The sequence below is a fragment of the Tauraco erythrolophus genome, chromosome 5, assembly GCF_009769465.1.
Source record: "Tauraco erythrolophus isolate bTauEry1 chromosome 5, bTauEry1.pri, whole genome shotgun sequence".
Taxonomy (NCBI): Eukaryota; Metazoa; Chordata; class Aves; order Musophagiformes; family Musophagidae; genus Tauraco; species Tauraco erythrolophus.
Genome location: NC_141469.1, coordinates 79,609,643 through 79,681,731, shown reverse-complemented (window position 1 = coordinate 79,681,731; position 72,089 = coordinate 79,609,643). Strand labels below are relative to the sequence as shown.

General features: G+C 40.6%; 1 protein-coding gene across 1 annotated transcript; it reads right to left on the bottom strand.

Annotated features, from left to right (window-relative positions):
- Positions 1 to 11,739: 11,739 nt before the first annotated feature.
- Positions 11,740 to 53,771, bottom strand: DKK2 (dickkopf Wnt signaling pathway inhibitor 2). Its single transcript, XM_086612232.1, has 4 exons — positions 53,514 to 53,771; positions 13,340 to 13,490; positions 12,518 to 12,667; positions 11,740 to 11,990 (listed from the first exon to the last, which is right to left on the bottom strand). Exons 1-4 carry the CDS (start codon positions 53,769 to 53,771, stop codon positions 11,740 to 11,742), a joined length of 810 nt encoding a protein of 269 aa, XP_086468358.1.
- Between the last annotated feature and the right edge of the window lie 18,318 nt (positions 53,772 to 72,089).

Below are 72,089 nucleotides of genomic sequence, written 5' to 3'. Positions count from 1 at the left end.
CTGGCGTGCAGAGGATCAAATAGGTGCCATGGCATTGGTCAACAGGGCCTGATGTGCCCAACCTCCATGGGCCTGTGCAGAATCACACCTGTACGGGTCCGTCACAGTCAGAATTGTCCCTTTGTCTGAGCAAGGAGACACGTGTCCACAACCTCTTCTAAATATGGCAGGTGCTTACCCTTCTCCCTCACAGGAGAAATGAACAGCTCTGCTGGACTGCACCACTCAGCTCATCCATCATGTCTCCTTGAGAGGTGCCTTGCATTGGCTACGAATGAAATCACTCTGCCTTTCCACACAGGACACATCATGCTCCTGGGGGCCTGGTCCCAGTTTTTTATAAAACCACAGGTGTGCACAGCCTCTTCCCTTCCCAAGGAAACCCCTGCTCATGGACCAAGAAGTGGCCGGGCTCTGTCACTTTGCTCAGCATGGTGTGGCTCAAGTTGATGTCTACAGCCTGACTCATATGGCTGTGTCAGTGTGTGAGCACTTCCTCAAAGAGACACCTGTCAGGAGGAGAGAAAGAATTGCCTCTCTAGCTTATTTCCATCCCAGGCCTCATTATAACAAGAAAAAAAAAAAAAAGGATTGCCAGTTGGAGCAAAGTTGAGCTGAGCTGGGAACTCTACTTCTCTGGGAAGAGGTCCAAGACCACCAACCACTGTGTGTGCAGAGCATTTTACCATCACATCATCAGGACAAGCTCGAATCCCCTTGGTCATGGCTGGACTTGGACCAGGGTGCTTCAGGTGAAAGGTCATGGGTTTTAAAATTGGCTTGACAGAGTGCCCTGTTCTCCTCCCCTTCCTAATTAATGGTTCTGTCTAGACTCTTCTCACAATCAACTCCTCAACCTCCCTAGCTGGCCAAAGCCTGCACCTGTCCTCACTCCCCCTAGCAGACTGTTTTTAATTCACAGCCCCAAAGTTTCCCTTCCAGCAGTCCAGGGTTAGTTTGCTACGTTTTCCAGGCAATAGATAAAAAAATAAGATTGAGAAATGAGTTTAGCATATGACTGTCATGCATCATTTATTAAAAAAAAAAAAACAAACCACTAACTGGAAGGTCTTTCTAATGCTTGTTTCCTTGCCCATGTGGGAAATGGAACTTAAATTACCACGTTGCTTTAGGAGCAGTTTGTAATCCCAGTATAGCGAAGTGATACATTTTTCATGGGATGGGAACAGCAGCTAGTAGGAGTTTCTGCAGTTAGCATGATATCAAGTGGGATGACAAGATACGCTTTAAAGTATAATTGTCATAGGCAGAAACGTACAGAAACAGCACTTCTGCCTTCCTGGGAGAAGATGCTGAAGCACTGCCATCAGCTTGCTTGCATTCGTAGGGTATGTATCTTCCCAGATACCCACAGCTTGATTCATGTTCTCACTGAAAAGATGGAATAACTTCCCAGAGTCTGTAAAAGGCTCAGCTTTATGTGGAGTATGGGATTTTTTCACTCTTGGTTTAGTACAGTATCTTTCTAGCCTCATTTTGATTTATGAACTCTTTTTTTTTTTTTTTTTCCAGCTTACTGACAACAGGCATCCTTTCTAGGTTAAGCTCTCTGAACATGGGAGTTTCATGAACCACAAGTTGAAAACTCTTGTATTGTGAGGCAGGACAGTGCTGGGTTTTTGTTTTGCTTTAGGAATTGTTAACAAAATAATCCCATCTGTTGTTTGTGTTTCCAATTATATATGGTAGTAAAAATAGTAAAGACAATAGACCTTGAGCTGTGAACTAGGATGCTCTTGTGCTAAGTGCTGTAGGAATACAGAACAAAAAGTCAGTCCCAGGACCAAAGTGTTTAGTCTCCAGGTACAGAGAGATGGCTGCAGACTTGGGGTGGGGGAAGTGGCTAAAACAAAACAATAGGGCCATGCTGGTGGTTCAGCTGCTGTCAAAGATGCTTGTGGGTGTCCTGGTTGTTTACAGGGAGTCTCTTCTAGAAATGAAGGGGTAATGAGAGTGAAAACCCTGGTTTAAAATTTAATGAGCAGTCAATGAAGGAAGCAGCATCATCCAGGGAGCCAGAGGTCCTTGGGAGGGCTTCAGGGGTCTCCCCTGGGGGCCAAGGCAGCTGTGTACTCTGTTAGAGATATAAAGAACAGGGCAGAAGTACCGTATGCAATGAGAGGCAGTTTGTGAAATGTTGATTAGAGGGTACAAAAACTGCAGCACGCCAGGGTTAGCTATAAGCAGCATAAATCATGGATAGTCACCCTGCTTGATCCTTGGCTCTAAATCTTCAAATATTGATCTTAGATGGTATTTGACTTGCTCTTCTCTTCTTACTGTCCTCCGTACACTGCTCAAACCCCTCCTTGCCGTATATGAAGGATGCGATTCATCTTCTCTGTCCTTAATGATCTTAAAGCTACAGGTCTGGTGTAAAGTTGTTGTCAAAGCTCTGTCTTTACTCAGTGGAGAAACAGAGGCAAGCGGCAGACAGCCATCTACAGGAGCAGCTCTAACATGGGACGGGTGAGTTCTTTTCTCAGCCTCCCTTGTCTCTAAGACCAATTTTGTCATGATACCTAGCCTTCAGACAGTTAAAATTAGCCGAAAGGAATCCTGTGCCAGGTCTCCTCTTTGACTAAATCCCTTATTAAACTCCTATAGATTTTTTAAGCACTAAAAATAACAACTTTAAAAATGTAGTAAACTTCAAGTTCCCAGGAATACACACAACTTTGTTGTTTCTAGAGATAATGTATTTTCTGACTCTTCTGCAGAAGAGAAGGAAAGTTACACTCCATTTCCCATTACCAATGTCACTCTCGTAAGAATTAGAACCATTTCTGTGATGGGAGCATAGACAGGGAGGGCTGGAATCTACAGTTGTTGCTATGACCTGAGGAAGCTTTCTAAATATCAAGGTTGCAGTATTATTTTTTACAAAAGAGATGCAGCACTAATAAGGAACACTTTGTTGGTATAAAATGTATTTTTTATCTAGAGCTCATCAAACATCAAAACCCATGATCAAAAATGTTTTCTACCCCCAAACGGAAGCAGCGAAAGAAAATAATAAAAAAATCTTTTGCACAGGTTTTCCCACTAGCTCTAGTTCTGATGAGCTTTAAACTACAGCATTTATTTGAGTGTCTCCACAAAGGTACAAATTTCAATGTCAACAAAGCTGATAGGAGCATTTAACTGCTGATCACTTTAGCAGTTACTGTGCTTTTCCCAAACTCCCAAACAGTCTCACCAATTTCCCTAGATGCAAAAGCCTCAGGCGTCCCCAGTACAGCTGTCAGAAACCTCCTGCTATCTCTCTTCAGCTGTTCTATAACGCTCTAGTGTGCTTTCAGCAAAAAGGACCATGATATAAAGACTGTTAAGAAGACTGAAATGTGAGTGGCTTTCAGTGCAGAAGTACCTTAATGAGGAGAAATTAGTAGGTACTAGATATCTTTCATCCGGTAGAAAAAAAAATAGTGAAAATAATCCAAATAAAACCTGGGGATAAACCAGGTGTATTTAAATACAGAACAAGCCACTTCCTCTCTTCATGACTTCAAATTGAGATGACTTTGAGGGAAATATTCTTTGACACTGTGTACAAGTTGTGCTTTAGGAAAATATTCATTACTGTGTTTAAAAGGGCTAAGTGGGTAAAATACTGTATTTTACTATACACAGGAATATTATTATGACCTACTGTTTCTTTCTGACATGAAGAATTTTAAATTATTGCATCAGGTTACCTTCTCTCAACCTCTCACTATTTTATAGCACTTAATCATCATCTTCACAGTAATTTACTTTCTAAAATAGCCAATAAACCCTTGACCCCCAAACCAATCTTCAATGTCCTCTGCGAATCTCTTTTCCTGCAACTGTTTTCCATTCCTGCAATGTTCTTACTGCTGATCTCTGAAGTCTTTCCAGTTCGCAGTGAGCGTTTTCTGGGTTTGCCTTTATTTTTCAGGAAAGGTGATCTGTGCCATGTGGTGACACAAGGACATTAGATAACATTACTGAATTCACCTCAGCTGCTCCCACTGCTTATTGGATCATTGGTAAATCACCCTCTACGTACTCAAAGTGTTTATGTTTCAGAGAGGTTTTTCAGGAAATACTCAGACTGTACTGAAAGAAACAGGAATTGTAACATTTATTTCAACCTGTTGGAAGTTAATCTCATGTTTCCTTGACAGTTTTTGTACTCAATTAGTACTCAGTAGACATTAGAAACACCTGTTCAGTTCTGCTTTCTTCTACATTTCACGCAATTACTTTGATTTAAATTGTGCAATTGGATGGTTAGAGGTGGAATATTTCTGAAAAATTCTTCAAATTCAAGTACGCTATTTGAAAAAAAAAATCAGAAATGGGAATTAAAATCCAAAAAACTCTTGGATGAAACCTGCTTTCCTGTATTGTTTCTAGGACATGTAAAATTACTCTGATGACACTTGCATTTGCCAGCTAAGCAGCTCAGTAAATATATATTTGGTCATGTACAAATGAACCTTGTTGTTTAGACGGATAAGACAACATTAGAGAAGTTGACCATCATTAAAGGTAAGAAGCAACTTTAGTAATTCTATCTTTTTTAAAATGTTTGCATGCAAAGCAAGATTTCTTCATATTAGTGTCTTCCTGTTTGCTTATTCAGAGTTGTTTCACCAATGATGATAACCATCATCAATGTACAGACATTATAAGGCCACAAACTCAGCTTTATGACATATGATGGAAATTGTCTGTTCATAACCACTTATTTTCAAGCAGTAATCACCACAACACACCCAGAGTGAAATCTTATTGCTGTAAATGCTGAAAGGTAAACATCAGTGCAATGTGTACAGTGATGATGATTTTATGATCTTGGTGTCACTCCAGCATTCAGCTGAGTTGTACTAAAGCCTTCATGTATTCTTTAGCTGTGATCATTAAGTCTCTGAACAGTACAAGTGCTAAATGATTGCACTCTGTCATGGTTGGCATTTAGTCTTCAGCATCAAACTTGAGAGGGAAAATTTCTTCACTTGATTTCTTCTACTTTTTGAAGATGTACATACTCTGTAAATTGCACATGGTAAGTAATTGCAATTGTACAACCATGCATTTCTACAAGAGCTTTTAATAAGTGAATCTCAAAATGTTTGAAAGTTGGTACCTGAATAAACATAAAGAATTCTGGCTTCTACTCAGAAGTATCTGAACCTTTTGAGTATACGTTTTGAGCTGCAAATCTCATGAAAACAGGCTCTGCAATGGGAATTATTGTTGCAACATTCTATTTGTTGTCAGGCTGGAGATACTATGAGAATTGTATTTTTATGTTTCCTCATCCGACTCTGCCAGAACTAAAAGAAATGAAAATTGATCTGATAAATTCATAGTTTATGACACACTTTGAGGTCTCGCTGGACGCTGTGGTAGCAGAGGGAATGCCTCTTGCTTCACAGTTATTTACAGTCATTCTGATGAATTTCTAATGGAGATAATTTCTGACTTGCAGACTATTCCTCCCATAAACATTGATCTCCACATAGGTTAAAAGGAAGCTCCAGGATAAACAGCGCTAACTTTCAAGTAGCTAAAAAATTTGAATAGCTTAATCCACTAGTTCTCCAAACTTAACACAGTGTTGCCAGTTAAGTGTGCTGCGTTGGGAAAGGCATTATCACCCTCTCCTGAACTTGCCTCCGTAGAACAGTTAAAGGTTATTTGAAACAGAAGAGTTCTTTGAGAGCACACACATAAGGATCTTCTTTTATCCTCTGTTGTTCTAAAGAAGCATTGCTGCAAACATCCATAACTGCTCAAATAGAGAGACAAACGCATTGCCCAAATAATTTTGACGTAGATTTTTCTAAAGCTTTGGGTGGTCATTGGATTCGTTAATGTGATGCATTCCAAAATTTCTGGCAATTTTTTTCCATCACCATGTCATTCTTTACTTTGTGTGTATCTATATACCTTGATGGCTCCATTAAAAATTACTGCCATTAAAGAAAGACATGATATCTGCGAGCCCTAAGCTTACGATTGTACTGAATTATTAAATGTTTGATTAATAGTTGATTTTTAAAAAAGTATGCAAGTCTATTGAGTGAATATTGATAAATAACATACTCTCAGAAATAAAGAATAGCTTATAAGATATACAAAACAGGAATACACATGCCAAAGCAATTGCACAGGTATACATTTCTGATCTGTTGACTACTCTTTAGCCAGCTTTGACACTAGCAGTGGAGAATTACAGTATGAGTTTTGCCAAAGACTTAAAGACTAAGACTTGTGTCAGGAAATGTTTTTGTATTAATTATGTATTTTTCCTCCTCTTTTTCTTAATAGCTTTTCCCTTAAAAAAAACCAAAACAAAACAAAACCAATAAGCCTGTGCTTCTTTAAATGTTAATTTCCTTTAAAAAATTATTTTCTCTGCTTCAGGAAGTTGGCGTGCAGCAAACCACTTCTAAATCAAGCTGCAAGCCGGTACTGTAAAAAACAAAGAGTTTATTGGTACCAGACATTTGTAAATAACTAATTGACACTCACGCTATAACAATAAGCAATTCCAAAAAAAACAGGGAGCTGCCAGAACAAACAAGTTTTCAGTGAGCTTCGTCCAATGCTGTATATCCATCAGGGTCAGTCCCATCAGTGGAGGTCAAAATAATAACTCTGGGACCAGCTGGAGTTCTGCAACGCAGCAGCCATCTCCTGCTTGTGTCTCTTGCTTCTCTGCAGTCTTCCAGCAGGATCCCTAGGCTTGGGCAGGCTGCAGGCTATAACAGTGTTATCTGAACAATTGTCTGAGGACTGGTGACAAATCCAAAGCCTCTGGAATTACTGAGAGGCTATGCAGAGGACCAAGGTGAGAGACGTGCTGCTGCTAGGGGACATAGGCTAAACACTTCAGTTTTTGAGGGACCAGAATCACTCCATCAGGCCTCCCCCTTTCAGGTCAGTGCTGTGGGGATGCTGCTCAGGAACACACAGAGCACATTTGCCCTCTCTCTGTTCCTGGTAGTCGGGTGGGATACAACGAACAGTCACTGTTTGCCACATTTCAGCAACTGACAACAACCATATAAAGTTGAAGGTAAAACCTACGGTAAGAAGGAGGTGTAGGGTCTGTGTCGAGCTGTACGTGCTCTTTGGGAGCGGTGGGCAAGTTTGAAACTGTGCAGCTAACAAGGCACTTGAGCAGAAAGTTTCTATTCATCTCAGTGAATTGTTAAGGTTTAAAGGAGGGAGCGCAGATCTCTAGACTAACTCTGTTCCTTGACTCCTGTCTAATGCAGCAGCAGAAAGATGCCATACATCAGAAAGCATCACCTTACTATTAGCGTGAGTTAAAAACAAAATTAATGATGACTTTGTGTGGAGTGAAACTAGTACAAAAAAAAACCCACCAAGCCTGCGTTCCCTTTGGCAGGGACTACAGGTGAGGTTATTTCAGGCTTGTTTTTGTGTCCCTGGCCCATGTCCCACCCCCCCACACTCCATGGACACTTATTTTCACAACACTCAACTGACAATTCAAAGAGCTAGGTTACTTTATGTTTTTGTAAATGCAGTCTTACTGTCTACATAACTCTCTGAACAACAAAGTTCTTGAAAGTTAGAGGCTGGCTCTCGAGAATCCCAAGGGCCTTGACTTAGGATAGCTGTTATAGGAGTTTCTGCTGGCTTTCACCTTTAGGATATCTTTTTTTTTTTTTTTTTTTTTTAAATGGCTTTCGTAGAAGGAAAGACAACTGGAGGTATTAAAAATTTTCTTTGATAACATTTAGCTTTCCTATTGCGGGTGATGATGCAGGGCACTGTAGCGAAAGCAGAGAGGGCTGGTGGGTTGGTAACAAGCAACAGTTTAGGCATACCTCTTCTCAGCCTCTGCCCAAGACAGTTCATGGTGTTTCAGGGGTGTGGTTTTTTGCTGTTCTTAAGACAAGGAGCAGGAATTTCAGAATATGCAGAAGATGGCTTGAATTCCGGTAAACTGTGGTTTAGGTGTCAGGTGATGGATGTATGCTGTTGAAAGTGGTGCTATTCAAGTAAGTGCATAAATCTATTTTAATTGTTTTCATTAAAAGATGTTCAAAATTATAAATACTGTGGGCTGCAAACAACATAAGACAACGCAAATAGTACAGTAATATACACCCACATTTATACTGTAAATCAAATATATGCTGTTATAGAGTAGAAATCCATTATTTTTAGGAAAGTTAATATGTGTTTCCAAAGAGATGTTGCATTACTGGGGCTATTCTAGGCTAATTGGAAGAGCGTTTGAATTATTCAGCAATAACCTCTTCAGTACTTGTGTCATGACAGCAGATTCCTGAAATGTTACTGAGCCAAAGTCACACTTGATTCCCTTGATGAGTGACAGAGCGAGTGAGAGCAATTATTATCCCCAAATTTAGCTGTTCTTTTATCCTCAAACTGATGTGTATTTCCCAAAATATTAACTCAATGGCTGCTAAAGAATCAGTCTTGCAAAACTGCTCGCATGCTATTCAATTCAGCTATGTTGCTCAGTATTTGTGGTGTGCAGTGAACTGCCTGTGCCTATTGTTTTTGTTCCCAGATTAAATCCCTGAAGGCTTTGGCAGCCTCAAGCTCTGTTGAAGTCATTGGGCTCTGAAGATGCTCATAACTTTGTGATGTTGTTGTTAAAAGCGTTAGAATTTTCAAAGGCCTACCCACCAAATAGCGCAAATAACAGTAGCAAAACCTTTGCATTTTGTACAAATACTAGTGCAACTTGGAGACCGTTCCATCCTCCAAATGTACATCTGTTTGAGCAAAGGGTTACCAGAAACAAATAACAAGAATATTGAGACCATTGCTTAATAACCACAGCCACTATTTTGCAATATTTATTGAGCTCTGCAGGGGCTTTCCTGGGATCAGAACTTGGCTGGTTTCAGTAGCAATGTTTTTCGTTGTCTCATATGGATTGTTTCATGTTAGAGCTGAATGCTGTTATGTGCCATTTCAGAATTGTAGTTTAGTTATAGATCTTGCAGCAGTGCATTTGTATGCTGCAACCTATAGCAAAATGACATGTAATTTGAATCCCAGCTTTACCCACTGTGAGTCTCTCGTATGTGTCACTGTCCAGGGAACGTGTCTGGGCACCTTTCCTATCTAACCTGGTTGACTAAACATTATACATCCAGGTGTGTTATTTTCAAAACTTAATCTTGAAAGTTTAGCTGTAAACTATCTCAAGAGAAGCATATAGATAGTTGCCACTTAAACCAGTTTTGTAGAAATGATGCATAGGCATTTGAAGATGACCTTCATGTGTTTTACCAAAACTCAGCCTACATAGTGCTTTGAGACACAAGTAGAATCAGATGCTTTTTCGTGTACAGCTAAAATATATCGGATTTTTTTTTCAATAGATTTGTATATATTTCCAGAAAGAAATACTCTTCTTAAGCAGCAGATAAGGAAAAGAATATGGGTAAAATATTTGAGGAGGAATGGGCAAGAACATTTAATATATTTAATCTTATTATACATTTTTCTACATTAAAGTCAACAGGCTGCAAATATATTCTGCTACAAAGCTTTGTGTAAGAAATATCTCTATAAGAAAATACATCTCATTAAACATTTCCTGTAAATAAATTATCCCAAATAACTATGTTTTGCAAGGGGAAAAGGAAGGGTAGGCCAATGATAAGAAGAGCTAAAAATTGCTGAGAGCCCATTTTTGCAAACCCCTCCGCTCACTCACGCTGGGTATCATTTTCTTTTATATGTAGTCACAACGAGAGCAATAGAGCTCCCATGATGGGTATGTTCTGCCTCAGTGTAAATAACACTTGGGAAATTGATTCCTGCACTTTTTTAATATCTTGAAATTATGCTATTTCTGAGCCTTATCCTGTTTCAGTTACACTGGAAATACTCTGAAATAAACAGAGTTGCAATGATAGGACTGGAAGATAAAACTCTGACTGAGACTATTAAAAAACAGACAAGACTGCCTCTGAGGAGTCCCTCTAGGTCAATAAAAACTAACTCCAGTAGGGAAAGGGGTGTGCGAAATACTCTTCTTATTTAGACCCTTATGAAAGATAAACACAACGTAGCTGAGGTCTGTGTTCTAACTGGGAAGTCTGAGTCAGGTGGTGTAGCTAAGCTATAGCTTTAAAACAACCACTGGTGAAAAAAGGTATCAGGTATGGGTTACATGGTCTCCAACGTTAAACTATATACTGGTCTACCCACATTGTTCAGAACTGATTAAACAGAGAAGTCCCTTGTATTACAAAACATGAAAATGGGTAATTATAAATGGGTAATTACAACTTGGCAATTATAGAATCAGACTTCTTTAAAGAAATATCAGTCTCTTTACCAATGTCTATACAAAGGAATACTTGCAAATAAGTAAAACAAAAAAGTGTGACAAGACCTGGGAGACAAGTCAAGGGATAGAGACTGTCCTTTTCTTAACCAGTACACAAAACACAGTTGTCAGCTGTTTCCACAGTCCATGTATTTCCATCCTTCCTGGCAGAACAGTCCAGACTGAGAGGACATCAGGTTTAGGCTGAATACATGCTGGAGGCTGGTGTGCTGTGACATCACATGCTGTTTTTAACAAGTCATTTGCAGTCGTACCATCTTCTTACGTCCTTTGCTATAGGAGAGGAGGTGCTCCAAGAGCCAACTCCTTTTTCTTTGCTGCCTCTAAGAAGCAAATCTGTTATACTTCTGCAGAGCGCCATCAGTAGCCTGTTGCTACTAATAAAATGTAAAAATTTGAGTTTGTAGCAGTATGCTCTAAAGGCCTCAACAAATGTCTACGTCATCTGTTGAAACAGCAACAGTGAAACAACTTATAGGACTTGGTGTTAGACACTTCAACGCTCTGCTGTTTCTTTTGGAAATGTCTATAATGCAAGTATGCTTAGGCAAGGAAAGTATATTTAGAACTAATGAGCAACTGCCTGTATATAATTCTGGATTCTGCATGCACATATTTGCTTCATCTTTTCAACCCAACGTATACTAGCAGTAAACTGAGGCAAATACAAGCGATTAAGTGCCATACTATGACATTGAACTATATAAAGCATTTCAATTTACCTATGTATAGGAAACAAAACCCTGTTTAAATGCCTCCTATTAGAGAAACTGCTGCTCTCTTGAAACGGTGAGATGGCAAATTTTCACCTCTTTTGTGAGGGCCTGCAAAACACAGCACTCTTGTCCTGCAGGAGTGCTTTCTTTGCTGAAGTGTCAGCCCTGAATGACAAGGGCACGTGGACATTCACAGTAACTTTATTTCCATTTCTCACACCTGCGATGCGGCTGATAATGTGTTGACAGATGAGTCTTCCTGGCATGCACTGCTTCTTACAGGAGTAGGATGTATGCCATTTATTTAGCCGTCATTACCACGCTGGAAACCCGACTATAGCCCTAACACTGAACCCCTGAAACATCACGGGACAACCCAGCGAGGTAAGGGATGTTAATTTGCACTGTGCTTGTTTGCATACTAGCATTTCCCACAAACTGTAGAAGTTATTTACAGAAGAGCTGCACAGTAGGAGAACTCCAGCTGCGCTTGTGTTTACCACCAGCTCAAAAAGAAATGCATTTGGTGTGACATCTACCCTAACAGTTACTTGAGGCATTCCGCTTTCATTTGCAGTCCTCATCTCCCACCATGCCGTATTGCATTAAATACATAAAGCCACAGTCACTTAATACTATCTTCCCAATCCTCGTTCAGATTTTCTGGCACACGTGGAGTCTTGATTTAGAAGAGGAGGTCGCATCTTTCCATACTTTGCAGGACAGCCCCTTGGCACAGTCACATCGTTGGAAAATCTCCAGTCCGTGGGACCCTTTCTTGCGCTGTTTGGTGCACACCTCCCCCTGATGCAACACAGGCTTGCAAATTTTGGTCCAGAAATGGCGAGCACAGCAGTGTCCCTCAATACAGTCTGACGACCGTAGGCAGGGATCGCCTTCATGTCCTAAAAAGAGCAACCACACTATGTTACCTCATGGGAAAATGTGAAAGTACAGATTCAGTGCAGACAGATGCAAATGAAGTTCAGAAATAGGAAAGATGTTATTTCCATCTGTGGCTATTTGAAGGATGTAAACACAAGGGAAGATATGAATTACGAAGGTTCAAGGGGGTAATTAATGAGACCTGCCATATGGCTTAGTAAGGAGAAATTCAGCTACAGGATTTTAAGCAGAATTACGAGTGCTTAATTACATGGCTGTTACAAGAGAAGGATGCATGCGATCTTGCACAACTGAAAAATGGATTGTCAGTCCACCTCTGATACAGAGAAGACAGGAGATGCTATTTCAATCAGAGGAAGTGTTGGTTGATGTTACATCACTTTTCGAGTCGTGCTGTGAATTCTCACGATAGACATTTGCACCCTCTGAAATGCCTATTTCTGGTTTGCATTGCTGTATCTTAAGAGCAATAACATGATTCTATAACATGAAGGAACGAAGCAGTGTAGTGCAAATGTGATCTTACCTTTTATGTGTGACAGCTTGGAGCGTGGCCTCCCTAGGTTTTGCCATCCCAAATCCTTGCTAGCATAATGACCATTCTTCTTGTTGCGTGGCCCTTCTAGGGCAGGGATGTGAGGTGTAAGGATGCTTTCGGTTACTGGTATGCAAATACCTGCGAGGAAAAGACAAGTCAGTGAAAGATTTGAACAAGAACAAAGGCAACTGAGATATGCACAAACCGAGATCAGGACTAGGACCGTGAAAAGTGCTGGGGCTTGGCCTCGATAATGCTCAGCTCTAATCACACCTCTGTCCCTGATCCCCAGCACCTAACTTCACTGCAAGTCTCCTTCACTCACTGTCAGACAGTCTCGCTGTTGCTCTGGCTTTACAGTCTGAGCACCTGGAGACTGCCTCATAGGCATCTCTCTCCAGAGGAGAGTACGGGAAGGCAAACAGTATGGTTATCATCCTCCAGGGAGAGTAGATCAAGGATCCATTATGTCTCTTTTGCTTCCTTTAAAATATCGGTTCTGTGCAGTCTTCTGGTGAATCAAACCACATGGAATGTAGTGCTGTGATTTCAGTCAGCAGCAGCAGCATGATTTTTGGGTTTCCCCATCCCAAAATGGGAAAAAGTCTGGTAGTATGCAAGCTTTATACGTAGAAATACTATTAAAGGAAATGAAATGGAGTGCAATAAAGCACATAATGAAGTTTCCTTGGTTTAGAAAAAGAAGCACAGACACCCAGAAAAAAATACCATTGCCGGGAACACTCAGACAAATAGATGCTATCAAAATGCTGATTTTTATGGAGGAAAACCAAGAAATGACTGATGTACCATTGTTGCAGCGGTTCCCAGGGCAGCACATGCCATCTCTGTGGCAACGCTTCTTCTTCCTCCGGCACATCATGCATGCAGACGTTGCTTGATGAGGGCTGTGACAGTATCGTCCAACTTCGCATTCCTTATCATTGGTACAAGGATAGGCCTGGTGGGTGAAGGAAAGATTTATATTGAAGGACTCCTTTGTACAAGGCATGTATGCAGCACATTTAAAAGAAAAAAAAATAGAAAACAACGAAATAACACCACTGAAACCCCCAAACAAACAAAGAAACCAACAGTTGAGATTCTGGGGCCAGGAGATGCAGATAGGATGCTTTACTGCAGCCTTACAGCAATCTTTAAGCTCACGCTGCTAATGAAGATGTAGCTGCTTAAAGAATCAGGGAGAGAGAACCTGCTCCCTGGTGGTTTCATCTTTTCTTTCCTCAAACATACGTTGACCAAGACAACTCGTATTTTTGTGGGTTCAGGCCTCTGATTCACAGACAAGAGCTTAAAGCTCCGCAGTGAAGAATAAACAGACCTGTAAAACTCCTCTGTTTTACGATAAAAATCCTAAAATCACACCCTGCAATAGATAGCATTTTAATTTAAACTCCAAGGAGACATTTTCCTTTGATAGTTGTCAAACACACTGATGGATAATAGATTCACTGTTCTCACAGTGAACATCTACACCACGTTGGTACAATTTCATAGATTTCATAGATTTCTAGGTTGGAAAAGACCTTAGAGATCATCGAGTCCAAACCATCCCTAATCCCCATTAAACCATATCCCTAAGCAGTTCATCCACCCTATTCTTAAACACATCCAGGGATGGAGACTCAACCACCTCCCTGGGCAGCCTAAAATTGCACCATTCCCCACTGGCCCACACCAGTTGGACTCCTTGGAAGCGAACAAACGTCACTGGTCAGCATTTCACTTTTATAACCTTTACTTCACTTATGGGCTTATTATACACCTTAGACTTGCCACCTGCTAAACACCCTGTGGTTTGCAGCATGGAACATATTATAGAGCACAAACTGTCTTGCAGAGACACACGTATATCGTGGTCCTATATTCATCAAAACCAGCATTATCTTACAGGAAAACTGACTTTAAAAAAAAAAAAATATGTGAAAGCATTGTATTCTTCCATAAAGAGAGAGAGAAATACATGTTTATTCCTACAAAAGGAAAAGCCATGATGCTTTAAGGAGACATAACAACACACACTGCCACATTCCAGGATCCTTTCTGTTGACTCCCACACAGCTACAACTATGTTCTCTGTCTGCATCTTGTTTTACTGCTTATTAAATTAATCAGATTTTTTTCATTCCTCAAAATTATGCTTGAGGAATTTGTTTAGATAGTAAGATGAAAATAAATTTTTGGCACTTTCTGGAAAATTATGTTTATGCTTCCCCAACTAATTTTCTCCAGCATTTTAGATAAATCAAAGTATTACTCTTACTGTTTTCAAAACAACTCTTGCAATTAATTATTCACCACAAACAAAAAGCTCAACTGACTAATTTTCAGTCTAGGCTGATTATTTTTCTAGTAATATTTTAAAGCAAGGTTTGATTGTATTGTTCTCAGAAAAGAAAAACTTGGAGGCCATTGAGAATTTGCTCTGAAAATTGTTCTTTTAGATGGAGGATTTCTTGTTTCTCAGTCTTTGTGCCATTCTGTTGAGAATCACAGAAGAAACAAGAGGTCTGATAATAAAACCAAGCAGGTTTCTCTAGTGTCAGTGGGAGGGAGAATCATGTCATTTCCCATGTGGTTTTATTCATTGTTTTCTTTGTCAAAATGTACTTTTCAGTACCAAAAGGGCTGGCTAGATCTTTCCCAAGAGCTGCTGCCCCATTACTTCTGCCCTCTGAATATGTGTCTTTGAAGAATGATTCCACAGTGCAGCTGTGCAGGAGTAACCTGACTTATCTGTGAGTCTTTCTCCCTTAAGAATAAACATTTCCTCTTGAGTTCATCCTCAAGAGGATGAACATCAAAGAGGGCCGGATCTTTTAGCTAGGAGTAGCAGTAAGAGACAAATGCAAGCACTCACCTGTTTGGTACTCTTAAGGCATGAGTGGAATCTACCTATTCTAGCAAAGCAGAACTAAAGCACTCTACCCTCAATCTCATCACTCCTTTCCCTCATTTTTCCAGCAAGAAATCATTAATGCTGAATTACCATTTATTACATAGTTACCATAAAAGTAAGGCTTCTCTGACTTAAATGGGACCTTACTAAACTAAGGATCTTACACTGCAGAAAAGTGATTTTATATAGACCTCTGCATGTTTATACTGAGTTCAGAAAATACTGAGATTGCTAGCTGGGGGAAATGCAAATAAAAACCAGATGAACTAGCTAAAACCTGGAGATGAAGGCATTTTAGACCCTTGTCTGTCATCAAGACCTTCATAACTGCATCTTTTTTCCAATATGGGCATGTGGTATACACCTGCAACTTGTCAGCAAGGCGGCCACTTGCAGTTTTCTTTTGGTTCCTCAAACAGCTTTTAAAAAAAGAGTTCCCTGATCCTGAATGGTGCTAATGAATGCTCCCACATACCATATCTAGCGTCTGTTTTATTTTTGGCTTTTAGGCTGAGTGGCATGAAAAAGATGTTTCAAGATATGCATCTAATTGCCAACTCTCAGCTCTGTCTTTAAGAACGGTAAAAGTAACAAAGGCCAATTTTGACATTAAAAATTGCCAAGGCAAGTGATGTGACTCAGCCTTTAGTCCCACTCTAGTCCCCTCCTAAATAAAGATGATACTTTTGAAATGAAAAAACAAGCTAAAACATTCACCTACCTAAGGCAAGTGGCCTCAGCACATCAAAAAATAATTTTGTGTTACATGTAGCTCAGACCACAACAGGCAAGTCCATTCAAAACCCCAAAAGACCAGCTGCCAGCCAGCTATATGAAAAACCCTCTTGCAAATGCCTGATGCCATCAATTGCCTTGATCTTTCTTCCAAAACCACCATCCATTTGATAGCCTAGCTATCAATCACAGGGAGCTTGAAACAAAAATGCCTACATAGCCTTGTGTCTGTCTCCGAGTCACCAGGCATTCCTTGTAATAACTCCTGCTCCCAGGAAAGTAATTTCTATCACTGTGCAGCATTCAGTATTAAAACACAAAATAAAACCAAAATAATATATTATGTGCACAGCCTTGGCTAGCAGGAGGGAAAATGTGTTCATAATTGTCCCATTGTTAGCAGTAGCTGAGCCAATCAATGTGTATGTATTTTTAAAACAAGGGGTAAAGAAAACATACTTGTAAAAATGTGCATGCTAACAATTGTCTATGCACGAGTCAAGGTTTTCAAAATCTCCTACGCCACTGCATCTGAAACACAGTCCTTACGTTTAGAGAATTGTGGAGAACATTTCCTATATACAGCGCAAAGACACAAATCAGTCCCAGATGGGGAGGGAAAAAGCAAGCTGTAAACCAGCTCTACTTCCCCACCAATGATAACTAATTCTACAAGGCACATCATCCCTTCACGTTCTTCAGCTATACGTATTATTTTCTGGTCGTAAATCTCTATCCACAAAACATAGCTTTGATATTATGGGAAACCAGATGAAACCAAGATTAAAAATATGTAGCACTCCCTGAAGCTGCATTTAAACAATCTTATTTAATTTTTTTAGCTTAGATTACAAGCGATCAAGTCACGTATAGCATGACATAAACTAGATTTGCCTGTGATAATGAGTCACATTTTCAGATTGTATTGTCTGATTAAGAGCATTGCTTGCTGAGACATTTTTTTCCTCAGTCTTTCCAATTACTTTTGTATCCTTGTATGAAAGATAATGTTGAATGTATGTCCAAAAACGTACAGCAAAGATGTACTGGATTTTTGCCATGTTGGAGGATTCATAGAATCATAGAATCATAGAATGGTTAGGGCTGGAAGGGACCTTCAAAGGTCATCTAGTCCAACCCCCCTGCAAGGAACAGGGATATCTCCAACTAGATCAGGTTGCTCAGGGCCTTGTCCAACCTGGCCTTGAACGTCTCCAGGGATGGAGCATCCACCACCTCTCTGGGCAACCTGTTCCAGTGTTCTACCACTCTCATAGTAAAAAATTTTTTCCTAATATCCAACCTGAACCTACCTCCCTCTATTTTAAAACCATTACCCCTTGTCCTATCATAACTGGCCCTCCTGAACAGCCTCTCCCCATCTTTCCTGTAGGCCCCCTTGAGGTACTGGAAGACCGCTATAAGGTCACCCCGGAGCCTCCTCTTCTCCAGGCTGAACAGCCCCAACTCTTTCAGCCTGTCCTCATAGGAAAGGTGCTCCAGCCCTCTTATCATCTTCGTGGCCCTCCTCTTGACCCTCTCCAACTGGTCCATGTCCTTCTTATGTTGGGGACTCCAGAACTGGACGCAGTACTCCAAGTGAGGTCTCACGAGGGCAGAGTAGAGGGGGAGAATCACCTCCCTCGACCTGCTGGCCACGCTCCTCTTGATGCAGCCCAGTATTCAGGCTAGGTATTTAAACGGGTGCTGTTCATGCTGTGCCAGGACGTCCCCTGCATCATCCCAAGACTAACTTTTGCCATTCAGGTCATAGCAACACATAAATGTTAAATTTTCTTTTTGAGAGAGAGAATGTGAACCTCCATTCCTGCCGTTCCTGAATTTACATTCAAAATGCCAAGAGTGCATGATAGAAATACACAAGGAAAACTATGCAGATGATAGAGGAGAAAAATTGAGGGTTTTTATAGTTGAACAAGTCCTTCCAGGAGTACTGCTGAGGCTTTTCCACTTGTATCAGCGCCACAGTAATGCAGCAGGCAGCACTGACTATCTAACTTTTGTGACTAAGTGGATAATGCCATCCCCTTGCTTTGAGGAGTATGCAGGAATGAGGTTTATTTCTACCTTCGTCTTCCACTTTTGGCAGAGGAGATCTAACTTAGTAACTTTTCTCAGTGCAGTGAGGTTTTCTTGACATTTTTGCTGGAGTCATTTACTATTCCACATATTTCATATGGTCATCCTGAACCACAGAGTTTCACCGCAAGCTGGAGCAATACTAAGTGGTGGGACTGTTGTGCTATGGAGTCAGTCAGTCCGAGTCTCTCTGTCTGGCACTATAAAATGTAATGCAGAAGCACTCCAGGGGAGAGTAAGACAGATGCTGTAATGTGCTGAAGGGTGAGTGAGTAGACTGATGGCAGATACACTTTATTGAGCTTTGGGAGATAAGGGCTTGAATTTCAGCATGGCCTCCAGCAAATATTTGAAGACATATTCCCGGCCAGTGTTTTAGTCACCAGGCTCTCCTTTGCTCATATTATGATGTCTCGTTTGTTTTTATGCTGAAGCTACTCCATGCTGTACTAGCTGACTATGTCAGAGAAAGGCAGGAAGGGCCACTGACATTCTTGCCTAGGCTACGTCGTCACTTATCCAGCGCAAGCAGTCCTAGACACTGCTGGCTTCAGACCCACCTTCAACACTGAGAGGAACTGTGTCTAAATAAGTGATTTGGTGGAACAGATATCAATAGTGACTCCCCCAGAAGCAGTTAACTTTTTTTTTTTTAAACACATCATAAAGTCCAAGTGCAGAGTCAGTCCTGGCAGGAGATCATGGCTACTACCACTCCCAGCAGAAGAAACAGCATGAAGGTTAGTCACTACCGTTTTACTGTGGATGCTGAGCAGCACTCAAGAAGAGAACTAAAGTCTCCTGTACCATGTAAATGACTATATACTGTGGTTACTGCACCGGACACTCAGATATCTTCTCTCTCACTCAATCATCCCATGATGGTACTGGGACTGAGCTGAAGAACACGAGAAAAAACACAGCCAGTTGTACAGCTGGAAAGTAAGAGCACTGTAGAGCTACAAGGTCAATCCTTCATCACTCACTCTCACCTGACAAAGAGGCAGTAGCTGTTGCAAAGGTGAGACAAGTGGCTCAAGAAAATGGACACATACGTTTTCCCAGGAATGGTCTTGCTTCCTAGGTATCAGTGTGTTAGAAATCAAATTTAGGCCACTACTCAGAGCCTTGTACATACAGAATCCCTAGTTAATATTACCCTATGCAAATACCTGTGTCACTAGGTTTTGCTATCACATCCAGCAGAAATGTCTTTTTCTGCTGTTGAAAGACATCACACCGATATAATTTGTTATATTCACACCATGCCTGTGGTACAGCTTATCACAAACAGTACTGCGACTCAGTAACTCACTTGTTACTTAAGGAAAAAAAGGTTATTTTCTCTATTTCAATTAATTAGACTTTGATAAATTTTAAAATAATGACCGTAAAGGAGGCAAAAGCTGATCTCTCTACAGCCAGTGTACTAACTAGATGATCAAAACTGGCCTGAACTATAGGCAAGAGGACAGAGTTTCCACCCTCCACATTAAGAGATGAACAATAGAGCTTGTTTGCCCTTTAGTCTCAGGACTGCACATGTTGCTTAATGTTCCACAGCCATCAGGCATGATGAAGCAACAAACTAACTTAATCATGGTGAGATCCTCTCCTTCCTGTCCTGCTTTGGACAGGGCAGAACTGTCTGTCTGAGCAAGGACTTGGTCCCCATAGAGCAAACATATGAAATAGCCACAGGGGTGCCAGGTCTGCTTTTGCTTTTCTCTCTCTCTGAAGAATTAGTTAATGCAAAGTAAAAGCATGCCAATAAATTAGGAAATGCAAACATACGCTTTAACCAAATAGCCTGCTGTCAAGACCACTTACAAAGAATGCAAGTCATTGTTTGGCTCCTTGGTTGGGCCAGATTCTGAGTTGAGAATCTGAAATTTGCTTCGGCTTTTAGCAGATGAACATTGGTGGGACAGTTGCACGCAACATGTGGCCTGTAGAGCTACATTAATACATCACACATGGGATTTGTTCCGCTTGCTTGTTTGGAGATAGAATGGAGATCCTGTCTGTGAAAGTCAGGAAGAAGACCTAACAATCTCACAGGATACAAACCTTTCTAACAACGGAAAGAAGAGCTCTTCATTCAGAACTACATAAATGTGATAAAGCAAAATGGAGGGGAGAAGGGGGGAAGTCAAAGCTTTTTAACAAATGAACAAACCAACCCAACCAACTTCCGGCTCTTCATGGCTTGATGTTCTCCCTGCAAGACAATTAAACTATTTACTGATAGCTTCTCAAGTGTACTCAGACCAATCCATGTCTAGCTGGGAGACTTCAGCCTAGCCTTCTCCTAGCTGCTAAGCAAACATGTACACCAAGATGTGGATGGGAAATGACTGTCATTTACTACTACTTTGTTTTTAATCCCAAATGAGAAAAGAGTTTATCAGCAGCCATCTGGAGCAATGCAATTTTCCCACAGCACTGCTGATGTTGCTTTTTTCTATTCTTAGCTCAACACAAGCATAGATGATAGCGAGGGATCTCGCTGTGCACAAGCAGAAAGCCATGGTTAATTTATCCCACGGAGGAAATCATGCTGTGCTCTCAGACAGCTCCAGACATGGATCCTGTCTCAGACTGATCTCACCAGAAACTCTCAACTCTCAGTAACTGCTGTGGCACAGACTGCTCCTGAAAGTAAAACTCACAGTAGTTGCAATGAAACAGATTTACTCCGTTCAGTTGCCATGACAAGTTTAACGATTCAGTTTTTCTCACCGAGCCTCCTTCTTGTTAAAATAATGCATCTCTGACCCACTTCTCTGGCAGATCTAGAGACAAAAGCACCAGCTTCTGCCTGTAGACTAAGCACAGGCACTTTCTTCTGGCAATAACTTATTGTAACTCTTCAACTTAAAACAACACGTCTGTTCACGAGGTCTGATTCACAGAGTGCTACACTGTGGATACATATACTGCAACCTCCAACGATCATTCCTTCAAACTGTGTGGCTAATAGCCCCAGAAGCCTGCATTATTAAGACAATAAATATTCATGTTTGAAAGTAATACTCAATCCACTGCTAGACCACCAGGAGAATAACATCTCTAAAATGTGCAGAAGTCTAGCTCTCATGATTTGCTAGAGCCAAAGAAAACTCAGATCTTAACAACGAAAAAACAAGTCTCACTGAGGTCCCGCTGAACCAACAAGGCTGCAGGACTCACTTGCTTCTGACTCAGGCTTTTCCTTGTCCCAACAAAAATGTTGTGGAAAGTAACTTCCTGTTCTGCAAGCGGTGGGCAGTTGTATGGGGAGCTGTGCTTAGGGGGAGCGTGTAGCTGCACCTGTCGGAAAGAGTCAAACACCTTAAACACGGGAGCTGCGTTGCCCTGTTGCGCGCAGAGCTAGCCAGTGCAAGTGATGCCTCTTCCAGTGCAGACAGAAAACCTCCGAAGACTCTTCCCATATGAAATCTCACTCACACTGTGGCCCTACGTGATCTCCTGGCCCACGTGGTGGATTTCAGTGAGCATTTTAGGTCTACAGCAGAACCTCTTATTCAACAGTTTACAATTCAACACGTTTTCTTACAGAACTACCTGCATTTTATGTCCTGCTGGAGGTGTTCCATGTTTAAAGCTGGCCTTGGCTTCAGGAGGACATACAAGGAAGGTAATCTGAAAGACTGCAAGTGGATCAATTAAATTCCTGGGTAGATACTATGAATTAAATTTGGCTTAATATAATGCATTTTACGTGCGTTATGAAAGTATAAACTCAAAGGTTTAGCACACTTAAAGTAATCCACCGTACAAGTTTATTCAACTCGACTCCCCTTCAACTCCTCATCCAGGTAAAACCTGGAATGAGTTATATTTCCAAATGACTTACAGAGCAGCGCACTATGCCCAAAATAAGCACAGATGCATGTTGTTTGTACCACAGAACAGCATAAAACTACGCCAGGACGCAGCACTTACACTGTAATTCCCAAGGCAGCACAGCTGTAAGTCTTCCTGTTCTATCACACCTTTAAGGCAACTTATCAACCTTAGATCCATATTGGTGTCACTCTGCTGAATCATGCCATTTCAAAGGAGGCATACTATGTTTCCTGCCCCACGCACACTGTGCATACCCAGGTGCTCAAGTTTTCTCTCCCTCCCTTCTGTCACGACCATGGGATTACATACCAGTGCTTTGTTCTCAACATTTGGAGAGACCATGAGCCTCCTACACTGTTTGATTTTGAAGGAGGCTTCCTGCTTGATAGAACTGGTACCTTACAGAAGACAGGATTTTTGAAACCTTAAAAGTTTGGGGAACAGTCAATTTGACCCCAAATTTTGTGGACTTTGTCTCAATGCGTATGATTCATATTGTCTAGTGGACTACCAGCAGCAACATTACAACAGAGAGCATCCAAACAATGTTAGGTAATCTTTGAATCCAACAATGTAGTACTAAATCAACGTGATGGGAAGCCTCTAGGTCTTGATTTTATGTCATTTTCGAATGTATCACCAAAGACTTCTCAAAGAATAAAGGTTTGTTAACACATACTTTGTTCTATGTCCAGCCTTTTCAGCAGACTGTTCTTGGCCTTTTATCTCTGCCTTTTCCCCACCTCCTTTCTGATGGTTTAGCTTTTTAGTTTTGCCTCTAATTGGCTATTTATCGTCTGTTCCAGAGAGAAGATTCTTCAGGCTTTTTGATCAAATGTTTACTGCGATGGATGAATGGTGGGTTTCCAAAAACAGTTTTCCCTCCGGATCTGTTAACTCTAGAAGTACGGATTTTTTTATTAATCTAACAATACTATCCAGATGGAAAAAGCTAGCAGATCCTACGGCTCGCAAAGCACAAAGTGTTAAACCACAGATAGTTACTCAGATACTGTGTTTGGGAGTAGAATAACACTGCTGGGAACTGGCAGTAAGTTACTATTCTAACACCTGGGTCTGAACATCCCCAAATCATGATGCACCTTCAAGGTGGAGCTTTTATTGGGAACCATCTCTGCAAACATGTATTCACACCAAGAAAAACGAGACGACAGCTTTACCTTCTGTAGTATAGCTACTAAGGAAGTAAACTTCCTTTGCTTTTAAGCATTCACAAAATCTAGAAGAAGCAAGGGGAAAACCCTGTCTTAATGAAGTAAGTGCAAAAACTCCCTTTGTCTGCTGCAGCGCCTGGAGAGAGAATGCTTCCAGGTTATAAACATTTGTGCAGCGTCTGCAGTCCTCACCCTGAAAATGACTCTTAGGTATTCCTTGCAGAATACACTTTGCGTTGCAGAATACAAAGCATTTAAGACACTAGTTTTTAAAATGCAGTTTCTCTGGCTCTCATATTTAAAAGGACAGCCCTGAAAACATGAGTTCACATCAGCTGGAGAGACAGCCAGATGCCATATGTCGGAGAAGGATGAACCACAGTCTCCACCTCAGAAGACTGCTGACTGCAATCTCACATTGTTACTGAATGTCAGCATTATTGTTTGTCTCCCTGATGGTCATTTATGTGAGAACACCTGGCTTACACACCTCTTTCAATCCCCAGTTCTTTCTGTATGCATCAGAAAGCACCACTGTCATCTGATATTCAAAACACTTTGACTCTTTTCCTGCTCTACACGAGCCCCTCTGCAACGTGATGGCTGTGACTGATCCGTTGCAAGGGAAACTGAGAGGTACCAAATCTTTTGAACTCCAAAGCACCTATAGAGAATTGAAATCAGACATCAAAAATCACTCAACCCAGCTCTAATATCAGAATGAACAAGCAATGCGGGGGCACCTGCACTAGCTCCCACTCTCCAGTCTCATGCACCACAGAAAATCCAGAGATGTGGCCACAGAAGTTCATGAGTTTTAAGGACACAGAAAAGAAAAAAAAAAAAAGCATGATATTTCTTTAGTTCTTACATTTGTTCTGCATGAGTTAGACTGAGAAACAGGATGAGTCAATAATGCAACTTGGGGCTTTCCCCTTCATTACAACAGGAAGAATTACAATACGAGAGTGTGGCTCCTCATCCTCACTCATTCTAGGAGCAGTTATGCTTGTACAAGGAGCCAGCAGTGCTCATGCAGTGGGACTACCTGCAAAAGAGCAGCTGTGCTGGGAAAGGGCTTGGTCACATCCTCCTGAGGGCACAGGCAGCCTCTGTGAAGTGGTTAGACTCATTTTGCTGTTCAGCTTATTCCTCAGTAACAGTAAAAGGAAAATTATAATACTAGGCTATTAAGGCAAATTATCACACTTCACTCAAAGGAGGCCTAAGATGGCAGAAAAGGAAAGGACCCCTAACAGCATCATTAAAAAAATCATTGTACTCTTATTATATGATTAAGTCAGGGCTGCCTACCCTACTTCAGCCTGTGGCAAATAACGTAGCAATCAAGGTTTCAACACTATTTACCCCTTTTTCCTTTTTCTTTTAAAATGCTCCTGGTTAATTTTGCCCAACCAAGAAAACAGGAACAACACAGCAAGGCAAGAATAACTTGTGAGTAAAACCAGATGAGCACTAACATATTTACATAGTGTAATGACTTCACTATTAATTCAAACAAACCCAGGCCCCAATTCTCAGAAGAGCGAGCTGAGCACATGCAGTCCAGGAGGCAAGATCAGGGTGGCTTCAGACTACATTTATGTCTGCAGCCCCTGAGTTAGTAGGGACTGCTCTTAGTTTCAGACTGCAATAGCCACTGAGGGACCATCTTTCATTCCAGACGTTGTACTCCGACTACACCCTCTTCTCGATCTTGTGGGCCCCCTTCCATTTTCAAGCAAGACTTCCTTCAGTGCTAGGCACCATAACACAGAAGAGAAAGGACAATAGGATTTCAAAAAATACCTAGTTCATAGAAAAAAACACCTAATGTCATAGAAATTAGAGAAAAAAAGAGAGAAAAAAATCCAGATCCATGTCCACTACCTACAGGGAACAGTCATTTCTTGATAAAGATATTTAAAAAAAAAAAAAAAAGAGTCCAAAGAAACAGGAATAATCCTATGCAATTTCTGAATCAAGCCAAAATGGACATTGTCCTATTCTAGTCATTGTCAGCATGCAATTACCTAGGATTCTGGCATGTAACACTAAATTAACTATAAATCTGTTCTCCACCCTCAAAATAAGCTGTTCTGCAGCTGAGACTTGTATTTATCCTCTTCCCTGCTACGTTTTACCATATCTTCTGAACTTATGTTTTCAAGCACTCTCATCTTGTCTGAAAATAATATTCTTTATGTGGAGTTATGGAATCTCTTCTTTGTTCCTAGATGTCTTGGATGTTGATCAACAAAAAGTCATTAAAAAGTTTAATCCTCTATGCTTGGCACTACATCAGTCTGAGAGCAGTTTCTTTGTAACAGCCTTTGGAATAAATATCCATTAAATTTTTTTTCCCCTTATATTGGGCACCCACACTTTATAGTGGGTGGCCCTTTCGTTTATCCCGTTACTATATTTCCACTTCTAAAGCTAAGCCAGATGCAGCAACCTGATACTACTTTTTAGTTCACGCAACTTTATTGTAATGAAAACTTCCGTGTATATCTGATACTTGTTAGGAAAGCCAAAGAAACAGGAACCATGGTAATATTGCACCACCTTCTTGGCAACTTTTATTCTGCATGAGTTGGATTCTCCAAGGTACTGCACGCTTCGTTAGCAAGTATTTTGCGCATTTAGATGTCCCAGAGTGCAAACACAGAGTCAACCCGTATCTGAACTCCTCTTGTTGGTATTATTTGCATTATAACCATGCCCAGAGGCAATGCCTAGGTGTTATGCCTTCTTATAATTCTGCATAATCAGTTCTTTGACTGCTAGATAGTCTACATAAGCAAGAACAAACAAGGGCAGAATAGATTTTAAAAGTTTTGGTTGGTTGGTTTTGTTTGCTTTTTTTTTTAATTTTCTTTTAAACAGATGGACCCAAGGTAGGGAAGAGTAAATGGCTTGGCTATGCTAAGGTCATGTAAGTAGTTCACAGTACACAATTCATTTTCTTCAATCCTGATCCATTTAACTGCATGTTTCTCTCCTTTTTCTGAACTTGTACCCTTCCTTTCAGATGTGCTAAATATAAGTGACTTTGCTTTAACAATTATCTCCTCTATACAGGGATAAAAACACAAATCAAGGTGGCCACGTTTACCAGCCAAGGATGAAAAAAAGTAGTCCTACTTTCTAGTCATATCTATGGAAACATATTTTACATACATAAATTGATTGCCTAAAGCATATTTTACAGATTAACTCACTCAGAATATTTACTGTCAAGCAATTCTTAGAGCAGAGCTCTCCTTAACGTCCACACTGAAACCAACCATTGACCATGGCTATGTAATTACAGCAAAGGAAGGATTCTTTCCTTACCTTTTTGCTAGAGTGTTTGCTGGAAGTTGTGAAGGAGATGAGATTATTTTTTTCCCTGTACTTCACATACCAGCCCAGGAAAAAAAAAAAAAAAAAAGGAAATTTTAATTAGGAAGACAAAAATATTTATAATTAAGTCTTGGGTAGTATAACTAGCAGCAGTGGAATTACTCAAACACTTGATGTTATTTATATGTTTATGCTTGTGAGAACAGAAGCATATTTTTAATAGTTCATTGTACACAAAGCATGATTCACCTCTTAGGCAACAGATTATTTTCCTAGTTACATTGCAAGGAGGCAAAAAAGCAGACTAGACTGGCATGAATGAAAAGTACTTCACCAAAGAAAAGTAATGAAGTAACACCAGATGGCTTTCCTCAGTCATGAGAAGGGTATTTCCCAAGTCAACCAATACCCTTTCAATTTCTTGCTCTTCAAATTCTCCAGGAGATAGGACTGCACAGAAAACTTTGCACTCGAAACAAGTGAGAGAGCACACTTCCCTGGCAAGGTGTCCTTTGCACCATGTCTTTAGAGCTGTGTTCTGAAGAGCACTCAGGCTTGAGGATTTGTCTCCACCTGCACTCAACCAACAGTTATGTCAGTGGTGGTTACACACTGCTGAAAGACCTGCAAAAACCACTAGGCAGCTCTTTGCGTATCCAAGTGTTTAAATTCATCCGAGTGTTTGAATGTTTTATGAAAACATGTGGAAAAAAGAAAAGCAGAAAATGCGCCCTTTCCCACAGACCACTCAGTCCCAAAACAGGAACAATTCACACTGTCTTCAGAAGTTTTTCCCAATTAGGAAAATTGGATCATAAAGTAATAAAGTATGACTGTTAAAATGTTAGAGTGTCCCCAAAATTTGGTGCATTTTCTTTGAAACCAATTCAAAGGATCATATGGGATAGGAGCAAATGGCACTTTGCCCACTAAGAGGATGTCTCAAAACTGAGGCAGAGGCTCAGGCTTTGTAGCTACTTGCTGCCTCATTAATTCAAGAATGTAGCTTTCTGGGAGTCATGCAAAATGGACACCAGAATATAGTGGAGAGGGGCTAAAATATCAGGTTTTGCCATGGTTTCCTAAGGCAGTCTCTTGCAAGTGTTCCTACATGCATAGGGAAGAAGGGAGAGAGTACAAGACCTCTGTAGTGCTTTGCTGCTACAACTTTGCATTTTCACCTCTATCCAGAGGAGTATGAGGTGGAATGCGTGTGAGGGAAGGAAGAGCTGCTAGGTCCTGCTCTGAACACTCTCATAAAGCCTGAAGCCTCCACTCTCTGAGGCTATCCTAGAGTTATGCTCTTAAAAATTAAATATTTTTAGACATATATAGGCCTGGTGTACAGCAAACACTGGTTTTATTCCTGAAAATCTATACTTGGTCCCTTTGGCGCACTGTTCTCATTTTAATCAACAGAACCTCATTTAAACATGACACTTCAGGACTTGGCCCAAGGGCCCGAAGGACAGCGCTCTACCTTAAAGGGTTAACAATTAGGATATATACTGTACAGAGGTAAGCTTTGTCACTAAAGGAAAACATACATTTTCATCAGTATAATTAAAATAAATAGCCAAAATTCTTGATTTGAGGTTGTCGGGCTATCTTGAGCTGCAACAACAGGATATATGAATTACTTAATACTTAGCGGAAGTTTTAGATAGCACGTAGTGTACTTACAAAGACTTCCTCTAATTTAAGTACAGATTTATTCGATAGAAGAGATTTTTTTGTCAGTTAAACCAATGCAATCATGCTGAAGTCTACAGGTTGAATATGTAAAAGAGCATTGAGATCACTGATATCAGTGTAGATACTGAGAGAAGTCCCTCAGGAAGCTGTATCACACAAGTACTCTTCATCAATTAGGCCTCTGTGTACTTCAGAATATTGCTTGAACATACAACTACAATTGCAATTTACAACAATACAATACAACTACATTGCTATTTATGCATTTTTCTAGAACATTCTGAGAGAACATAATCACTCCGCTCCAAAACATCTCTCTCCAAATCTTTTCTCATTTTGCCTCATCTTGTATTAACAAGATTTACCACGCTTGATCACAAGATCTGGAAAAATAAAGGAAGAAGCACATGCTAATGCAGTTAGTCTGTTTTTCTTTAAACAGAGGAAGAATTCTGTCTACACAGACACCTCCGCAATCATTGACCTTGCTATGTCTTGTCTGTATTTTTAAGTCCTCGTTATAAAACTCAGTGAAGGGAAATCAAAGGCACTAACAAATACCAGCGTTAGCAGCAGCGCAACAATCTGACGCACCAAGAAAACCCAGCTGTTTGTAGAGTGATGGCCAGTAGGGACTGTCTGCTAGGAGCGAAATACAAATGCCTGGATCCTCCCCAACACCTCTTCCAGGTATTTATACAAACCTTTGCCAGCCTTCTTCCTTCGTTTCTTTTCAGTGTCATCTTCTCGCTCATGGCTAAGCCACCGTTGTTTACCATATACCAAAAATTTCAAGTTAATTATCCTAAAGTCTTCTAGTCAAAGTACATCTGGTTTGGAAATGAGAGTCTGACTTAGGCCAGTCTTTCATGTAGATACACACACACACACACATATCTGAGTGGAAAAATGCCTGCGTGTTACAGATTTGCTGAGGAACGTGCAGTAGTACCCTTATCATTCCTATCGGGCGTAACTCAAGAAAGACTTTTGAAAAGTTCAAAAGAAAGGCAGCAAACTGTTGTTTTAATGGGACTCCATTAGGCAGAACTCTGTTCATGACTTTCCCGGATCACTGTTTTCATTAACAAGCTACATGAATAACAGCAAAGATATTTGTACCGTGCTCGCTGCTCGGGTGCAGGCTCCCGCTCTGCCAGAGTGCTGCCTTTTAGATGTTCAATCCAGCACTGTTGTTTTCTGCTCTGGGAGATAAAAAACCTGATGCAAATGAATGGAAATTTTGTGGCTGGCCAACAAAGGGGCTTTCCCAGCCAAAATGAGAACAAAGGTTTTAATTTATTCAGGAAATCAAAAGGCTAAAAAGGCATGATCTTGCAATCTCTCTCTAATGTGAGTAGTCCTCGCTGTGATATATAATCCAATGGTTTCACTGGGCTTCACAAAGGATTTACTCATTAAAGACTTAGCACATGAGTAAAGATTTGAAGACCCGGTCATCAATACACGACAGCATAAAAATATTATGAAATGTAAACTATGCGTTAGTTGGAAGCATTCGCTTTAAGTTATTTTAGAGCAACTTGGAGAAAATCTTGAAAAGTGGCATGCAAATGGTCTGGTTTGTTCACAGAAAAGCTCAGACTGTGTGCATCAATTTTTCTGAAACACAACATCCACTCATCTATGCACAGAGTAATGTCATGTTCTGACAATACTCTCAAAAATCCATTTTGTACATCTGAAATGAAACTCTCTCAAACCTTAAATAACCTGTTTTTGTAGACTAACCAAGTCTATAAATATTTAAGTCATTAGACACATTTGCAAATCTAAAAATACTTTAAAAACCATTACTCCGTTCAGAAAAAACAGCTGCAGAGCACTCCATAAATCTACTTTTGCTGCTTCCTCTGAGCAAAACCTGTTCCAAATTCAGAGTTAAGACTCCAGTTCAGTACTACAGAACAAACACATCTGAGAGAGTAAACCAGATACTTTTTGATAAGTAAGCCTTTCTCCATTGGTAACTATTGCTAAAACAGTGCTTACATTTAGGTTGCTCCATACAGCCACCACACCTACTCTAGAAAATGACCCAAGTACCTTCAGAGTGTCCAGTACACACATGGCCCCATTGAAGGTTTTGCCCTGAATGAGGGAATACGAGAGCTCTGTACTTTGAGCATCAGGCTGCTTGCGGCGAAACAGAAAAGACTCGCAGGTTTGTAGTCAAGCCCCAGCTGAGAAGGGTGGTGGATCTCTACCATCTACCATCACCTCTAACTTCAGTACATGGTATTGCTCCTCCGCAGGTCCCTGCCGGATGACTTCTCACAGATCACGCAGGAAGCCTGGACTACGAACCTTTCAGTTCTCTAGATTCTACCTAAGTTGTGTTCAAAAAAGGGGGCCTAAAATGACTAGTAAAACTTTTACTATTGTTTGGGAGGAGTTAAAGCTATCCTTGGCCCCCAGCAAGGTGCCTGCCACCAAGGGAGCTCTGGAGCTGCCCCAGAGCAGGGTGCCAGGGCATAAGGCTACATGCATGGGGCTTGCACTGGCGGGTGGCCCCTCTTGAGCGTGCACACAGCAAACACACACTGCTAATAACACCTCGTTTCCTCAAAAATGCACAGCTGCGGGTAAAGTACAGCAACAAATAACTGCTGAATCTCGTTTTCAAAATTCAGCAACCAACACGCTTCAGAAGACAAACATTATTTCTCAAAACCCCACTGCTTTTTACCAAAGAGTTTGCAAGAAGCATTACTGCTGAAAGGTTACCAACAGTCTGATGTGGACCTCCAGACAATCACCAAGCAGCACAAGCAGGAAAAAAATATTTTTTTTTCAAAAAGTTCTTTTTTATAACAGCATTGGGAATAACATATTAGCAAAAGGAAAAACTGTTTTGGGTACCATTTAGAGACTGATATGCATCCATAACCAGGACTAGTGACTACCATGAGCCAGGCTATCACAGATTCTCTATGAATTCTAACACATTCAGGATTTCAAGAGAAGGAGAAATATGTATGCTTTCATGCCTGAAATATGTACCGCTTACCTATACCAAATGCACATGCTAAAACGTATACAGAGATGCATTGATTATTTAATTTTTAAGATTTCTGCACTTACCCAGATACATGTCACACGAACATAGAGCAGAAAGACAACATGGGACCATGCTAGCACATAGCAAATTATAGCAGAATATAACAAACTACTACATCATTTGCAAGTATTGTTATAAGAATGTTCTATATAATTATTTTCTACTGAGAGGCAGCAGAGGAACCTCAGTTGCTGACAAGACTTGCATTGTTCTAAGCAAAGCAGAAATAGAAATTCCAGTGTAAATGCCAAAGTGTTCAAATCTAGCTCTGTAGTGGATTTACAAAGATCTGAATGAGGTCCAGAGTCTTTTAGGATACGTCAACAAATCAAATTGAAAACACAGTGATTGCAACAAAGGATACTGCATATTGGTATACCTGTCATATAAGAATTGGGTTTAGTTAACATAGTTAGGAAACTCTTCATTTAAGTTTTATTTTCTTCTCCCTTTTGAAAACAGCTTATCATTTTCTTTTTTTCTTTTATGGGCCACCAAATTACATGTGACCAAACGTACCTATTTGGTGAAAATGGGTTCCATTAGTATGTAATCTTATCCTTGCATTGTTTTCTTCTGAAGAAAAATAATGGAGAACAGGTGGTGATGCTTAGCATCAGGCTCCTGTTTCTAGAATTACAATCTACTGGGAGCCACCAGGAATCTCTGAAAGCTGTCATAAGCGCTCAGGAACTAGTATGATCCAGAGCACACTCAATACATTAAAGTGTCTTTTTGAAAATTTAAGTAGGTGTGACAGGAGAAAACTGGCTGAATGGCGCAGGGATTCTAACATGTCCCTGCAAAGGGTCGTGATTTCCTTCTGCATCCCACAATAAATAACTCAAGCTGGCCTCCATTTCCACTGCAGAAATTAGACATTTAAAAAATTCAAATAGGTACCATATGCACTATAAACCTTTCTGGTTCAGCGTTCAAATGTAGCTGCGTTCACGTTGTTGGAAAATATGGGATTTAAATTCTCCTAGAAGAACATTAAAGAGCTATTCCTTTACACGTATTTATTCTTTTGTCAGTGCCACAAAAAAAACCCAGCAGTGTTGATAAATATCTCCTTGATGTAGTTTGAAAATGTATTGATGTCACACCACACAAATAGTTTTACCTAGCGAGCCACAAAACCATGTGTCAAATGGACATTTCCTTGTTTTATTGTCCCATCCTTATCGTACCCAGTCGGAAGATGTTTAGAAACAATTCCACAAAACCAACAACTGTGTTTCCCAATGCATTCTCATGATGAACATGAGACAGAAACAACACTAGCTATCAGAGCTATACAAGCAAACAAACATTATAGCCATGTTTTAAAATTTAGCTCCAAAGCTGAGGAGTAGGACAAAGACACCGTGTGTTTGCATGGCCGTTTCAACTGAAATACAGTTTTCCAAAACCAGGCCTCGAAGGCTGGCTGATATCCCAAACTATTGTTCGGTGACAGATATGCCAAGATACACACTATCGTGAGGACATAGTTAATGCAGGTTTGGTTTGTGGCACTGTAGCTCTAGAACTACAGGAATGAAAAGAAGAAAAGGTTATTTGCAGGGCCAGATTCTCTGTTGGTGGAAATTGGCAATCTCCCACTGATTTCAACAGGAGTATGTCAAGTTGAACCAAGCAGTTAGGTTCTACTTCACATTCTAGATTTCTTGCATAGCTGTGCGAGAGCAATATTACATTTATTATTACTGTGGTGATTTCTTTTGGGAGACCTTAGTCAAAGTCAAAGCGGTCCCTGCAAGTTGAAATCAGTTGACACTAGGCTAACTTCAACAGGCTTTGGGACAGAGTATATATGTTTTAGCCATCCTCAGTCTCACCTGTATTAGTTCTCCTCTAAAACAGGAGGGAGTGTGATGAGCTGCAATTCTACAGAAATCATATTCAGATTCAACAGTGGTCAGGAAATTCTTTTACTGCTTCTGATTTTCCTCAAAGTCTCAATGCAGAAAGAACACCCTGTTCTCCAATGAGTCCCATGTAAGCATCTCTCCACTTCAAGCCCTGTGGCTACAACAAAAGAAAATTAAAAGGTGCCCATCACTTTGAAGATAGTACAGGAGGAATTCCACCTTACAGAAGCAAGATAAGCCCAGCCCACAAAACTGGGAGAGATGGCAAGAGAAAAGTATTAGGAGAAAGAGAACTGCAAATATTATTTTTTCTTCTTGGCATCGTGCTAACAACAAAGTTTTTCCAAGATGAAAAGCACAACTGTTGTTACAGGTTTTTTTTTAATCTAAGGAATACTAGTTTTTGCACTGCGAAAACTCTTAAATCTTAGTCTTCCATCTGAAATCAGGTTGCTAAAGTACGGGATTATGTTAAATTATCCCATCACATCCATCTAGAACCACCTGGTTTCTGAATTTCCTTAATACAGTAAATATTTCCCTCCATTTATCATTCCTGTTAACCTGGATCCAGCTAAAGTCACTGAAATCTCTTCTAGCATGTGCATCACCAGCAAAATTCTTGACCAAAAGAATTTTGGTGATGAGTGAACCAGAAAAAGCGCACAGCCTGGTCCCAGGAAATGTTTCATCTCCAACAGATAAAATCATCTTCATCCTGTTTGTGAACTGACCAAATTTAAACATTAAAAAACAATACACATGAAAACGCATTATGCCATTTTTAAAGAAACCTGTTTCACAATAATTTTACTTTAATTCCAAACTTCAAACTTATCTTCAAAGACATTTAGAAAAGGAAATTCGCTATGCCTTGAGCAGTGAATAAGACTGAGTAATGAAATTTAGAACCATGAATAATTTAGTTTTGAAAAGACCTAATTTCTACAAGATTTTTCTCCCTAAAAAGAACTGAAAGTTTTGTGCCTTTATCAAAAATTCTTGAGAAAATATTATTTTATCATAGTTTTCCTTTTCCTGGTACTAGAGATTGCAAAAACAGGTCTACATCAGAGTATTGGTAAAAAACAGAAAATAAATTATAACTTTCCTGCTTAATCTACGTACCATAAGTAGTCTTAGTATATATATGCATATATATATATGTCAGATATATAAGTCAGATATAATGTAAAAAATAATATACAGGTCCAAATTAGGATATACTATTACAGTGAGAAAGCCAGAGAGATTCTCCTTATTTACCATCCTTAAAATTATGTCCTTGGCTAAAATCCTGAAAGGGTTTTAAACTTAGAAATGCTTTAGTTTCTTTCTGAAAATCTTTTTCTACAGCCTGACTGATCACCTGCTAAGTCGATTGCGACACAAATTCACCTTAGCCTGGAGCACAAAGATTTTGGATTCGGCTCTTGCAAATATCACAAACTTACGAGTATTGTATTGCTGAAATTTCCTTTCAAGTCAGAGGACTTGCACAGGTGGAACAAAATCAGTGCAACTTGGAGAATGAGGTTTTCCAAGTTATAATAGCTTAGAGTGATTTTACTTTTCAGAACAAGAATCTTGGATTTCAAATACACATGGCTGCTTGAAGAGGCAGTAGAATTATAATACTGCATTTTAACAGCATAAATGGCCATTAAGCCACTCCACTACTTTCCTTTCCTCTATGCTTGGATAACATACTACTACTACCACAAAACTTAGCTCCGTGGTAGAAGTGAATTCTTTTCCTCCTGAAAGGAAAATATAAAGGCAGTAATGATGAATTTAACCAAGGAACAACCATAGATAACCATTAGAACAAAAGATAAACAGAGAACTTCATGCTTGATTTTCCCAAAAGTCTCGTTTTGTGCTCTATTTTTGTTGCCTTCTGAACATAATGATTTTAACATCCTTCTTCAAAGAATAGAAAGCTTCATTTTTAAAACGATGTGTTGTCAGATTAACCTGTCCTCAATTGTATCGTTCTGAACTAGCTGGGAGACAGTACATGTACATCCATTGTATGTAGTACATGAGGGATGGCGCTCATGGCACTGTGATTTGAAGAGTTCACTGATAAATGAAATGTTTATTTTTTGCCCAGGTTGCATTTTTCCATAAGCAGAGCATTAGTACCTTGTGGCAACACACTTCGCAGACAAACTGCATTGCCCTACATTTGACACAGTTGTTCATCCTTCTCAGTTTGTAAAATCTGGATCCAATTTTAAAATGAAAGATCACTTTGCTGAACATTTATTTTTCCTGTGGAATTACTTTACCAATGTTTGGTGAATAGGCTCTTTTCAACCTTGGGGGTTATTTATTGTGATTTTTATTCTCTTCAAAATGTCGGTGGAAAATGTTTGTCTGCTAGAGGGGCACCACATGCTTCTAATCCAAAGGATGACTGACTTCTGCTGCCTAAAAAGCAACGAGTCAGCAAGTACAAATACAGACAGGAGGTTAAATGATCATTAAGTATCTAAATGAACTGGGAATTACAGCCCTAGTTTCAAAAGTCTGTCAGATGAATTGAGTTCCAGTCTAAATCAGAGTCTTGGGAACTTAGATTTCTATACACACAAGAGTTTACTAAACTGAACAATATAATATCACAAAGAGATGGATGAGCGTGTGCGAAAGCCAAGAAAGATGGAAAATGAATGCAGCAGTAACCTGCCGATTCAAGAGCAAATGCAGGTTCCCAAAGCAAATACTTTTCCTATCTGCAATAAATTGTGATATTCTTCTGCTTAGAATCTGTACAAATTGTGAATACAGCACATTTTTTTCATTGAAGGATTAAAAAGAAAAAAGCAGCTTTTTATTCCAGGAATTTTTATGGGAAAATGGAGCAGTACCAGTGAAGTCTTGCAGTTTCCATTTTATTTTTTTTTCTGTTTCCTCTTCAGCACTAAAAGCACTCACTACGTTCTGATGTTTCCAGGAATTTTGGAACTAGAATATTTTGTCAAAAAATTGAGTTCCAAAAGTAGAAAATATGTTAGGTATGCATCTTTTAAAAACAAGTATTTCCAACACAAGTATAGAAAAAGTACTGTTTAAAGGAGTATTGATTTAAACAGTATCATTTTCAACCTGTGCACTTCCTATTAAACTTTATGACATTTAACATCATTCTTCACTATTTTTCTGTGTCTGTCTTCTCTGAAAATACTGCTTCCCATTGTGTAAATGCTTGGATTGGTCATCTATGTTATCATCTTCCAAATGTTCTTTAAAATATCACATATTCGTTTCAGAGAAGAGCATTTTTACATAATGTGGAAATTCAGATGGCCTACCATGACAAGTTTTTTGAATCAATGCCACAAAAGTTTAGCATAACTGATGACCGAGCTGACCAAACAGTATGTCTAAAATGATAGGCTTCCACTCATGGGCGAGTCAAGTGCTCCCTTTATGATTTTGAAAGAGATAGTCATCTATTGAATACAGTTCTTAGTGTAAGTTTCACTGCATTCAGTTTAATTTACACTCACATAACAGTGGACCATCTCAGGAAGATAATTTCACTCTTTCTCCAATACTTCATGCACTTAGAACTGTTGGAAGGACTCGGTTCTTCTACCTCAGCTTAACTTCTGCTTACACACCCTTTAATACTAATAATACAATGCTTTGAAGAAATGCAATGCTAAAGTGAAAATATCTCTTTTTGCCTATGTAAGAAGTCTTGCTGAATCACAAGAGACTTAGACAGGCCCAGATGTCTTTGGGAAAAGGAGAGGTGGGATTCTGCTCCCAATACAGGGAATTTTAGTGCCTGTATCTTATTTCGAATTCTATGTCATAAAAATGATTTCTAAATCATCTTTTTTTGAGAAAAGAAATGTCATTTCAAATCCAAAAACAATTTCCAAAACCCAAAATCTATAATGGTCTCAACGGTGCATTTCTATCAGCAACAGAAATACTTCAATGTAAAGATGCAAGTAGTAAACCAACGCTTTTATTACCACATCATTTTTATTAGATGTCTAATACCAACTCTATTTTTTCTTGAACATGTTTGTGCTGTGTTGGTCCATGCACTCTAATTTTATAACTATTTAACAACAATTCTTTGCTTTTAAATATACTGTCTTGCAAAGGCATACCACCATTGTCTTGAGAGGAGAGCATGAAGAAAGAATTGGGAGTTTTCAATTAATTTTTGAAAATGCTGAAATGAGAATTGACACAGACAACAGAGTGGAGCTGTGACCCAGACTTTCTCTAGACGTGTAGAGAAGTGGACTGATATTCAAAAGTCACTAAGCATCCAGTGCCTTACTGCTACAACCTATTAGTGTTGCTGGAAGCTCAATTTGAAAAATCAGACTACATACCTCAAACTGTAAAAGAGACCTGACAGCCCCACATTAGTCTGAAAAAAACCCAAAACCAACCAACCAAGCATTTGTGGCCCTTGTTAATACTATATCACGTATCCATTGAATACACTATGCTTAGATAACCAATGCACTATATGCACAAAACCAGCAGAATGAGCAAACACACACCATTAGTTGGGATTTTTTTTCCCAGCAAAAACGGTGTCAAAATCAGAGATTTTAACAAGCAATCAAGTTCAGGATAGCAAGTTCCTTTCCACCTCTTCTTTAAAGAAGGGAACAGACTGGACTTGGTCACATCTAACAAAAATCATGTACTACATTAGCCATAAATATGACACGACTCATCATGTCAATCAACTAGTCACAAGACATCAATCTTCCTCTCAAGTGCAGTGGAGAGGCAGAAGCTCTGCCAAGCTCTTTACTGGGCCTGGGTGGTTGGAATCCATGTTTGAATGCCAAAGTGTTTTAAACATGTGTGTTAACCACGGCTCTTAACTGGTCAGAAGTTACTGGTTAGGAGCTTGAAGGTGGAAGGGGAGATCAAAGGAGAGGTTTTAAATTTTTTCTTGATAATATCGATATTCATGAAGTCACAGCTGGTAATCAGAGCCAGAGGAAGCAGCAGAGGGAACACAATATTTTTAGATTGTGCAAATTCCCACTTTCGCCTGATGCGGAGGGAGATTCAGTGAAGGAAGGAAAGACACACACAGCTCTGTCCCCGCACTTAATAACACTGTGACTTTTACTTAGGCTCCCTAAAATCTTTGGTCAAATAGATTTGAAAAATAATGTCAGAGATTTTGGGGATGTTTGACTGAAATCCTGAGTTGCTCTTTGTCCTCAGCTGTCTGTCTCTATTTGTAGATAGAGCCAACTAACCCTGTACTTCCCTGGCATGACAGTAGTTTCCATCAAAACTGTAGCAACCTTGGAAACGTTAGACTTTTCAAAAAGCTATAAAGTTGTTCTAACAGCAGAAGTGACAATTTGCACTAGTAATGTGTTCTATTAACGTAGCACTGAAATACAAATTATATTTAAAGGAGAAAAATCTCACTTTTGTCTTCTGGAGTTGCGTATTTTCAGCAGCTTAGACTATGCTTTGCCAAGAGGCAGGAGACAGCATTGACTGCTTTTGCCATGAGCTCACGAGGAAGTGACACTTATCTGCTGTTGGGTCAAGGTGTGCTTTACTTGCGTACGACAAACTCTGCCTTCAAAGATGACCTATGCATGAGAGGTCAGAGCAGAAAAAAAGAAAGTAGGTTCTGAAGGTAAATTTAAGTCAATTCACAGAGTTATACCGATTTTACCATAGAAGCTCACTGCAAAATTACAGGATGTGTTTATGAAGTTTGTATAAAGTATGAAGATACTCAGGCCTTTGTATAATGATTATTTAGGAGGGAAAAATTTACTCATGACAAAAAAAAAAGCAGAGGAAGCAACAAAGGAAAGCAAAAAGACCCCCCAAAACCAAAAACCTTCATTCTGAGTGATGAATGGCTTGAAAATCTGACCCCTTTTTAGAAGTATTTACTTCCGTAGCTAACTAAATGGTAGCAAAATTCTTTGAAAAGTCTCCCTCAACTTGTGCGTGCTACATACTTTGTAAATCTGTTCTAAGCCTCTTTGTCTATTTCTTCGTTTTTCCATTTCCTTTTCATTATAGTCATGTTTTCCATTCGCCACAGCAATCTCTTTGGAATATTTAACATTTTGCCTAGAAGTCTCTCTGGATAACAAACCCACACTGAAGTTTGTGGAAGTATTCATGCTGATTTCTGTAGGCATTGGAGAGGATATGAAAATCACTATCCACTGTCACAGACCCAAAGATCAAGTCCTGTAAAGTAGTGAAATATTTGCCTGACTAATATTTATATATGCAGATCCCAACTAAGGCAAACAAGACAACACAAATGCTTACATGGAACCACATATGCTGAAGTTTCGGATAAACTGAGGTAACAAGCGGGATTATTTATGTTACTGATAAAAATATAAATTTATATTGATTTATTATGTTGATTAAAACAATAAATTATTGATAAACTACATAAGCACATAAAAGTTACCATAACACATCAGAGCAAAGTGGTCAGGCCAGTGCCCTGCTAGTTGCAAATACTGCAAGGAGAAAGATCAGAAGAATTTCTCCCAGATGCATTCTCCCAGCTTCAACCAACAGCAGCTTAGACACATCTGAAGCTGCAAGTTTTACCACTGTGTTTAGTACCTACCAGTGCAATCTCTCATCTCTGTGTCTGTCTCATCTCTGTTTGAGCAGTTCCATATGGTTCCCACAGCATCATGTGGCAATGAACTATACAATATGGAAAAGTAATTCCTGGCTGGCTGATAATTTCACACTATCTGCTTTTGGTTCTTCTTCTAGGGCAAATACTGAGTGATTGCTCCCCACTCACCTTTTCCTCACTCTTCATTAGTTTATACCTCTCTGCCCTGTTTTCCCCATGGACATCCCTTTTCCAAACTAGGGTGTTGTGTCCTATTTAATTTCTCCTGTGTTAAAGCAGTTCTGCTGCTCTGATCAGTCCTGCTGTCCTCCTCCCCCATCTAATCCTGAGTGCTTCTATATCCTTTTAACAGTTATTCGGCACCATGAACGTAGAAGTAGTGTAAAAATGCCCAGTTTTGCTCTTACTTTCTCATATTCTGCTTAGCCTTTTGGGTTTTTTTCTTTCTCTGCTGCTGCTTCAACATTAAGTGATAGCTAAAGTGACTCTAATTTCAAAGTTATCACTGTATGTGCCTAACTACCATCACATTATGCCATGTACATTGCTATATACCTATAGAAAAGGAATTTTACCTGTGGGTTTTATTTCTCAGATACCCAGTATACTGACATTTGCTGCCATTCTTTGTGGTCCGTTTAAATTCTTACTGTTCTGACTACTTTTAGTGAAAAATTTCTGTGCCTCACTAACGATTTACCAATAAGTTGAAAAATACCAGTCTCTAAAAGACTTTTGTGAAACTTTGCTTATAGCCTCCCTTCATTGTGAAAGAGCTGGCCACTTAGTCCTGCTATTTTTTTCCTGTCTACTGGTCAGTTATTAGTTATTCTAATCAGTTATGAAACAGGTTATCCCCTGGCAATTCAGTTCCTTTAAAGTTTTTGTACTTGGACTATAGCTCCATTCACACAAGTATTTGATGAGCAGTGGTAAATTACTTGCCAGAAATGGTGTAGTTTGGTTTTAATCTGTCATTATCCTGGTAAGAGAGTGCTTCTTGGAAACATTAACCTTAGTATTATCTTTACAAATACAATTAAGGCTGAGTTTAAGAGAGTGTTTTGTGAGGTAGGCTGGCAGGAAGCCTCAGCCTCACACATGTTATCAGGACAGCAAAGCGTTTGAGGTTTTTTGTTCTGGAATATATTCAGGTGAAACATACTGTGAAAATAAACTTTAGAAGAACCAAATGTTCACAAAATATCTTCTAGTAGCTACCATTTAAATTCATTTCCTGCCAATAGGGTCATTTAGGACAGAGGAGGAACAAAAGTAAAAGCAGTGTGATATTTTACTAACAAGTGGTCAAGGTATACAAGCACAAAGACTTCCAGTGAAGTCAAAAGCACCAGGAGCAGCCAAGCTACCCCTCCTGCAGTAACACAGACACGTGTTGTACCATGAACCGCACACGAATCATGTTCATGGCTGGTCTTGTCTGCTCATGATATTTCAGCAGCATGGATCACTCTGGCTGAAATTCGGCCCTGCACCACCTAAGCAGCCCTTCAGGTCCTCCAGCTGGTATCTCACAGAAACTGCTCTGCCCTTTGGTCAAGGGATAAAACTCAGATTTAAAGTGCTACACTTTAAAAGTCTTGCATTAAAAAAAAAAAAACAACCCCAAACAAAACCACAAACACCAAAAAAACAAAAAACACACCAATAAAAAAAAAAAAAAAAACAGACAAAAAAACCAACCACCCCCAAAAAATCCCAAACAAAAATACACATAAACTTTACAACTTGAGACCTGAATACTGACCAACAGCAAGAAGGAGCACTGGAGGTCAAACCAGGAAAAGAGAGGAAATCAAATCCAGAAACTGAGCATCAGTCTCTGTTGTGCAATCTGTTTTCACAGAATAAGCTAAATCTGAAATAGTGAATTCCACTTCAGCTTTTGCTCCTACCACCGCTATATCCATGGTATCTGGGAAATGACTTAGACACATCTCTGGAGAACAGCATGGGTCCAGTGCTTCCAACAGGGTGAAGTCAATACGTTCATGTGTCAGATAGATGTGCCAGGGTAGCTGTCCCAGCTGCACAGCACATGATGTGTCAACTGCTTTACATAGGGTGGGTCAGGAAGAGGCTCATTAGAGAGAAACGCTACAGCTCTGCCTGCAACATCTCTGCATCCTTGTCCAGTTTTACGCTGAAAAAAAACTATACTGCTTTAAGGGAAGGGTTACTCTGGATGGAGATTGAAACCCATAAAGAAGAGCCAGATGAACTGTGTCTGGTACATTAGATACAGATCCATCACCAATCATTCATATCATTATTTCATTTGTTAAGGAAATAAAGTAAATTGTTCTGATTTATCTTTGTCTGTAATAGTAATTCTAACAAATTATTCTGATGACCAAATTCTGACTGTCCTACATAGATGGTGAAAGACAAGAGAGCTCTTTCTCCCTGAGCACGTTTTGCAGTGAGGGAGTCTCAGCCGGACAATTTCTTCTGAGCTGAATTTCTCTCCTGCGTGGAAAAGGCCACAACTCCACTCTCTAAAGGTATGCAGAACCCAATTCCTGAAAACATTCAGTGAGTTAGGTATATAAATACACTTCAAATTCTCCCTGTCTATAAACAGAACCTAACATTTGAGATGGCTTTCTGCACAGAAGCGTGTTGCACCTCTTGGATAAGATGGGCAATGAGACAGCACATTCTGCAGGGTAAGGAGCTGAAGTGTGGCATGAGCTTGCATGTGTGTATTTTGGTGCATCTTCTGGGAAACAGTGTTGGAGGGGAGAGAGTTACATCACTTCTTTGGGTACTGAATTGTCACCACCGTTATGGATGTTTCCCTCAGTGGACCTGAAAGCTCTTCCTGAACAAGTGAAGATATCAACATGTGGCTGTTACAGAAGATAACGGGGTTTGTCTCATTTTCCCCGTACTTGACCCATTTCATTCTGACCCTTTAGCTGTAAAATAGGCTCCAGTCCCACCAAATTCAAGAGTGACAACTGCACCCCAGACCTGGAACTCATATGCCTCTATCATACCTGTTCATACAACATATACATTGGCTTCTGCTCACCTATACAACAGAGTCAAGACAGTATTATCCTACCCTTCATTTTTTTTTCCTATTGGAGGGAGATTTCGTGGGTAACTCACTGAGACAGAAGCCTGAAAGCGGGTACCCCCTCCAGTGTCGAATGGTTGGGCCTGTCTGTGGTACATGTCTGTTCAGAAAAATGAAAGATTTTCACAGTGCTAATCCCTGTTACACAGACAATCTGCAGCCCATTTGCTATTCTTTTTTGGCTTTATTTTTAACAGGGCCTTAAAACATATTTTTCCTTAAAATGACAACATTCTTTTCTGCCCTCTTTGTTCATGGGGCTTTGTGCGCTCATAAACAGTTTAAGAGTTCCCTTCACACCTGCAGTGCACATGTCTGCCTGTAATACAGGCTCTCTTATCTATCCTTCACTGATAACTTAAGAGGGCAGTGTTTAAGAAAAGGTACCATCCTGTGACCGTGATGAACAAAAGCAAACCCAAATCCCAAACCTACGGCAGTGACAGTAGGGCCACCATGCCTAGGGAAGGAGAGAACCTGACCCACGAAGCTCATTAGATATCTGCTTTCCCAGGGCTCTAAGAGGTGTCTCTAGTTTTGCTGTCTGGTATTTCAACCCTCCATAACCTGAGTTCATTGAAGTGCACCAATAACAACACGGCATTTCAAACGAACATCTTCTGCCTTCAGACATCTCCACACATGAAGGTCTTTAAACATTTTATGAATGTTTTTTAATGAAGTCATCTAAAATCCCCGTCAAACACAGGGCCAAATACGTGCTTCCCAGTTTGGCAAATTGAAAAAACAAACAGGGAAAAGCGAAACACAAAACCTTGACTTTCAAACTCATTCTTCCAACCACCTGATAATTGTCCCCCTTCAGCACTCCAGCCGGTTTTTTCCTCTGTACTTTGGTGAAATCCAAGGATTAAAAATGCTCTTGCCCTTTTGCTAATAATAATAATGCTTTTTAATTTATGATTTATCTCTGTCTACCGCTGTTGTTTAGATAATACTTAAAAAAAGATTTTCACGTGCACGTAGACAAACATGTAAGCTAAGAAATCCTGAGTTCCTACATCTGAAACCCTTAGAAAATTTTGTGCTATCGAGCACATTTTAGGTATTTGTGCAATACCAAAACTAAGAACCTCGTGTTTCCCACATAGAAAAGGTGCATCTTTCCTGTTCTAGTCACTTCTCTAGAGAAATGAAGGCACACAGTCTTCCTTATTCTCCCTTCTGGCCTCAAAGTTGGAGCAGAGAGGCTGAGGTGAAGGCGAGCAGACCTGCAACTCCTTTCCTTCCCTGCTCAAAGACACAAGGAAGCAGCCTGTACCATCCCAAGGTTTTGCTCCATCCTTCCTTGACCTCCCTGGACTCCGTGTTGCTTATTTGGAAAATCATGGCAAAAATGCTTCCCAATTGGCATAATCTGAGCTATGCTAAAGCTATGCTGCTACTCAAAAACAACTTGCTCAGAGAATGCCTCCTGGAGACTTGTTTACACAGCGGGGAGCGGATCAGCACGCATTAGACTGCTGTGCCGTGACTTCTCTTTTCAGCTGCCTTGTGCTGGTTATGCTCTGCTCGTGCTGACATCACTGGCCGGGCCCTGGCCCCGGCCCCAGAGCCGAGGTCTCAGTGGAAGGAAAACCCCAAGTCAGCCTAACCACAGGACAGTTTGAGATCGGCAAGACTTTCCCAGTCTCTTTCAGCTTAAGCACTGGTACAAAGTCTGAGAGAAATTTCCCTCCACAGAGAAAAGCTTAATCTTCTGGTTAGACAACACCACACACTACAATTTGATACTTAATAAATTGTCGCAAAGCTATAATACAAGTATTCACTTGGTCACTTATCCTTTTAGCAATAAAAAACAACTGGGACTGAAGTTCAGTTGCAATTTGTTGCAGCTGCTGTGGCAAGGACCCCCTCAGAAAGTAATTTCCAGAGGATTCTTCTTGTTAAAAAGCCATTTCCTTGGCGAGGAGTGGGATGTCTGGAAGATAGCAATGGGGACAAAACCAAGCACAGAAGTTTACAAGCATTCCTGAAGAGCATTTTTAAAACCCTGTATTTATTCAAACAATTACAAAAACATTTTATATGGCTAAGCAGTTTAGCCCCTCCACAAAAATGTAAAGTAGACTTTTAAGCCTAACTTTTGATAGGCAGTCTTCCTTCCTTCCTCCTTCTTGGCTCCATCCTGGAGAAGGTATGGAGAGAGCATGGCAACCTCCTGATTTCCCAGTTCTCCCACGACTCCTAGGATTTCCATTTTTCAGTTCTGACCCACACCCACTCTCTCCCTGACACAGAAGTTGGTTATGAATAATATAAATTATTTATTATTATTATGACTAATAAAAATTTCAAATTTAGCTTTGTTGGAAACGGGAACTGAGTGGGTCAGAAGAACAACTTCCAGTCTTGCTGAGGAACCTCATTGCACTCAGCTCACATGTTATGTTATGTGGTTGGTTACGTGGGTTAGATGGTATCATTATTACTACCTATGCGGATGACAAACCAAAATTTATGACTAACAAGTTTGGCAAAACTTTTGAAACATGAAACAGCTGAAGTCCAGTATATCTTCCCATTTACTTCATGGCTCTCATCATCCCAGATTGTTAAGGAGATGATTCCCCCCAAAGAAAAGAATAATGATGCCAGGTCATTTATCTCCATAAACGCTCATGAATTTATCATCATCATTTCTCCTTTTAAACCTAAGCTCTATAAAACCTCACCCTGAGCAGAGGCCATATAAGCCAGAGCACTTCTGTGCCATACTCCAAATGAACACATCCATGATAAGAAAACCACAAAAAGCTCTCAGACACACCAGTAAATCTAGCCCTAAGGGCAGGTGAAGTCTTCCTCAGAACTCGCTGCATTGGGAAGCCCAAAATCTATTTTCTGTAGTGACTTCAGAAAACCACCTAAGCTATTTGAGATGGGACTCAAGTCTCAATTAAACACAGGACCTAGATTTCTATGGCTTCTTCTAACTTGATGTGAATACTTGACACTGGCTATCCAGAGTACCGTGACTGTACTCCATGAAACACTGGAGTTTTGCTGTAAAAAAACCAAAACAAACAACAAACCAACCAAAAACTCACACACACACACAAAAAAAAAACTAAAAAGAGGGAAAGTCATACGAAAGCAAAAAGGTTAAATACAAGATGGTAGCACATCTGTCGCCACCTTTTTTTTTTTTAATACCACCTAAATCTTTCTAATACTTCTGAAAATGAACTGAGCTAAGTTAATCCCAACTACATTAGTTAGGTTTAGCGTTTTGCATTTCCGTTAGTGGTCTTACATACAGTTCTCTCTTCTGCTTCCAGGGACCTTGTTTTACAGCAAAATGTCCAGCTGTAGGATCTTTACAGGCTGTCAAGAAGAGATTCACCATTTTCTGTAGGAACACATAGCAAAAGAAACAATTCTGGAAACTGTCCTGCTCTGTGGAAAAGGAAAACTGAAGGAACGTTTCCCCGATCAGATGCATTCCTTTCCCTGATGCCGTTCTAGTGAAGAATGAGATTCCAAGAATAAAAGTTTCCTGCTGCAACATAAACATATTCTGTTTGCAATTCATTTTAAAGAGATCTCCGCTTTAGGCATTTTAGACTTGCAGGGAAGAGATCACGCTGACAGCAAGTCACTGCTTCACTCAACGCAAGCTGCCAAAATGCATAGAACTGAACCCTGTCCTCTCATTCACCGAACCCATGAATATGCTTTTAGAAGCATGCACAGTCTGGTTCACACTTACACGAGGCACAGGGAATGAGGCAGAGGGCTTGCAGAGTGAAGCAACACCTCATTCCCGAGCATGTGTGGAACAGTCCACCTTCACTTACTGCTGAGAACGCCAAACCGGTGCCGTTCGCGCTACATGTGTGCAACACGCATGTCGCCAGGATTCATTACTGTGCATATGAAAATTCAATCATATCAAAGCTCAGCTTTAAGAAAGTCCCAAGGGGCTGAACTGTGTGCTTATGCACTTTGAGAGGGAAAAAATCCCAACAACTCTTAAAACTTTTTTCTCTTTTTTTGTAGTATCGCCCCAGTCTTTCCTTTAGCAAGGACAAAATAACTGCTAAACGAGTGAACTCCACTTTCCCACTGTGAGTTTATATCTGTTCATTTTCATAACTCAAGTGTTGGTTGTGTGAAAATAAAGGTATAAATCATAGATGGATTTACAGTGGATCCCAAGAAAACTGTAACTAAGATGAACACAACTCATTATTTTATTTGAAAACCGATGTGTTTCAGTCATTTAGTATGACCACATGTATCCTTTTATGCCATCTCTCTCTCTCTAATAGTATTTTCTGTAGCTCATTCTAGAGAAAAGGATTCTGCAATGAACTTGGAAGTATCATAATTCACCTATTTTCATATTTCATTCCAATGTGAAAATTTCTTTGTGATCATGAAACTTTCCGCTAAAATAAATCTGCCATTCAGTCAAAAGGGAAAACCTATACTGAAGAAAAGTGACATTGCACATCCTATACTTGATCAAAAATGAAGAGATGAATGTTCATGTTCTCAAATGAAAATAAAGACTTTTGCAGGTGAAATTCTTGTTAAAAAAGCAATGAAACAAACCTTCTGATCTTCTTGGCTTTTGTATGAGTCTTTCACATCCATGGATATGAAGCTCATAGAAGTTGGTTTCAACCTAAAGGTACCAGAAACACAGCCTGGAACACAGGACTGAAATACATGGATTTCCAAAGATTTATCCCCAGTTCTCTAAAAAAAAAATAATAAAATATCTAGATACACATGGAGCTTTACCGATGGAGGAAAAGCAAAGAGGTGGTTTCTGGTTTTCTTCCCTGTTTCTGTAGTGTCATAAAACTTCAACTTCTCAGATCTGTCATAAATGTCTAACAACTGCAGTGCTGACACCGACACAAAGCTCCCCAGCACCATGGTGGGACATGGTGACAAGCCGCAAGTCAAGGACGGGCCAAGTGGGGTCTGCCAGCTGCAAGCCTGGCTCACTGCACCCTCATTCTTGCCAGTTGTGATCACTGTGTGCATGTGGGCGTAGCATGGGCTTGGCAGGGACTTCTGCAAGCCCAATCAGGAAGGGAAGGTCTTTGAAGGTGTTCTCCAACTTAACATTTTTAAATACATATAAAACTTGTCTGGATACACTTTAAAAAGTTTTCAGATATACAAAAGCTGAAGAGAAAAGCAATGCTCGAAAAACAGAAGCAGGAGCTTTGTGGGACTCCTCCTTTGCGGAGTTAAATTCCTCCTGAACGACATTTCCAGGGCGAGGCATTTGTAAGTACAACTGTAAAAGGACCAAAGGCTCAACTGACAAACCATGAGATATGAAGTGCTTGCAAGACACATCCGGTGTTGAGATAATTAAAATCAAAATTAAACTTGTGCTATATTTGCATCTGCAAAGCATCAGTTAATCAAACATAATGAGTTAATCAGACTCATTTTTCTGAGGGCAAAATGTAATCATACTTCATCATCTTTTGTGTCGTCCTTAGCCTCTGACAGACTTTCCAGACAGAAACTAACTCTTCCTAAGTGTTTGCACGCCCAATAGTGCCCTGGAAGTTTTCTAGGCATTGTTGCAAAATTAATGGGAAATAGCTGTAGTAAAGCCACTTTATAGGAGCTTTTGCTCTATATTAAGAAGTCAAATAATAGCAACAGATTGAAGGGGACACCAAGCATGACCCAGGAAGGAGATAATACTCTGCATCCCGTTTTTGCAATCAAGAGACAAGCCACTCGGCTATTTAGCAAGACCGCTGCCAGTAAACCAGTATGTCTCCCAGATTCCTAACAGCAAACAGCAAGAGCAAAGAATACATTCTCTGGTGACCTCTGCAGATTTAGCAATTCTGTATTTATTTTTTAATAAGAAACAAAAAAAGCAGCTGTTACTGGATGTAATTCCTAGGTATTGTAATTTGTAATTAATTTATTTTTAATCTCATGGAGAAATAATTTATACTGTCTTGGTTGCTAGCTATTCAAGATATTGTGGTTACATTTTTGGTGTCTTTGGTACATTTTATTGTAACATTCTCAGGGCACTGCAGTCAATTACTACATCTCATGCTGTTTTACTTGCTACAAAGCATCATCCAAGCATTTTCTAGCAAGTCCTTGTGTGTAACTATGTCCTGTTCAAGAAACACATGTATGTCCATGCGCTGATAGGTATGAGATCAGCGTCAACTTAGCCATTTGGATTAATGCCTTTTTGGTTTGGCTTCGGTGGTCTCAAGCCTCTTAGCTTAAGCTGCAATAGAGTTTAAAAATAAAATACATTTTTAAAATTAAACCGAGTATATTTGGAATACAAAAGCTCAGTTGATATCTGCCTGTCATGCCTCGGCAGTGTTAAAACTTTTACCAGCTTTTCAGTCCTCTCTCCCTTTTCCAGACCTCATTATCTCTTACCGAGCCCCCAGTTGTGCCGGTCCCCTCTCTTGGCTGTCCCAGTTCTTTCCTTCATTGCCGCTGCTCCTGTTGTGCGCACAGGGGAAGTGGGAGGGACAGTCCCAGTGGGAAGCACAAACCCAATCAGCTACACAGCAGCAAAGGGAACGAGACACACATCTTGCTGGGGAACGCACTGAAACAATGGCTCATGGCCAGGACTTGGAAAGGGCAGAAGATAGTAGCACCCACGGATTAAAGAAGGGAAACGGCTGCAAATAAAGTTTGGTAGGTCTCAGCCTACCAGATTGTTAAAGGCGGTTGAGTGTGAAGGAGTGCAAACCCCAGCACTGATGGAGGGGACAAGAGTCAGAGGAGAGAGTGGACTATAACCCGGAGGCAGGAGGTCAAAAAGATGGTGAAGTGAATTAAAAAGGCTAGACAGCCATCATCCAGGAAGCTATGGAATGACTATTCCTTTGAATCACAGCTATGATACATGGGATTTTCCCTTTCAAGTTACATCCCTACGGTTAAGCAAGAGCGCTCACGCGGGACAGTTGGCCCTAACACAGTGGGAACTGTATTTAACATGCAGAAAAATTAATCCACTGTCGTTGCTAATCTGGCCTTTTTCATTTACTACTCTATTCACTGTATTTTATTTCTTTTGAGAGGTGATATGTCCAGAACAATTTCCTAGAGAGGCTACTGTTCTTAGAAGCTGTTTCTCTAAATCAAGTTTTGAAAGGAAATTGATGGCAGACAGTATATAGTACCGACCTCCCCAAAAGTAACGTAGTCTAACATGCACGGTATGGTCCTATTTCTGAGAATATTTTTCCCTTGTGCAAATGTTGTAGATACTTTCTGATTCTCTGTGAAATTGGGAAAACGTTAACAGTTTGCAGAAAGGGGAAAACAGGAGTGACAGTGAAGAACACTGAAGACAGTCAAATCTCCCCGATTTAGCACGTCAGTGCTTCTCATTCTCTGTTGATCCAAGGCAGTAAAGGGAATAAGAGGAGAAAATAAATAATATTCCTTAGAAAGGCATAAAAATGTAAGTCTTACTGAAATCCACATTTGCCCTGCCAGTCCCTCCAGCAAGCTGGATCAGCTTGCTTTGCTCATGTGAGTATTTTCATTAATTTGAACTGGAACTTTGCCTGACAAAGGAGCGCTGGATCTTTCCTTTCTGGGCAGAAGCACTTAATTACCAGCTGAAACACATCAACACTCCAGATAAGCCATGAACTATTGCATTCGTTGATTTATTGCTGATTAAAGACTCCCAAGTTGCTCCTAGTCCTGAGAATTAAAATAATTGAAAATATTACATTAACATAGTAAAGAAATCTTCTGAAAGTGTATTAGTCTACCAAGCTGAATAAGTAAATAGGTTGCTGGCTGATGGTCCTCTCATCTGTTTTGGTGAGAGTTCTCTGATTTCCATTACTGTATCTGCAGACAGTTGAATGCACAGCTCAGAGCTGTCACAGCCACAACAGCTAGATTCTATTTGTTTTCCTTCAAGCTGCATAACGTTGGCCCTTACTAAAACTATTTCCTAGTTATAAACAAGACACTCAACTCAACATTTAATTTTCCCAACATATAAAATATACTGTGACTTTTGGCACATTATAAATTGCACTAATGCAACATTGTTTTATAAAGAAAAGCATAGGCTTCTTCCTTTAGCAAACGGCATGCAAAACTTCAGCACAAACTCCCATAATCTAAAAAAAAAAATCAAGTACTAACATAATAAGAGAGTACTTTAAAAAAAAAAAATATCATGACTTAATTGGTTATGATGTATGACACCACTGTTGAAAAACACAGTGGCTTACCAACCCTGCAACTGGAAGTATCACCAAAGATAAATCATTATCACTTAAGTAACTTTTTTTCTTTTTCTTTTTTTGTTTTTACTGCAATTGTGTGTTAATTGTGTTGCTTCAGGCAGATGGCTGAAAGTAACATTTACAATTACAGGTAGCAAATCTGAGTTGTTTTCATGGACTACATCGGTGTGAGACCGTGCAGGAGCCGGGGACGGAGTCCCAGGGAGAGAGGGTGACATCAGCAGCGACAGCCCCTGACGGGAGGACAGGCATTGCTCCCTGGGAGCCAAAGTCACTGATTCTCCAGGGGTCTTTTCTTGTGCTACAATGAGGACATCTTAACATGCGTGCCACCTCTCCCACCACTACAGATTCTTACGGTGTTGTCTCTGACTCGAAGCGTACCTTGTGAGTTCATGCCGGTAACTAGAAGTCCCCAGCAGACAATCCAGGTTGGCAAGTAAGGGGCAAATCTTGCAAATGCAACCAGTGGGCAGAGCAACTGGTTTCCCAGAAATTATGATCAGCCATTCTCAACATTGTACTGAATACGCACGGAAATTGTAAGGATGTTGTACATAGAAAGTTGGGCAAGGCTTCCCCAAAAGGCAAAAATTCTCTTTCTTATTCGGGGCAGTACAGTGCCCACAAGTACCTGCACTGAAACTCATGAGACTGAGATAACACTTAGTGGGAAAACAGGTCCTACATACTCACTTTTTGTGAATACACAGAAAACAAAAGAAAACCAACAGAGAAGATAAAAGGAAGTGTACCACGCTCCTGTATTTCCTCAAGGTGATTTAACATAGTAATTATTACAACGTGCACTAGGAAAGAGCACAGTACTTTAGCAATATGAAACTTCAGCACAGCATCTGTTACTAAACTTTGCTCAGAGGTAAGCAGAGGCGACCAAATTCTGAGTAAATTATAAAACAATTGAGTGGCTAGGGAAAAAAAGCTTGGAGGAGTTTAAAAACAAATTTCTCGCACGCAAAACCCAAAACTACCACCAGTGTTATTACGCCTGCACACAAAACCGAATGATAACATTCAATTATTAGGAAGCTAACGTGAAATACTTTAGCAAATTCAGGGGATCGCTTGAATTTGCGGCTTCTCTGCTGCTTTAAGGAAAATGTAGGCAAGATACAGACCCTTCGGGCATTGAGTATTTTGCCTTTATAGTGCTGAATGTTGGCAGCTCCCTTGCTGCTACAGTTTGTCGCTTATGAAAAGCAGCTGTATTTGGAGGTACTAATAATACCCAATAGTATAAAATCTATATTTTCTGAAGAAGTCTACCTCCTTCAACACTACAACGTGCACCATTCATACCGTGTTGTATTCATACCAAGTTGAGACTTGATAGGGAAGTAGAGGACTGATGGCTTAAAACGCAGCTTTATGTTTTACCACAAAGATAGTTGGACAAAGATAATTTTCTGTTAGATTTTCAAGTTGCCATGCAGGGTAGAGAGGACAGAAGACTGCATAGATCAGTCAGGGTCTTTTTTTAACAAGGTTTCTATAACCTTTTCTTTCTTCCTTACACTCAAACTTCATATTCAGGGCTGTTACTCCCAGCTTATCTCAGCTGGACATCACCAAACAACACTTCAACAACCACTGGAGCGCATTCTGGACAAGAAACCTAGAATTTTTTTCTGTCACATTAAGCAAATGAACATTCCCTAAGCTATGGCACTAGGACAGCATGCTTTTTTATCCGCACCATGGAGAAAGATATCGGAGATTGACTTGTTAGGTGTGATTTTTAAAACCAAAGTTTGTTTCACCGCTGTAAACAGTTTTCACTTCATGCTCAAATTTCCCTCACCTATTCAAATTCGATTCATTTAGTGTCTGAGACTTAACAAGAAATTTCTTCCTTTACTTCTAGCAGCCCCCTGAAGGAGTCAAACAAAGAAATGCTGAAGATGATATTTAAGGTTACTCTTTCTTCCATCAGTCATTAATCCTACAGAGAAAAATGAAAGGTTTAAAACCTTCCAACTCACGCTTGCACAGTTCTTAATACTGATTACAAGATGACAATTGTCCCAGACAACTCCAATGAAGTAAATTAACTCATTTAACACAGTAAAGCTTTGAAAGCAATGTGAGGGGTTGGACGAGCAATTACTTGCATATAGCACACCGACGGACAGACACTCAAGCAATGAAGCGATGTCCTACCTCTCCTTGCCGGTGATAGTGCTTGGGAGGTTTTCCCATCTGCTCTAGCATTTTGCCCTTCTTACTGCTAGCAAGCGTCAGTCCCTGGTGGATGCCTGCAGATCTGTTGGTTGCCTGAGTTGGAGCCTCCCCCATCAGGGTGGACTTGATGGAGTTCACCTTGGAGCTGGAGCTGTCTAGCTGGGAGCTCTCCACGATCAGGACCGCGGCTAGTAAGAGGAGACAGCAGGAGCACTTATTCCACATCAGCACGATCATCTCCCCTCCCCCCAAAAGGATTATCTTTGTTTTCTTTTTTTTTTTTTTTTAAGGCAAAGAAAATAAAAGAAAGAGAAAAAAAAAAAAAGATGCTTTTAAAAATATCTCCCAAAGTTGTTAACAAAGCAATGGATTTCAATGCCACACACTCAAGGAACTGCTGCTCTGAGAGACACGGGAGGAAAAAATATTTTAAAAAGAATCCCCTAGGAAAAAAAAAAACAAAACGTGTCAAGTCTATAGGCAGTGAGCGACTATCGGGTCTGTGAAGTGATGGCTTTTTCCTCCAGGTCCTTGAGAAGTCCAGGCAATTCTTTAGTAACTGAGAGCAGTCAGGTAGGAGGCAACTGCAGCCAGGGCAGCTCCCCACCAGCGCAGTCACCAGCACGTTTGCTTAAGCTTCAGAGGAAGAGTGAGTGAGTGAGTTACTTCCCCCCACTCCTCCTCCTCTTGCCGCACAAGCCAGCAGAGAGGAAACTCAAACCAGATCCAATCCAAGCAGCACCGGCAAAAGCTGGGCTTAGTTTTCTTTCACTCTCTCTCTTCTCCCCCCCCCCGCCTTTACTTTTTATTCCCCTCCTCCTTTTTCTGTCTTTTGCCTCAACCTCTGCAGCCAGGGGGAGTGAAAGCACCCGGTCTCCTCCTCCTCCTCCAGCCCGGCGGGTGCGGGGGGCTCCAGGCGTCCGGCGGCGGGGCGGGCAGGGCAGGGGAGCCCCGGGGCTGGTCCCCACCGCGGCGGGAGCGCCGGGACACGGGCGGAGGGGCAGACCCCCCGGCGGGCTTCCTGCGCTGCCGCCCCTCGCACTCGGGGGGCTGCGGCAGCCTCCCGCTGCCCCCCTTATTACTAGAGGCGCCAGCAGCGGGAGTCCCGTCCCCTATCCCCCGTCCCCAGCCCAGCGCAGGGACACACGGCGCAGCGACTCCCACCCCCTCCGTGTCACCCCCCCAGCTCCCACCTCTCCGGAGGCCGGTGTCTCCCCAGCCTGGCGCGGACCCCCGTTCCCCCGACCCCCGCTGTTAGTCCTGCAGTGCTGCGTGTCCTGCAGGGCTGGCACGCAGATCCTCCCAAATCTTACGCCCGAGCCCGTGAAGTCCACTGCCCTGTTAAAGAGCGCATCCAGCCACTAATGCTGCACTGCCCAGTTCCTAAATGTGACACTTCTCAGCGCCACTAGCAACCCAAGAGACTTGTTTTGTATTTATCTTCTCAATTTCCTCGGCATGAACACACATCCAATTGCTGTGGAACATCCAGGTGCTAGTAACTATATCCACATGCTCCAAGGCACTTGCACCTCCCTGCCACAGGCCCAAAACGCTGGGTTTCAGAAAAAAAGGAAGGCAAACAGGGACACAGAGCACAAAATTAGCAGGACTAAGGTAAACCCAGCTCTGCTCTTTTCCCTGTTACTTGCAAAAGATTTAGTGCAGAGAACAATGCCACAGGGCACTGCAGTGAAGCAGCTACAAGCCCTCATCTTTCCCCTGGACACGAGTGGGGTGGAAGGAACAAAAGAGGGTGAGAGGAGCAGCCCTCTTGGTTTCTCATATGTTCATGTATGAACACTCGATTGTCTGGGAACAGTACAGAGAATTGTCACATCTTCTCCCTCTCCTAAGGGGTCCCTCCTCTAAGCTCTCAACCCTTCCCAGTTACTCTACCTCTTTACATGGCAGAAAGGGTGAAGAAGAAATGCATACCTGAAATGTCATCTTTTAAACTAACAGCTGTGCAAAAGGAAGTTGCTAAGGCAAGAAATACCAGGGCAGAGTGGAGCACTCTTTTGGCCCCAATGCTCCTGCTCCCAGTGAGCAGAAGCCCTCCTGGGGCACAGGAGCTCTCTGCAGGGATCACCCTGGGAACTACCCCACTTGGAGTGCTTTTTTTTTAAATATTGCCTATCTATCGACATGTGACTGCTAGCAGCGCGTCCACATGTTAGGGTTGTATTGTATTAGAGCATCTTGTAAAGGGTAGATTAATTTAAGTCTTTTTCCACAGCTCAAACCTTAGAGCTGTTTGGGAGGTTTTAATCCCACCTCACAGAGAAGGTTGGGTTTTTTTAAAGTAACAACTGAAATGACGTATCAGCCCCCAAGACTGGATTTTAAACTATTCTTACAGAGCATGGCGTTTGCTCTGACTTGGGCTTCAGATGAGCTCACTTTTACTGGTTTGAAGTTAGAAGCAGTTTTATTAGCACTTGATTTCAGAAAATTAGGTTCAGAAAAAAAACCACCCACCCAAACAAAACCCAAAAACCCAGTGCTTGCCTTCTTCGCAGCATTTCCTTTTTCCGTCTTTATGCAGCGTAAATAAATTAAAATCACATTTCTGCCCTCTGATAATTCCTGAAGATGTTTGTAAGGAAATGTTTCTGAAAGGTCAGAAAGCAATCTGCAGTTTCACAAGAAACTGATAAAAGCCAGTCCTTTTTGATTGTTTTGGACACCCAGCCCTCCTGATGTTTCACCCTTCCCAAACCCAAAAGCAAAGAGCTATCAGGGCCACAGGAAAAGTTCTAACAGATAATTTCATAGAAAGCTTGCAGCGAGCCATAGAAACACCACAGACACACACAAAATGGGTACGATGACACCGCAGAGAAACAACTCAGACGTACTCACACGTGCATAGGGAGCTTCGTGCACAAACACAGGAGGGCCAACATGCATCCACCCATTCAAGCAGGATCAAGCTGAGATGGAGAAATGCAAACTGGCAATGGGTCTCTGATTTCTAATAACAAGTCAGTCCTGGTTTTCCTCGTCCTGTTACCATGGGCTGCTCCAGTTACATTTTGATTTCTTGCCGGGGACAAATACTCTGGGGAGAACACTGAAGTTACAATTCGTATCTGTCTTTCTGGTATTCTCCATATATGCCACCACAGACCCTTAGGTCTGATCTATCCTGCTTCATGGATAGTACCAAAACTTGTAAAAATACAAAGTCAGCACATTTTGCAAGATTACCACAAAAAAACCAAACAAGCAAAATCTCATTTTCTTACCCCTAAGACATTTGATAAAACTAGAGGTGGGTCTGGGCTATTGATCAAAATATATGGGAGGCTGTGTTAATTCACACTTCAAACAGCCCCCTTCTCCAAAATGCTTTATTCAACTCAGAATTTATTGTATATTTAATTGAGCTCTGAATCTATTAACTGACTTGTTTGTTAACTTTGGTGGCAGCAATAGCAACCACCCTCAAATTAGAAATTTTTTGGATCGTAAATTTTTTGTCTTTTTCTTCACTGAGGGCTGTAAGATGGTGTGTTGCATTAGTATTCGGCTGTGACAGGCTTTCTTAAAAAAAAAAAAGCACAAAAAAAATCCACCTGTGTTTCTCTTACACAGGAAGGAACAGAAATTTATAAGTCATTGGTGGAATATTCTCCACCAGAGTTGCTATGAATAAGGGAGGATTACAAAGGGAACAAAATAAACTGATGAGACACACAAAGAGAATCCATGACAATAAAAAACACAATATGATGACCTCATGTGAGGATCATTCAGCTCTTCTTGAAATCAATGGACATGTGTGGTACTAAAGAGAGGCACATGGCACCTAAAGGACCAGACTGTAAGTAGAATCTGTCTAAACTAATTAAATACATATCTATGAATATCTTATTAAAATCCTTACTTAAATAAATAAATGTGAAAAACAAGCCACATTCCAAGCCCTTTGAAAAAAAGTCCTCATATATTCATAACCTCTAGAAATTTGAAAAGAAAACTAGGGAAGAATGCTCAAAGCTTTTCAGATATTTAAGCACAGGTGTCCAAACTCATTTTTTCAGATCAGACCAGATTCAGCGAAGTATGAAGGTAATTAAACAGCTGGATTCAACTAAGTTTCCAGACATTAATTTAACTTCAGTGGGAATGGAAGTGGGTATCTTTCCAACAGGGCAAGATCCTTTCTTGTAACTCACTGCTCTGAAGGGAAGACAGTCTGCAGCATCTCTGAGGAAACGGGAACAGGTTGTGCTTTGCTGCTCTGACAGTTGGTTCCCTCCAGAGGAAGCAACAACTCACTTCACTGCAGGGCAACTGCTGCCAGACCAACACGCTGCTCCAGACCAAAGAAATCAGAAGTAGACAGAAAGGACACTAAACTTGTGTTGGAGGGGGAATCTATCTTTTTTTTTTTTTTTTCTTCTTAAGCAAAGCATGAAGGTAACTGCAAGATCTTGGTTTACTAGAACAGTTTTTGTGCAAAGGATACATAACACTTGCAAAGAAACAAGCTATTTGGCATTTTGGGTTTTTTCTCTTTTAACCAGCATTCAGCTCATACCCTGGGGGGGCTGGTCAAATACAGACTTCCAAACCTAATGATGAATTTCCTATGCTTCTCATTGCAGCAGCTCTTATGTCCTTTAAAGACATAGATTTATTTCACAGTATCTACTCAAATAAAATGGTACGGAGGCAAAAATACCAAGAAGCATCTCTGTGTTTTAAGACTGTGCCAACATAACCTAGGTTTTGAGAGAACATCTAAACTCTTTTGGAGAACTCTAAAACTCTGAAGTACCATGGGGGAAGTTCTACCAGAGGAACCAGCTACAAAAATCAATGATTGTTTGTTGCTCACCAGCCTAGGCTGCAGCTCCAAGGATGTCACTGCATCTCCCACAGCCATTAGGAAATGGCCCGCGTTTTGTAGGCAGGGCCTAAACCTTAATGAGGTAATTACCAATACAAGCCAGCTGGGTGATATATCCATAGTTGTTAAGTGCATGAGGGCACTAAGCAGAGGCTGTCACACTACTGAAGATCAGGCAGAAATGAAGTTCGGATGCCCAGCTGGGAGAAGCTAAGGCCCCCATACTTGGTGTGTACGTGTGGTTAGTCAAATATTTCACAAAAATACAATCTTTTGCTCAAAACAACATTTTACAGGTTACTGTACAGAATAATGGAAGAAGCCTTACCCCAAAAGCCACAGTCAGTGGCAAATGCCACAAAACACATGGGACGGTCACTAGGAATTTCTGAAGTACCATATTGCAGAAACTGAACCTGCTCCTTGACCACTGCGTACATAACCACAAAATCTTCCCGGGATCATAGAATCATGGAATGGTTTGGGTTGGAAGGGACCTCAAAGATCATCTAGTTCCAACCCCCCTGCCATGGGCAGGGACACCCTTCACTACACCAGGTTGCCCAAAGCCTCATCCAACCTGGCCTTGAATACTTCCAGGGATGGGGCAGCCACAACTTCTCTGGGCAACCTGTTCCAGTGCCTCGCCACCCTCAGAGTGAAAAATTTCTTCCTTATATCTAATCTAAATCTCCCTTCTTTCAGTTTAAAGCCATTGCCCCTTGCCCTATCACTACACGCCCTTGTAAAAAGTCCCTGTCCAGCTTTCCTGTAGGCCCCCTTTAAGTACTGGAAGGCTGCAGATCCTTCTGAAGTGGCACTTAATGCCCTGACTCGGGAGGCAGACTGTTTGAAGAGCCCCACGCTCAGCTTTAACTGCTAATTCCTCCTGCAGATTTCCAGTAAGCCAAAGGCAAGGTTGTGCTGGTTACAACCCACGCGCGTGCAACGCGCCAGTTAAGAGGGCAGACGTTCATTAAATACCAGTGAGACCTCCAGCTGCAAACACTGAGAAGTACATCAGTGAGCCACAAGTACTCATTTCTCATTTAATGTTTCAAATATACGTATTTATGTCTCTTTGGGTCTAAATTAGTGTGCTTCGTGTAAGAAAAGTAGGTTTTGCTTTTGTCTTCTTTGCACTCATAAAGAGGAACCACACAACAGAGTAAAACTTGTCTTTCTTTCTAAATCAAGTATTCTCTGAATACTGAATAAATGCTGGAGTTTTAAATGTTCCAAATACGTATTTCAGTTTTACAAATGCTTTGGTGTTTCTTTTAATTGCACTTGTTTATAAATTTAATGAAGAAAATTGAGTGGCCTTAAACAAAGTCCAGTTTCATTACTTATCCTTGTCAAAATAAAAAATGGAAAAAAAAAATCAATTTGTTAGTAATTTCCCTGAAAAATATCAACATTTGAATTGCTTTGCTACTGTCTGCTTGTTTTTCTGTATGAAATCCCTCCCTTATATTCTTTACCAGGGAGTTCCAATAGATTCACTGTAGCCCTTTTTTCATTTTTCCTGGAGGAGAAGGGATTTTATGCAAGTAGAAACGGCATGGAAGACCAAACTTTTTTCCCTGTTTTTCTTTTGCTTTTATTTTTTCCCTGAAATTTTTTAAAGATGAAATGTTTGGAAAAGCCAGTCTAGCAGAAATCAATACAAACGCAAGAAATAAAGTAACACAAGAAATTAGCATGTTCAATTTTAGAACAAAAAGATAATACTATGAAAATGAGGAGATCCTTTACCCAGCCTCCTCCAAAGTGCCAAAGTCACACTCTGTGGATGTAATATATTATGGGCCAGATTATAATCCTGTATATTTTACAACATCTATATTTTAAGTCACTTGACTTCATTTGAACCACTTTTGATTTATACCAGCTTTAGTTCAGTCTAACGTCCTATGTTTTTCTTTTCCTTAAATAAACAAAATTACCTGTTCTGCAAATTAAATCTGTTTTTAATTCTATATAAAGCATTATGGGATACTTGTTGTATGAAAGACATTCTATAACACAGAGGTGTATTGTTTTTTGTTATTATTTTTTAAGTTCGCCAGCTGCACTGAATTTCCATTGCCCCTTACAGCAACTCTCACAACTTGGATATGGCCAAATCTCCCTTAGCACTGCCCCTGGGGCCTACTCTGTCTTTTATTTAATTTCGGACTAAAAAATTAAATCAGGACCATCAAGCAATACCTAGTTTTGCTAAGGCTGCAGCTCAACAATACAACATTTTCTTTTAAAAACACACATTTAAGGAGTGTCTTCCTCTCCTCTGTCCCCCAGCTGTCTATAGGCATGCGTTTTGGGTTCCTTCCTTTCCTTTTTCACTGTTTTTGTATTCAGCTCACAACCAAAACCCCTCAACAAGTTTACACACACACACACAGAAGTCTTTGCGTGGTAGTAGAAGGGAAAGAGAGCGCAGGCACTGGTTGTAGGATGGGGACAAAAGGCAATGGGATCCTCTCACTCCGGCATTTCCACCAAAGCCTTTGTGTCCTGAGACTGTGGTCCCAGTAAAGCACCCAGAGGACAGGTTGGGGCGTGCTGTACTCAAAAGCATGACGGATGGGTGTCAGGTCCAGAAATTCACACTAACATAGTCTATGGCCACCACAAAACTCTTCTCCACAGGTGATGTTTCTAGATTAGCACCAGAGGAACCACTTCTACCAGCACTGAAGTCCATAGGTGTGACCACTGGCCAGCTCTTCCTCCTCTTTCCCTCTTGACAGAGGACATGTGAAAGTGGCAGCCCTGCCCCTGTGACCCAAAAGTTCTGGGAAGACCCTTCTGCAGCCGCTGGGACAGGCTGCCAGGTGGGTAAAGCTCTTCCTCCTCCTCAGCCTGCATCCCTGACTGCTCCATGCTGTGGGACATGCTGCCAGCGCAGCGCGGGGATGGCATAGCGAGGTGCTGGCAGCAGCGGCGTGGCATCGCTGCTCGGGACCGCCAGCATACCCAGCGATCAGACGAAGCCAGCGCCGCCCTCGCCGGGCTGCCGCCACAAACGAGCCCTGGCAGGAGTTTGGTGCCGGCTGCGGAGCATCCATGTGCTGACGTCATGCCTGCCTAGCCACTGGGCCACATCAAGAGGTCCCAGCTCACCTCTCCCTTGAAAGGTTACCCTCTCCCCAAAACTGTCAGCAAGCGCGACCGCTGGTGTAATTGCTGCCTGGCCCGGCTGAGCCGCGACGGGCGGCCCCGGCTGCAGCCGGAGCAGGAGGCGCGACCGCAGCCCGGAGAGAGGCAGGCTCGCAGCGTGCAACCCCGGTCGTGGAAGCGCGAGAAGAAATATCACATCCTTTGATTTCTGTATTTTTAGGTCTAATTCCTAACGCCACACTCCTCGTGAGCAGGAATGCAAATGACGCAATAAAACTGTTTTGGAATCCATATTTATGATTTTCCTCCTGCTGATTTTTTTTTTTTTTTTTTACACAAAAAGATGAGTACTGAATGTTACTGTTATTCCTCATAAATAACTCCTTTTCCTGATTAAAACGATCCAGGATGGTGTCACAGCTAATGAACGACACAGCGTGCTGCGACTGGCTTGGTTGCTCACAGTTTGGGATTTGAATCAGCCCCTCTGACAACCATTAACCCTTCAGAGTCATCAATTTCTCGGCAGAACGACAAAGGAAAAGGAAAACGCTCCCAGCCCACCAAAATTAACAACTGTTGACAAATGTCGCTTCAAAGGCCAAATGTAATAACCGGTTGATTTAAATTATTTTAAGTCACTTCATTATTTTCTCCAAAACATCTTCGCTGTATCACTGAACTAAACTCAGCCTGACCACGCTTCCAAAGCGGGACACGTTTCAGCATTAATCAGAGGAAGAAGTACTTTCCAAGAGGAAAGGTTTCAACAAAACACAGCAAAGGTGCAGGTCTTGTGCCTGGGAGGCCACAAGTGAAACCCTCTGGTCTTCCCAATGGGAGCCAGCCCCACGGGCAGAGCAAGAGGAGCAGCTATGGTCAGGCAGTATTTTCTCCTCTTCCTCCTCCTCCCATGCCCGCGTGCAGGACCGCTGTCGGTCCCACCGGTACGCTCCCCAGCAAGAAACACCACAAGGAAGACCTACACGAGCTACATTGCGTACGCACCACACGTGGTTTTCCAGAGGAACACAATGCACAAACCAAAACACGGATTCGTCGTAGCCCAGAAAGACGGCTGACTTGATATGGAAATAGCTGAAATTTCAGCCTCCCGCCCCCAGCTGCATATGTTGAAGAGTTGTTAAAACAATAAAAATACTTATAATTACCAAGTCTACATACACCCGTTTTCTTTGCAATATTCTTGACAATATCAGAGCCAAGTTACTCAAACTTTCCAAAGAAAAATAACCGTAAGGAAAATTCCCTTCTCAGGAATGAAAGCAGCAGAAAATTATGAGGCCGAAAAGGGAGTTAGAATGGAAATCATTGTGCAACCTTAGCTATAATAAGTACTGAAAAAGATGATTGCTGTTTGTTACATTTATCTCGTGTTTTCTGATAAATTCTGTCACATCTGAAGACTGTGTAAAACAGCAAACGTAAGAATATTTTCAATCATTTGCTTTGGTTTGCAAACGTGTCTTAAACAAATGTTTTTGGAGCTAGCACGTTGTATCCCACTCTCAGAGAAAGAGTAGTGCCACTGCTTTGCAAAAAAGGAAGTTAGAGAGGTTGCATCCTTCTCTGTCTTTATTTAAGAAAACAACTAAAGGATAAGGAGATAAGTCTTCTAAAACATAAACCCCCATGCAGGTTTTTTTAGCACACTTATATTGCTGTAGGACATAACTGAGGAACCAGGAGATAATATGACAAGGCAAAAAATACTTATCTGCAATATAAGAATTTACACTGAACAGTTAGTTCATTAAATACAAATTTTTCATACATCAAAAAATGTCCTAAAACAGGCTAACATGACTGCATTTGATAAAATAAGAATCTGGTATTGATCACTTATGAGCTGCCACGCCAACTGGGTTGTGTTCTCAAAAAAAATGTAGACTATAAATAATCATTCAAAATAACGGACATCTTACTTCTCATCTGAATGAAAACATGTTTTAAATGTCATTCCTGGTCAAGTTAATCCTTTCGTTCCAATATGCTTGCAACAATTGGCAATATATAAATAAAGTAAACGTCTAAATAATAAGTAATTTTGAAAAAAAAATGGAACATTTTGTTTTGCAAACAGATTTATTTTCTGGGATTTTTAGAAATTCTGATTTATTTCAATTAAAATAGTTTTTCCATTGAAATGCCAACTTAATGACTGCTTTCCGACCACCTACAAAGGTGTGCTTTGCAGAGGACAGGGTGTTTGCCATGAAAGAAGAAAAATAACACTCCATATGCAATTTTCTCAAAAGTGGGAAAAGAACAAATTAGTATCCCGCTCTTGCATAGCGGAGAAAAAGAACCTTAAGCTAGCACCAAAGATGCGCCATCTGTTTGCTCTACCTGTTGTTGAAAGCGGACAGAATAAGAGAGGTTCAACCCATATTGTTTTAGAGACACTACCTATATGGCTGCTTAAATAAAGTCGCAGCAAAATCTGGAATTATGGGACTTTTTTCCCCCTGAAATCTTCAGAGAAGGAAATAGGATAGCCATTCAATGAACTATGCAGGCTGCATTCATGGCTAGTTGTGCAGGTGATGGAAAGCAACTGTGAATGTCAACAGCTACAGGTAAGAACAACATGTTGTAGTTTTCCTCTTGTGCATGTATGTGTACACCATTCCCTGGTTGCAGTCATTTCCCCACTTTTTTCTCAGCGTAAGAAGATGACAAATGTTATCAGAAGGGGAAGGAAGGGAAGCCTCTTCCCTCTGGTGTGCAGCCAGAGTGATAGAGAGAAGGGAGCTTGCTTCATTGCTCAAAACACGATTACCCCACGGACCATCTAAATTCACTCCCATTCTGACACTTGGTGACTTGGCCCCACTCTGGCCTTTGGTAATTCAAAGATAATAACTATGTAAACCTCACCCTAAGCTTCCTTCCCAAAGCTTGGCTCTTCCTAGCACTGTGCTCCAGGGCCTGCTCTGTCTCAGATTTTTCCAGCTGAAAGAGTTAATGGGATGTTTTTGCCAGCCTTACTCAGCATGACTTTTCTGGGTGTTAGAAGAAGTTAGCACTTGAACCTCAAGTGGTGACTCGAAGACCCCTGCCAAATGAATTCCTGGTTTAAGTCCGTTGACACCGATGGAGTTACAAGAGGAACAGAACTGGTCCTTTGCCTTTTTTGCTGTTATCCACAATAGGCACATCTATTTTTCTGCATAACAAGTACCAGAGTACTGAACGTATTGGCTGCCAAGAAATGCAGAACAAACAGACTTACATGTTTTTCCCTTTATTTCCATCATCTGACCTTTGCTTTTTATGTCTAGGCGCAAGCTGCAACTTTATTTACATGTATAATCTAGATGAAATGCTAGTTTGTGTGTAGAAAGCTATGTGGACTTTGATCTTTGAATTTGATTTTCCATTTTTTCAAAGCAGAACATAATGAATTAATGGAAACATGGAAATGCTAGGATTTAGAATGATTCTCATTTCATGTTTCTGATTCTTTCAGTCCAGGCTAGATCGTTGAGGCTCCCCGAGAGGCTTGAAGCATTAAAGGCTTGAGGCATTAAGGGCTTGAGGCCCTGAGCAACCTGATCTAGTTGGAGATATCCCTGTTCCTTGCAGGGGGGTTGGACTAGATGGCCTTTGAAGGTCCCTTCCAGCCCTAACGATTCTATGATTCTATGATTCTATGATTCTAAGCATTAGTTCATAGTCCAGACTATTAACTTGTATCTTGACATAGTAGAGTCTGAAATCACTCATATTGCCCAGGTCAATAATAATCGATTTTGAATCCCCATAGAAGTACTTGATAGCAACATAAGGTGCTACTAGCCACCTCAGAGTTGTTCAAAGTACCCATAGTGAGAGAATGTATGATTAAATTATTAAAACAGTGGAATTCAAATTATGAAGAAGAGAGCAAAAACTAATAGGGAAAGGGAACAAGTACTAAGAGAGTCAACTGGAAGAAGTAAATCAGATAACAATCTATGAAGTTTTAGGTTTATTTTTTTTTAATAGGTTTTAACTCAAGGTTTTGAACCTGCAGCTCACTACATTGACTCTTCTTTCATTCACCAGTCTGATCAATTTTGGACATTTCATCTGTGTTTTAAAATCTCATATTTTTTACTTCTATGTATCTATCTAGACTTGGCTCTGATTACCAATGTGCAAAGAATACCTCACTTCTACTCCACACTTTATGTCTCGGCCATGCAATATTCCTAATTTTACATATCTAATGAAAATAAGTGGTTACCAATATGTGCTAAATCTTAATGTTTCTTGGTCAGGAATTTTTCACAAATTGGCAGTAAATAGTCTGTAGTATTGAAATGGGGGAAGAATGAAGAAGAAAAAAAATAAAGTGCTAACTTCTATGTATGGCTTCTCATTAAAGAAAAGCATTAATTCTGATATTAATTTTTAAATTCTGTATAAATTTACTGAAAAAAATCTTTTACATCCATCACAAGCATACTACTGTGATAAAACCATACTACTTTATCTAAAACTCTGAGCGAGAGAAGATTCTTCACAGGGACTCTATAAGTAATCAAAGGGACATTAGTATGTGCTTACTGTTACAATATCTTCTTTTTTATTTTTTTTTTGACAGACATATTGTCTGACTACATGTCTTTTTTATTATCTCTGTCCCCACTGGTTTACAGATGATCATCAACTCAGTATCACTGGGGAAGGAGCAAGGAGCATCTTTGTGGAAACAACCCGCTCCTGAATTGCTTGGTACTATTTTGTGACCCAGTTAAAGGCTAAGAGACTATTCTTTTTATTTGCTACCGTGCACAACAGACATTGTCAATAACAAACCATCAAAGCAACCTGGATGGTTAGTATCAGAGCCAAGTATTCTTCAGAAGGAAAGAAAAAAAAAAAGAGCAAGAATCTACGGCACTTTTCAGAGGACACCGTCTACAACTCAAGAGTGTTTCACTGGAGCAACAGTGAAATTAACCGTAAGGTAAATGCCCAATCCAAAGTGACCGGGCAGTGAAGCTCTGCTGCTTCAGTGAAAGCCACTGCCTGTGACCATGCATTCATTATCAAAGAGAGGAAATTCCCTCCCCCAAAAAAAGATCAAGACAACCAGGAGCTCACTCACATACACTCACACTCTGTCTCACTCTGATTTTAATGTTATAAAAATTACTGCTCAGTTCCTAAACATTGAATTTACGGATGACCAGTCAATCACAGCAGCATTTGATAGCTTTTTCATTCCGCAGCAACATGGATGCCACACTTGGTTTCAGCTTGGAGGCTGTGTTATTTTTTGATTGCGTTGGTTAAACTGAGAATATACTTGATCTATTCTAGTTCTGATTCTTCATACAATCTCAGGAAATAGGACTACTTTGTCAATACTATGTTTAAAATTAGCTCTAGAGGACATACATTCCTATAGGTCCATTGTTCTTTCCAAGACGGGGAAGATGATTAATGATTCCAGAAGACAAGTGCGGTAGCTGGGAATGTTGTACAGCAGACTCAGTTAAACCGAGTTAAACTCAGTTAAACTCTGCAGTTCAGAAATTAACTTGTTTTTCAAAATGCTCCTGGGATGAGGAGAGCAGTCCCAAAAAGCAGCTCCCTCTCAACTGAAGGAGAGGAAAACATGTCCCTGCATCTTTTAAAATCTCTCAGTCTGTCAGATACCAATCTTCCCAAGACAAATGAAACTATCTCAGTTTCACAGGACTTGTAAGCAAGAAAGTATGTAACCTGCCTTCTCAAAACACATATGCTGGAAATAAAGATATCAAATGTACTGACATTTCTGCATTACAGCTTAAAACAACATCCTGCATGATGCCTATACGCTGTGCTGTTAGCTCAATTTTGGATTTTCTAGGCGCTGGGTTTGCTTTCAAAGAATGACGCTCCGGTTCCTGTACAATACATGAGTATACTGGCACTTCAGCTGGGAAACAAAGTTAAGAATGTGTGGGCTTTGGCTTCAAAATTAACCATGCTTTAGTAATCTAGTATACTAAACTGTTTCTTATTAATGTATCATGCAAATACTCTCCAGTCCTCCCGCAAGTCTGACACTTTCCCAACATATCAATAGCAAATGTTCTCCGAAATGCAGCTTTTCTGATGTAGGCCACCCTGACTTTCAGTGTGATCTCAACCCACCATCCAAATCTTCATGGCATATGCAGAATAGGGTTGCTCTTTAATAAGGGAAACAATATTGAAAAAAAATGTTTCTTGCTAGTTTCATACATTGAGTTCATTTTCTTCAGCAGAGAGTCTGCCGCTTGTTTCTTAACCTTTTTTTTTTTTTTACCCTGAACTAAGGCTGAACAGAGTTAAGTTTGTTGCTTTTATCAACTCAGAACGTAAGGTAATTTAGGGTGATAGTTAGTATCAGTCCCTCATTAATGTAACTATTTGACTTAAAATACAATTTTAAAGCCGTCAACTTAATCCCAGCTGTTTTCCGTCTTAATGCAGATGAGATGGAGAACGTACCGAGGGACTCGCCACATGATGAAGGAGCTTCATGGAGACTCTGTGACAACTGTCCCCATCTCCCAGAGCAGATTTTTATTGAATGCTGCTGTGTCACCTGGCAGCATTGGCCAGCTTCATGTCCCTTCTCCGGACGGTGGATGCGACTAAGCGAACACACGGTAGTGCCGTATCAAGCTGCAAGAGCTACTTTTAAGCAAGTTGGCTGAGTGCTGGCTGCAGAAGACAGCAGGTTAACCTGCCCTGCTCTTCAAGTGGTTTTGTGATTTGCCCTGGGCTGACAGCTGCCCCTCCTCGATTGCCACCAGCGCCAGACTGAAGCTCACCCTTTCAAAGCCACCTCTGGACACTTGGCTGCAGGCTGCAACGTAGACATCACCATACGTTCTGGCCCAAAAGGGAGACCGTTTAAAACGACATATGAAGGGTGTGGGAGGAGTATATAGCCATTGATGTCTAGTTTTCATATACTTATGTTTTACATCTTTTTGCACTATAATCAAAGCCATAGTGTTATGTAGTCTCCTCTCTGTCTCAGCCGTAACATCTTTTGGAGGCTTTTTACAGGCACTGTTGCAAAAGAGAACCTTGAGAAATTATTAAGAAGGATAACTTATTGTAATTTTTAGCTACTACATGTCTGAAGTGCAGCTTTTTATCTGCCCTCTCTTTTTAACGTTCTTTGCACAGATACATTATGGTTTTTTCCCCCCATAAAACGTACAGTTACCAGTTCACAAAGGGATTACTAACAGTGTAGGAGAGAAAAGCCATGTGAGCTGTGTGAAGGCAGACCCAGGGTGCTCCAGTGGCTGAGCAAAGGAACAAGCTCAGAGAAATAAGAGCGCACACATCAGGGGTCTGAGGCAAAGAAGCTCAGCTGGGGCTGGATGCTGACCAGACACTGGTACCTGGAGCACACAAATGAAAAACTGAGAGAGAGCAATGCCGTGACCAGTAACATGGGCCAGGGAGGAAAATTTAACAGATGTGTTTCAACTGAATTGCATGCTGGAGAGGAGCTGGCAGATTTTAGCGGCCACTCATGGACCACACAAACATTTCACCTCTCGCCTCTTTAGACACGGATGGAAGATGCAACAAACAACCTCGGCAAACGATGAAGTTACAGAGTCCATCTGCAGGACTCTTCACTGCCAAGTCCAAGAGAATTGCTGGACTTCTGTTTGTTTGTTTGCTCTCTTTTAGATGCAGCTCTTGGAGCTAGGAGACAATGAAGAACGACGCTTTGCAAAAACATGGGCTACTGCTTAACCAGGTTCTGTTTGTACCATAAGAGTTTGAACCAAAACAAAACCTAGGTGAAAAACTCCAGGATTTGGCCCAGGAGTCCCAAAACAACGTTTTCTGCCATATTTCATTCACCATCTATTCTTAATCAATTAGTACTATACCTATGTCCGCTCACTTCAGCAAATACAAAGTTGTTACAGTTGTAAATGGCGTGAATGGCTTTGCACTCTCAGGCATAACATGAGACGCGACAGAAAAACGAGCGGGAAACTAGTTTCGCTAGACTTACTTGGATTATGTTTTTTTTTAACCCCCAAATTGAAAGTAACTGGAAATACTTAGGAAATTCAGGAGATTTAAGGGTTGTTTATACAGCAGATGAAAACAACTGACCCAAATGCCTCCATATTTTAAAGCTCCAAGGTAGGGGAATACTTTATATATTAAAAATAACCAGGTCCTCTAGGTTCTATTGCCTACAGAAAACTTAAATCTAAAATAATTGTTTTCAAAAATTGATTTCCTTTAACATGTGTACAAGATTAAGTGGTTGCAAATAGAAATGCTAGATATTCTGAAATATTTATAGTGAATATCCAAGTTGCTTATTCTGGCAGCTTCCATAAGAAGGGATCAGTACGGTATTTACATTATTTTTCCAGAGAAACATTAAGAAAAAAAAACAGTAAGAACAAAGAAGTGGATAAAATAAATTCAGAGTAAATTGCAGTGCATACTTCTGCCTCAGAGTCCTGGTAAAGAAAGAGCACTATATGCATACTACAAGACTACGAGACTAATCTAAACTTCGCTACCGAACAGTGTACTCGAACGAGCAATTGAAACAAGTGAGCTGCAAGTCTAATATTTTCTATTTTCAATGCAGCTACATCTGATACATACCTTCCCCGCTCCCCCCTCCTTTTAAATCAGAATTTCTTTATCTTCAGGATTATGAAGTATGGTCACATGCCCTCTAGTGAGCTACACAGCTACTGCATCTTTCTGGATGGAGAACTGTCGTCTCGTTTGAGAGATGCTTCTTTATGCTACGTGTGCCATTTTTCTCTCAAAGGTATTCAGAGTGTTTTGAGCTCAAGCCTTCTGAATCATGTAGTTCTCTGCGAGTTTCCTATTTTGAGGATTGGAAATGAAACGTTCCAAATTAGGGAACAGGAATGCATAGTCCAGTGAGCAACATTTAAAGTAAAGCTAGACTTTGAAACCACAGATGTCCAGTGGTTGCTCCAGCGAAGTATCAAAAGCTCAGTGGATCAAGAACATTTTCATAAAAGTTTTTGTATCGCTCGGGGAAAAAAAATTCCTAACCTGAGAAATAAATGCCCAGGACGTTACTGATCCAGAAGCTGTAATAATTGTACCAGTACACACAGTACTGTTGTGGTTTAGATATGCTTTTCTGTATTTTGTATTTCATAGATTCATAGATTCATAGATTTCTAGGTTGGAAAAGACCTTGTAGATCACTGAGTCCAACCATCCCTAATCCCCATTAAACCATATCCTCAAGTAGATCATCCACCCTATTCTTAAACACATCCAGGGATGGGGACTCAACCACCTCCCTGGGCAGCCTATTCCAGTGGCTGACAACCCTTTCAGAGAAGAAATACTTCCTAACATCCAACCTGAATCTCCCCTGACTAAGCTTATGCCCATTTCCTCTTGTCCTATCACCCATCACTAATGTAAAGAGCCTACACTACATTTCTCCCTACCTACACACTGCCAAGTGAAATGAACTGAGGCACATCTCTGAACATCTCCTAGCATGAGGCCCAGGGCAAGGCTCTTCTATAGCAGGCTCTTTCGGGCTGGATCATCTGTCTGCTTTTAGACAGTAACCACTAGGAAATGGAGCCATGCTGGTGCTGAGGAAACAGTGCTTGCAGCAGGTTTATACCATGCTAATGCTTGGCTGGTGGATGTCCAGCCTTCCTCTTCGGTGGGCTCTCAACAAATACATCAAGATGTTTCACGGGCCACAAGGCTGGCAGCTCCCGCTTTAAAGCAAAGCTCTCGTTCTGGCTAGATAATTCAGGTCTCAATCAACAGCTTCACCGTTCACACAGGTAAAGTTTAACATATGCTTAAAACTTTACAGAATTGGATTCAAACACAAGATTACTCAAAGCTTGCCACAGTTCCTTTTTGCTCATTTATGCCTCCCCAGTGCATCATTACCCACATCCTTAAAGAGACTTACTCTGTCATAATACACAGTATTCAGCCTGATACTAATAAAGCCTGATTCATATGAAAAGAATAATAATTGCTGTTGCTTATTGCCAATGGTAATAATGAGGTGTCCTATTCACTTTGTACAAGTCTCAGATGCACAGAACATGTGATTCCTATTTTATTATAATGATTATCATTCTCCATAATTAATAAAAATTACACTATAATCATTCTGAAAGCAACAACAAAAAAAATGGAAGTTTAGTATTAATCCCATTTCTCTAGATACACTCAGAAAATGACACATTATGTCAGGAAAATTAGCTGCTGACATACAGATTAAATATTACTTTTGGAATGACAGTCTCATCTGAAAAGTATAAAATGTCTTTTTGAACTGCTAATTGAATTTTTTTGTGACAAGTGAGCAACTGTTGCATCCAAGCTATGCAGTACAAGTGGCTCACTCACTACTTTGCCATACTATCAGCTTAAAAAACAAAAAAGCAGTATAGCAAATGTATTTTCCAATCTTTGGGCTTTGGCATGTTTTCCAATCAATAACTCTTGACTCGTGCACATCCATGAAGTCCTTCTTCAGCTATGCTGGATTCAGC

Coding starts and splice junctions, on each gene's coding strand:
- DKK2 (XM_086612232.1), bottom strand. CDS start 53,771: ATGATCGTGCTGATGTGGAATAAGTGCTCCTGCTGTCTCCTCTTACTA. Junction 13,491..53,513: donor ACTATCACCGGCAAGGAGAG/GTAGGACATCGC, acceptor TTCACCCACCAG/GCCTATCCTTGTACCAATGA. Junction 11,991..12,517: donor CAAGCTGTCACACATAAAAG/GTAAGATCACAT, acceptor TGCTCTTTTTAG/GACATGAAGGCGATCCCTGC.